The sequence below is a fragment of the Meles meles genome, chromosome 4 (assembly GCF_922984935.1).
Source record: "Meles meles chromosome 4, mMelMel3.1 paternal haplotype, whole genome shotgun sequence".
Taxonomy (NCBI): Eukaryota; Metazoa; Chordata; class Mammalia; order Carnivora; family Mustelidae; genus Meles; species Meles meles.
Window position 1 is genome coordinate 87736907 of NC_060069.1, and position 72089 is coordinate 87808995.

General features: G+C 42.5%; 1 protein-coding gene across 4 annotated transcripts; it reads right to left on the reverse strand.

Annotated features, from left to right (window-relative positions):
* Nucleotides 1-4350: 4350 nt before the first annotated feature.
* GYG1 (glycogenin 1) lies at nucleotides 4351-38135 on the reverse strand. Of its 4 annotated transcripts, none has more exons than XM_046003875.1 (8): nucleotides 37991-38135; nucleotides 35501-35636; nucleotides 33485-33659; nucleotides 33034-33196; nucleotides 20867-20993; nucleotides 7403-7622; nucleotides 5470-5520; nucleotides 4351-5207 (listed from the first exon to the last, which is right to left on the reverse strand). In XM_046003875.1, exons 1-8 carry the CDS (start codon nucleotides 37995-37997, stop codon nucleotides 5034-5036), a joined length of 1053 nt encoding a protein of 350 aa, XP_045859831.1. In that variant the 5' UTR covers nucleotides 37998-38135; the 3' UTR covers nucleotides 4351-5033. The 4 variants fall into 4 exon arrangements, with proteins under 4 accessions (XP_045859831.1, XP_045859833.1, XP_045859834.1 ...); XM_046003877.1 differs by having other exon boundaries at nucleotides 35501-35631; nucleotides 37991-38133; XM_046003878.1 differs by lacking the exon at nucleotides 37991-38135 and adding an exon at nucleotides 36447-36623 and having other exon boundaries at nucleotides 35501-35631.
* Nucleotides 38136-72089: the final 33954 nt, after the last annotated feature.

Here is a 72089-nt window from a genome sequence, read left to right on the forward strand (position 1 = left end):
GTGATATATTGATCCTCTACAAATGTTTTTATAATTGAGTTATTGTTACCATTTTATACATCTTACTAGGTGGCTCTTGGTATTTTAGGCTCTCTGTAGTTGGAAAAGTTAGTACTTCACCTTAATTAAGGCATATCCTTTAAAAGATCAAGGAAAGAAATCTGTTAGTCTAGTTCAGTGACTTCGCAGCCTCTTAACTGGATACTTTTATGCACATTATATGCTATTTTCTGTGGAATACCTATCATCCTTTTGGAATCAAAAAGTATTTAAATTATGTAAGCTTTTTCACTTTAGAGCTTTTATTGCTTATACAATGTAAAAAAAAAAAAATGGGGGACAAAGTATTAAGACAAAAAATACCAAGTGATATGTTTGTTTCCCCCCCACATACCAAATCTGATGCTTTGGATAACCTTTTCTCAGTTGTAAAAAAAAAAAAAAAAAAAGGCTTTGAATCTTGTGATTTGATACAGATAGTTCCAAAACACACTTAATTACTCAGATTACATACTGCATGGCAGTGTAGTTGTCTGAAAGATTTCTGTTAATCTCAACCAGGGACCCAGGACCCAAAAAAACTTTTTTTTTTTTAAAGAATTTATTTATTTGACAGAGAGAGATCACAAGTAGGCAGAAAGGCAAGCAGAGAGAGTGAGAGGGAAGCAGGCTCCCCGCCGAGCAGAGAGCCCGATGCGGGACTCGATCCCAGGACCCTGAGATCATGACCCGAGCCGAAGGCAGTGGCCTAAACCACTAAGCCACACTTTTTGATCATCTAAAATAGCAGCCTTCAGTAAATCCCTATATAGTTGACTCTTGAATAACATAGGGGTTAGGCGAGCTGACCCCCTCTGTGCTTTTGCTTTGTGTTGAAAATCCACATAAAACTTCTGACTCCCCCAAAACTTAGCCTACTGCTAACCAGAAGCCTTACTGGTAACACTCAACATGTACATAGATATATATCTTATATACTGTATTTTTATAATGAAGCTGGAAAAATTAAAATCAAATACAGTACTGTACTGTATAAAAAAAAAAAATTCAGGGGCGCCTGGGTGGCTCAGTGAGTTAAGCCGCTGCCTTCAGCTCAGGTCATGATCTCAGGGTCCTGGGATCGAGTTCCGCATCGGGCTCTCTGCTCAGCAGGGAGCCTGCTTCCCCCTCTCTGTCTCTCTCTCTGCCTGCCTGTCTACTTGTGATCTCTCTGTCAAATAAATGGATAAAATCTTAAAAAAAAAAAATTCATGTGTTTAAGTGTACCCTCACAGTTCAACTTGTGTTGGTCAAGGTTAACTGTACTTGACTCAGTGGAAAAGGACTAGCATTCAAAGGCTCTTTCCTAAACATTAGACTCTTCCTGTTTTTATTCTAGGCAAACAGTAGTGAGAAATCATAGCTGAAAGAACAGACATCAAGAAACAAATACAGAGTAAGTAGGTCACAAGAACTGAACTGCTTTGTATAAGGTGTAAGGAGCCTTTGCCCATATAGGTGTATGTTGACCTTGAATACATCACAATATCACAGCATAGTCCTGTAATAGAAGTTGTGCCTCTTCTAGGCCAATAAAACCCCTGAAAACAGGGTAACAGAGGCTTCTTGTAACATACGTGTGTAGAGAAACTGAATCAAAGTCCCAGCCAAATCTCACAACAAATTCTGTCCTGGAATTTTATCAAATTTTTTTTATATTATAATTTCAGGCAATCTATTTAATGAAAGCCTTTGTAAACAGTATTTCCCAAGTACTCTTTCAAGCCACGGTCCTGATCTTCATAGCAAAATGAAAACTCGTCTATTATGCACTGTATTACTCCCCAGATTTCTGGCATTTGTATTTCTCATTACATAGGTTTCTCTGATGTCACTGTTGTGACAATACTTTTTTTTTTTTTTTAAGATTTTATTTGTCAGAGAGAGAGAGCGAGCACAGGCAGACAGAGTGGCAGGCAGAGGCAGAGGGAGAAGCAGTCTCCCTGCCAAGCAAGGAGCCGGATGTGGGACTCGATCCCAGGGCGCTGGGATCATGACCTGAGCCGAAGGCAGCTGCTTAACCAACTGAGCCACCCAGGCGTCCCAACAATACTTTTTTTTAATGCAGAGCATAGCTCTGGGGTTTGGAGTATAATAATTTGAATCAAAATCTATAACTTAGGAGCGGCTGGGTGGCTCAGTGGGTTAAAGCCTCTGCCTTTCGCTCAGGTCATGATCCCAGGGTCCTGGGATCGAGCCCCGCATCGGGCTCTCTGCTCAGCGGGGAGCCTGCTTCCTCCTCTCTCTCTCTGCCTGCCTCTCTCCCTACTTGTGATCTCTGTAAAATAAATAAAATCTTAAAAAAAAATCTATAAATTTACTTTATTCTCTGCTTATCTGCAAAAATGTGTATACCATATATACATCATAGGACAGAACTGAGATGTAAATGCCCAGTAAACTTTCTTTCCTCTTTTGCCTTCTTACATAGTACTTAAAGGAGATTGAATTTCAGCATCTGAAAACCAGAGAAATAAGTTAATCAAATAACCCAAGTATAAAAAGACTATAATCCATTTGTGTTTGTAATAAGCAAGGAAAAAAGTAAACCATAGCAGACCATTTTAAGGACATGCCAAATCTGACTTCAGCTTAATGCTCCAAGTCTCAGTGACATTAAAAAGGTAAACACTATACAAATATATTTATACATGTTGTTTATGGTAATGTTTTCTATATCACTCAAAGAACGGAGATTCTTTTGGAAAGGTTTCACTTTCATTATTAGAAGTTGAGCCTCCTGCTATGCAACCACCACCTGACCGTTTCATGCATCTTCTGCTAAAAACCTCATTCCCTGTTGTACTTAGTATAGATACCGCCTTAATGTACCAAGTGGTTTTTCAAATGATACTTGGGTTGGAGTCTTTGGATTGCCTGGCAGTTACCTGGAGCAGAGACACTGCGCCGAGTTAACTGGCCTCAACCGAGACCTACTGAAACAATTTTTAAGTGATGAGGCATAAAAAACTACTTACAGTTAAGTCTCCAATGCTTTAGGGAGCAGCGAGGCTGGAGACTCACACAGTTGCTCAAGCCCCTCATCTTCAGTTACTCATTTTTCCTCACTCTTCACTTCCAATCCATCAGCAAATTCACTGCCTTCATCCTGGTGAAAGGTATGCTAGATTACCACAGTCTCTCTCTCCGGGACCACGAGTGTAAACTAACTGTCCTTCCCATCAACTCTCTTGTCCTCAATTCAAGCTATTTTCCACCAGCTGCAAAAGCAGTGTTTTAAAATGTAAATCATAAAGGTAGAATTAGATCATCTTTAAGAATAACTGCAACGAATAGACACCAACTACATCAAAATTCAGTAATTCTTAATGAAGCTTAGAACACAATCCCCCCAAAATCACTTTGATTACTTTTGGAGGATGCCAGGAAACCAGTTTCCTATTTTAGATACATATCTCTTGACTTATGATGGGGTTACATCCTCATAATTGCCCCCAACATGGAGATCCTTGGATTTAGGAATAATTTGAGAAGAGGCACCTAATCGTAGTTTATCTTCAGAAATCATTTATTTGATATTTTACAAGTTTAGGTAAATCCTCAGGTACTTCTTGAGCTCTTCTGTAGTCAGCCTTTAACCATTCTTGCCTCCAAGATTCTGTACCCCTATGTATTCATTCGCACCCAAATTGAATAGGGCTGACCCGTGTAACCAGTAGGATGTTGTGGAAATAAAAGTGTGACCTTGCAGGTTGGTTAGGTCACAAAAGTCACTGCAGCTTCTGCCCAATTAAACCTCTTGAGTTTCTGGTCCTGGTCTTCTCTCCTGGTTGGCTGGATGGTTGGTTGGTTGGTTGGTTTTCCTCCAATACAGTAACTACTCACATCGCTTTAAAAAGGTCATTTTGGATCCTGCCCTTCCCTGGCTTGCCATCCTTGCAACCTAGAATCGTCTATACATTTAATAAATATCCTTTATGCATATATCATTTTAATTCATGGATAGAAACACTAGAAGTCACTGGTTCCAGTACTGATTCTAGAACTCCTGAAAGATTATCAAGTATGTCCAGAGACTGACAATGAACCTGTGATGATTTCAGCATTGTAGTATTTTCTAAAATCTGAACACTCACTTGATATGGAGAGACCGTGTGAATGACAGAACAGATAGATCACCGTCACTGGAGAACACTAGAGTGAACTATTTCTAGATATCTAGAAACCAATTCCAAGTGTCAAGTTTTATGCTGGCTTTTAAAAACATTGACAAATTCTACCAATTATGAAAAACTACCTAATACATTTTTTTTCAAGGGGAGTGGGAATCCCTTAATTAGACAACCAAAATATGGCAAGAAGCCTTTATTTTCATACAAGGTGCCACCGCAGGTAACCATCAGAGAACACACTGCTCTTTACAGATACACAGAACTGAAAAAAGCATTTTAGCATGCTGCCTTACTGTACATAGAAACCTGGTGAACAATTTCAGACACTACAGTTAGGAAATAAAATGGGTTAACGCCGTTTGCCGACAGGTTTATGAATCACTCAGCAGTGTTACAGGCTATCATCAACTGAAAGCAGAATCACAATCACTCCAGCAGTCTCTGGGCCATTCTAAATAAAATGCAGGTCTAGTGAAAGGTACGACGCACAAGCGAGAGAGACATACCCTGTCCCATCCTGAAGAGAGACTGATCTAGAGCCATACTGGCACATTTTTAGAGTCGATACAGCCATTTTAATTAGCCTGACTTTCCCTTACCACATATGCTGGCCGTTAGCAAAATTAAGAATTTCCGACAAGAGCTGAGTAATGAATAAGCCTAGGGTTAACAAGCAGAACGCTGTCCACATAACAGAACTGCTACTTCACAACTTTTGCCCAGTTCTCACCTGTTGTCTTACAAAATCCCCTCAAAGCTTCTAGCAACTGTAACAGACCTTTCCTAACCCAGCTCGAGATACTAAGTATCAGAAACAAGTGCCTGTGAAGTGGACGTGTCCATGGGAAAAAGGCAGTGTTTCTACTGGAGGTAAGTGTCCAGTTTCCTCTTGATGTTGTCAAAGGAATCTGCTCCCATGTAATCAGCCTGGCCCTGCTCCCACCGCTCCTTCCGTTCTTCTGAGGACACAAAAGGCTGGGCTGCAGCCGGGATCTCCCCAAGGGACAGATGTGATACGGCTCCTGAGACGCCTTCCTAAAAAGGAGAGCATAATCACAGACTCCTTGAGAGCTGCAAATCAGACTGTTTTAAAGAACGCAAGAAGTCGAAGGTGAGAAAAGCCAGGATGAATTATCATGCAAAGTAGCAAAAACTGAAAAGTATTACATGAAACAAACAAAAGACACAAAAATACAAGGGTCATATGATTTATTCCTAACGAAATGAAGACTTCTGGACTCAGTGAAAACATTGGGAGAACAAAGTAAATTAGGGTCAATGTTTAAGTTCTGCATACCTTTCTACAGAAGCCACAAGAGAAAGCCAGTGTATAGACCAAGTCTGAAAGCTGCAAACAGTTCATTAGAAAGTGTAAGATGGACAGACAAGGGAACACAGTCTCACGATCAATTCTCGATCTGTGTGGGCTCTGAAAGGTTGAGAACTTAAACAAAATGATACCTCAGAGGCTAACCTTCAGAAAGCACCTAACCAGAGAGCCACACCACATACACAAGCTTTCATGTTATAAAAGTGGGAGCTAAATGGTCTGAGACTATGCACCAAACTTATCTGCCTGTTCAAGCTTGTTGTCAAGTAGCATTTACTCTCATAGCTCGTGTTAATTGGCTTAGTCTTGAACAGCTGTTTAAATTCCCATCACCTTTCCTTGGTTCATAATTCTCAGTCCTTGGGTTGTGGAAGGAACAAGTGAAATGTGCAGGAAATGGAGCAAACCTACTCTACGTTCAATCAGAATCTCATTACTTATAGAAAGGCAATTAACTTCAATTGACTGTAGAAGAATATCAAAGCTATCCTTCAAAAAGCTCTGAGGTGAGAAGGTACTAGAAATAGAGAAAAAGGAAGGCAAATGAATGCATACAGGTATTGCTTTTAACAGAGAAAATGGGAGAAAATTTTTGATTATTGGTTTTTGTTGCTATATATAGGTCAGTATATGTGTATATAAAGATGTTTAAATATATTGAAACTCCAAGGTATTTGGGCAGATTCCATGGGGAGGTTTCACAGCTGAAGCTGTGAAACCTTACCCTGAATTAGCCCTGCCTTTGCTTCCACTTGCAACAGCAATGATATTGGGAGGCTCTTCGAGAATTCTTTTTTTCATAATATTGTTTGGAAAGTAAGAGTCTTGCAGACCTAGATTTGAGTTCCAGTTCTGCTTTTGATGAGTATGTTATATAACTAAGAGAAGTTACTTCTTTAAGCCTCACTTAATTTTAATATACAAAAGGACATAGTAACACTTACTTGACAGTAGTCCTAAGGGTTACATAGTAATAGCTAGCTTTCCTTACACTTACTATGCCAGCCAATGTTCTGAGTACTATACAAAGTGTTATTTCATGGTCCATGTAAAGCAAAATAAGAATCTTAGTGTATATTTCCCTTTCTCCATTTTATATATTGGTGCAAGTGCTATCAAGTGAAATGGCTAAAATTTCTACCATGCCGAAGAAAGGATCTCTTACAACCTTAAACTCGACTGTAATTCACCCATTTAGTTCTGTTCTTTGTATCTTAATATGTAGCAGAGAAGTGTAACTTCTCATCTTCCAATTCTTCCAAAAGAACAAACCTCAGAGGAAGACATTTAAACTCGGAAGAGGCTAAGCAAGTTGCTGTTATAAATGTTAATGCCATCTTCCTCTTACAAGGAGACTTCTTTTTCAAGATTCTATGTAACCCTAAGAGCAGACGGATGGCAAATCAAAATAATACTAGAAAAGTATTTGTTTTTGCAAGTGTTTGTTTTCACATGTTATTGTAATGTTCACTGAAAATACATTCTTCTAAGCAGATAGCAAAAATAAACAATATGTCTATTTAAATGTTTGTAGTTTCTAAAACCTGAAATAAGACATTCTTCATACTTTAGAAATAATCTCAGAATCTTAGGATAATGGGCTAACAACTCTATACATACTAGATACAGATATATATGTGTGTATATATACACACACACACACTCACACACATACATACATATAAACCTCTAAAGTCCTTTCTTATGTGCTCACATCTAATGAAATCTGCCACAAAACCTACAGTCTTTGCTGACAGTATTTCTTCCCTGTAAGATGGACATTTCTTTTTTCTACAAATACCACCTCCGTTTAAAGTACCACTAAACACTACCTCTACCAGTATACAAAGTTTTAAAAACTACAGCATTAAATTGCCTGAAAGAAAAAAACAGAACCTACCACATTTAGGTATGAGTGGGTGTCTTTGACAAGGCCAAACTGTTGAAGCAGAGGTAAAACGCTGGTGGTGAAGATGTCCCACCACAGGTTGAGAAACTCTGGATGAGTCATGGTGGGATCATGGGACTCACTTTTGACACTCTTTGTGCTAGGATCATAAGTGTAATTCCATGGTTTGATTCGTCCCAGGAAATGAACAACTTTGGCATTTGCCCCAAATCTGCCAAGAGAACACAAGTCGAAACCATTAGTGGATTCTGAGCACTTTGTTTTGTAGCCTTAACGATGCACCTTCCACCGGAAGTAGTGGTTGGAAAAGAACTTGAGCTCACTGAAAAAAATTTTAGACCTATTTTTGAAATTATTCAGTTGTACATTAAATATATACAAAAATCCAAAAGTAGCAGTGGATCAGTGCAACCAACAAAACACCAATCCACTGTGGTAGGAAAGGCGCAACCACCTGGAAAACCATTTGGTATTACCCAGTGACACTGGAAACGCTCACACCTCTGACCCAGATGCTCAGCTCCTAGGCACAGACCCGACAAGTCTTTCTCATGTGGAACCGAGACACAGCCGAAATGTTCATAGCAGCAGCGCTGTTTGAAACAGAACTATAAACCACCCGAGTGACCGGATCTTTTTTTTTTTTATTTTTTTTTTTAAAGATTTTATTTATTTATTTGACAGAGAGAGATCACAAGTAGGCAGAGAGGCAGGTAGAGAGAGTGAGAGGGAAGCAGGCTCCCTGCTGAGCAGAGAGCCCGATGCGGGGCTCGATCCCAGGACCCCGAGATCATGACCTGAGCCCAAGGCAGCGGCTTAAACCACTGAGCCACCCAGGCGCCCCCTGAGTGACCGGATCTTCAAGCTTGTTCAGCAAGTGTTCACCCCTTTTCCCAATCTCCACGGGGGAGTACACTTCCCTGCTGCCCTGATAATTGGGTATGCTCACAGAACCTGCCTTTGCCAGTGAAATGGAGACGGAAGCGACAGTGTGTCTAAAACAAAACAAAAACCTGCCTTCTCTCTGAGGGACCTCTGTCAGCAGAAGAATGCATGAGACCCACAGAGCAGATGTGGATCAAACCTGTGGCCCAGCTCCCAAGCCTGCTGAGATCATCAGAGCTGCTCCAGCCTCGCCACCAACATACCAGCAAGAAAGACATACTTACTGTTGAATGTCACTGAGATTTTAAGATTATCTATTTTGTCATTCTTAAAGGACAACTTCTGGTATATTCAGATCAGGGAATACAATATAGCAGTGAAAATCAACTATAGCTATACACATTATGTAGCAAAGGGATGAATTTATTAAATATTCAAATAGAAATTCATACATATGAATCCACTTAAACAGGGCAAGACAAAAAAAAAGTACTATTTAAAGAGAAAACTGGGGGGGCCTGGGTGGTTCAGTGGAATTGGGCATCTGCCTTCGGCTCAGGTCATGATCCCAGGGACCTGGGATCAAGCCCTGCATCAGGCACCCTTCTCAGTGGAGGGTCAGCTTCTCCCTCTCTCTTTCCCTCTGCTTCTCCCCCTGCTCATGCTCTCTCTCTCGAATAAATAAAATCTTAAAAAAAAAAGAAAAGGTAGAGAACTGTAATCAATATATGTGTCATGATGTTGGTTATCTCTGTGGGAAAGGGGAAGCTGTGATGGGGAAGGGACAGACAAGACAGCTTCCAAGGTAGTAGTTGTGTTTGATTTTTTTTCTTTTTTGAAGAATTTTTTTAATGGTTTATTTGAGACAGAGAGATATATATACATATAGAGAGAGAGGACAAGCAGGGGGAGAGGCAGAGGGAGGAGGAGAAGCAGGCTCCCTGCTGAGCCAGCAGCCTCATGTGGGGCTCCATCCCAGGATGCTAGGATCATGATCCGAGCTGAAGGCAAATGTTTAACCATTTGGGCCAGCAAGTCGCCCTGGTTGTGTTCCATTTCTTAGCTTGGATTAAGTAAAAAAACAAAAAACAAATTTTTTTTATATATACCCTTTTGTTTATATACTATATTTCATAATTTCTTAAAAAGAGTTAAGAGCGGTCCCATTCTGGCTGGAAGGAAATCTCTGTACATAACGCCACATAATAAAAGTGAATACAACAAGTGCCGAAAGGAAGATGGGAACAGTGACTGCTCTGGGAATGCAAAGGCAGGGCGGTCATGAAAGGTCAGTTCTGTGGGGCAATGACTTCAGGCTTGCACAACAGACAGGAGCTGGAGTGCCAATGATACAGAGTTCTGGGCAGGGGGAGAGCAGGTATCAGGTAGGTATATGAGAGTCAGACCAAGGGTACTCCCACTGGAGCCAAAGTTGAAACTCTGATAGGAAAAAGGAAAAATGGGATGGATCCCTGGGCATTGGGTTCGAATGTTAGCTGTTAGTAGATTTATCCTACAGGGAACCAAAGTAGTGGAGCATGAAGTACAGACTGAAATAATGCAAACTATTCATGTAACCTTTCTAATCTTCTAAAGTTTTTTTGTTTTTTTAAATGCCAGAGACCCATGTTTCCTATGTTTAGGGCCCCAATTTTTTTTTTAAGATTTTTTTATTCATTTGTCAGAGCCAATGAGTGAGTGAGAGCATGCACGAGTCAGGGTAGCAGGAACAGAAGCAGGATCCCTGCTGAGCAGCAAAGAGCCCCATGCAGGACTCCATCCTAGGGTCCTGGGATCACGACCTGAGCCGAAGGCAGTCGCTTAACCAGCTGAGCCACCCAGGCATCCTTTTTTAAGGGCGTGACTGTGAATAATTAACAGTCTAAAGGTAGATCTTACTAACGTGTTAAAAGATGCTCCTGGGGGGGAAGGGGGGGGGCGGGGGGGTGGGGGTCAGCCAGAGCCATATAGCTATTAGGTGGCAGAAAAGGGATTTGGTACAGTTCTGCCTTTCTCTCAAGCCTGCGCTCTTACCAATCCTACCATTCTGCCACTCCAAAAGTATGCAAGAAAAATAGAGTCTCCTGTAAATTTCCTCCCAAGACTTATGGACACTACCACAGTGCCTTTCTTCTGAAAATCAAGTAGATACTGGAAATCCCCAGGCTGACTCTTCATTTCATATTTTACACATGCACCTGTGTGCGCGCACACACACAAAGTACTCTCAGTTTTATCCTTAAAGGGTAACGCTCAAAATTTGTGCGCACAGGGCTATTAATTAAATAAGCAACTATTACATACGGTCAGTGCAGGACCTCAAAAGATTTTCACCGAAACAGGGAAAGGAGTCATCTAACATAAAAATGAGGAACAACAGCACAAATGAGTAACGAGCCAGGTGACCTGGCAACACTGACACGAGGGGCTACGGGAACGAACCCCCAAGCCATGAGTGCAGTTGCGGATTTTCAGCAGAGGCTTTGTGCGGAACAGGGCCTGGCAAAGACCTGGGAAAGACAGCAGGGGAAGGTAACAGCCTTCAACAAACGTTCCAGTGGTGATGGGGGGAATGTATCCCAGAGACCGGAAACTTGCATGTGTCTTGGGGGTTGGCAGGCCCTACCTTGTCTGCAATACCAACCTGCCTGAGACCAGAACAGAGCACTCGCTTCCGCCTTCTCAGACATCCCGCCTCCTCCTCATCTTGCCTGTAGCAAGATTACTTGTTTGCTCCTCCTAGCATAAAACTGACTGGTAGGTTTCAATCCATGATTTTGCCATATGAATGTCCTACAGGAGGACATTATAGGAGAGTAACGATGCTAATTAAAATAAAACGTGGTCAGAACATAAACGCAATTCCTTGAACTAACCTGCTTCCCGACAGTTTGCACACGCTTCAACAGGAGTCACAGAACAGCTAACACCTACTGAGTACTTATGTGGACCAGACACTGGCTGACAATTGCATGTTTTATATCCCTGTTAATCTCCAAAACAACTATGTGAGGAAACCAAGGCATGAAATAGTTCAATAACTTGTCTAGGACCAAACGGCTGGTGAGTGACAGGGCTGGGCTTCCACAGAGGCAGTCTGGTTCCAGAGCCAAGGTTCTTAGCCACAACTAGGCTCTTAGTGAAAGACACTCCCAGAATTGGAAGGACGTCATCTGAGAGGGACATCTGTTACTTCAGAGATTAATTCCCTGCCTACAGACGGCCAGTCTGAAGAGTGGAAAGGATGTATCTAATGAGCCCTGGAAATGCTCCAAATATAGTCAAGGACAGAGCAAGAAAGTAACCAAGAGGAAAGAAAGCTACAAAACAAGCAAGCCGGCACTGCCCAAGACAGACTGTTCTCACAAGGCTTTAGTTTGCACTTAGGTAAGGGAAAGGTGGGGAGAACAAGAAATGGATGGTGGTGCTTAGGACCAGCAGCTGACCCCTACGCGGACTGTGTAAGGGCCACCCAGCTCCTCTCCAAAACCTCGCTCCTGGAACTGGGCCTTTAAAGCTCATGCAGAAGAAGGGCACGATGGTCTGGCCCACTGCAGAGCTGCAAACACTGCCCAGTGAGACAGAGTGCCCATCTCAGCTGACGGCAGGAGGGGACACTTCTGCCTCTGGGTCTGTCTGTGCCCCACGGTGGCTCAGAGGCCTCTGCAACCTTCGGTTAGAGACCACCCCATATGGCTCAATGCCTTCCGCCTGCCATGTCCACAGAAACCCCATCTGGGGACCGTCCGCATCCTGCACCTCACTGGGGCTCAGGCCTGGGCTCCACCTTCATGAAGCCATGGCCCCTGAGCATCTCTTTAATCTAAACCATCAACACCCTCCGTGGGTAGAAGAAGGATCCTTCCTCCTCAAGATTACCTTCTTACCTATTCTACCGTTACCACCGAGAAAACTGTACCCACTGGAGGGTCCTTTCCTAGACTGAGCAGTCTTAGTTTGAAGACAGTCCTCGATAAGCCTGTATGAAGTAGAAGCAGCGGTCATAAGGGTCCTAAATGTGGAGGCAACAGCCCTTTGTGCCCGAAGCCAGGGAATTCCTTGGTGCCAGTGAGATGGGGGAAGGACGAGAGTGAGCGGGATGGTGAAGATGTGACATAACCACCCAACAGCGACCCAAGTTTCAGCAAAAACAAAACAAATCATAAAATGCACAAGGTGACTAGGTCTCCACTGCGGCTGGGAGGACTGAGGAACCCACCAGAAAGTGCTCATGGGGATTCAGGAGGGAAACAGCGGAGAGATGCGGGAATGCGGAAGACAGGAAGTAAGAACGACAGTGGGGCATAAAGAAGCCATGTGCAGGCTTCAGAGGTCATGGGGTCAAGTCCATGGTCAGCCCCCTACTTCTGTACAGTGAAGCATGGGAACTTTTTTAAGGGATCAAGGTATTCCTTTAACCTAACTACCACACACCAAACTGATCTAAGGAAATGAGTCGGGGTAGGAGAAAAACAAGTTTTAGAACAGGATTCTTTGAGAAGCACAGGCCTGGCTGAGTCACTGAACATGGAAGGTTCTGGCCAGCCCACAAGCCACTGACGGTGGGAGGGTGGGGCAGGGTGCAAAGTAAGGCAGCTGCTAAGTGGGAGACATGGGGCTCTGATAGGAAGGTGGGAGGGAAGAGAAGACAGACATAAGGTAGTCATACACAACAATGTTCTGGAGACCACCTAGGGCTGCCCTTGCTTGGTAGAAGGGGTGCTGTCAGGCCTAACACTGGCCACCTTCTATGAAGGTGTGTGAGTTACATGGGTAAAACTATACGACTATGCTCTAACTGTACAAACAGAACAGTATTTATTTACACAGCAAAGTAGCCTGAAGGGCTTGCTCTATTAGCTTTCATAATAAAAGTTTGCAAAAAAAGATGAGCAAAAGGTCTCACTGTTTTTGTATCTAGAATTTCAATTAATCTAGATATGAATTTCCTGTAATTATTTTTACCTCTTAATCCTGCTTCCTGAGGAATGTTTTTAAAAATCATTTTCTATCATTTTAATCAATTCTACTCTTACATTTTGTTTAGTTTTTATAATTTTTTTTTTTTTTATTAAGTAGGCTCCAAGCCTAGCATGGAGCCCAACACAGGGCTTGAACTCATAACCCCAAGATTCAGACCTGAGCAGAGATCAAGAGTCACACACTTAACCATATGAGCCATACCCAGGTGCGCCCCAATTACTCTTCAATTATTCAAGAAAATCCAAAATAACTGTATCAAGATGAAATAAGAGAACAGGTCCTAAGTAAAAAGGGAAATCACTTTTTTGCTTACAAGAATATTTTAGCCTAAATGCAAATTCGGGCATATTTCTTACAGAGTGAACTCAGGGTCTTTTTCTTGTTTTGGCTCTCTCACCACAGGCCACATACAGGTACCAGCCAGAATCTATGTTGCCTGGCTAAAAGCAAAAGAGTTAGCTGACAAATAAGAAAGGGAAATACTGATGTCAAAAGATAAAGTTCAACTGACCTCAACCCAGAGCAAGGATAACGGGAAGATTCACTAGTTGACTCACTGCCTTATTTATCCACCAAATTACGAGGCAGGAATAAAAAAAAACAAAAACAAAACAACACTGGGTACATATTACAATTGTCTCTAAATTACTAAGAGCCATTCATTCTGACCCAGTAATGGGGATTTGTCTCAGCTTGCATACATCTCTTAAAATAAGTGTTCTAATTTTAACTTGATAGAATCTCAAAAGAGACATCCAGATCACAAGACATAGTTTGAACCTGAGCCAGCAATAATACTGCTTATGTTAGCCGTTAAAATAATCCCTGTGACCTGATGCTACCAAAAGATCAGATAGAATTTTCATGACTAGTTCAGCAGCTGGTAACGTGTGGATGAGACTACAGCAGTGTTCAGAATGGAAACGGAACCACCCCGTGACTGTGCGTACAGGAGCCATTTTACGTCTCACTGAGCAATTTATTTGGGATGTTCAATGAGGAGCCAAGAAGAAGAAACACAGCACGACTTGTGAGACCTTTCTCTGGGAAATGCGGCAGCAGGGGTCAATCGGCCTCCACCAACCTCCATGACTCATGTTCTCTGGCACAAGGCCGCTCACTCCTGCACCGCCTCCTCAGCCTCGCTCTCCTGCACAATCCCTTCCCTACTACCTCTCAGCCCCCTTTCCCCCTCACCCTCAAATTCCTCCTCTTACCCAGCTACTCATGGTCTACACCAAGCGTCATGAGCACAGTGCCCAAGGGGTGGGCTGGCCACGCAGAGGAGGAGTGGATCTGCTGGGCGTCAGGACGGTGGCGCACAAGCGAGCACATGTCGCATCACCAAAAGACAGCTGCCACCTAGCAGCAAAGAACTGTGGCCATCAGGGATCCCCCCTGACTTTTCCCTGCCTTTCAAGCTAAATAACCCTCCCACTCATGCCCTGGACATCAGAACAACAACAATATTCAGGCGTGGACTTTAACCACCTAGACGAGGACCTAGTTGACTACTGCCCCTGCCAGGGTGGCCTGTCCTCACCCAGGAGGCCAAGGACACCCCACGACTCCAGGCCACCATGGAGACTTTCCTAGGGACACCCTGTCAATCTCCGTCCTTCCTGGCTGGGTGCCTGCTGAACCATTCACTCAACCAAAAAACATGCCCATCTGCCACCTTCTGTGTCTACATAGTTTGCCTTCCTTCACATTCCAAGACCAAGCTGTCCTGGCTCTTACCCGACACCCACCTCTCCACCTGCGCTCCAGGACACATGTCCTTTCAGCGACTCCAGGACCGGACTTCAGAGGCCCTCTTCAGTGTTCTGCATGGTTAGAGCGCCCTCTCTCACTCTTCTTGAGCATTCCCATCAACAGACCACTATACTTTCACTTCTCCCACCTTCGAAAAACCACCTCTGCTACCCTCTCTGGATCCCATATCCCAATCTAGCCACCAGCCCATTTTTCCGCTCCCTCTCAAAGAAAATGTTTCAGAAGAGTTTTCTACAATTCTCCACTCTTGGACGCACTTCAATCAGGCTTGTTCCCACCATTCCACCACACATGCTCTTGTCAAGGTCACCCAGTGACTTCCACATTCCAAGTCAGGGCCAGTTCTCAACAACGTGGTCTGATACAGATGGGTCCCTCCCTCCCGCCCGGAACATTCTCTCTGGCTGGCTTGTGCAGCACCTCACCTTCCTGGGCCTCCTCTTGCCTCACTGTTCTTGGTCTCAGGGCCCTGCTCCTCCACGTTTTCCTGTTTTAGGGCTCAGTCTTCAGGACTCTCCTATCACAGTCGCTCTCTGGGTGACATCAGCCTGTCTCATGGCTATGAACAGCACATCTATGCTGACAGTCCCAAAGGTCGGTCTCACCTAGACCTCTCTCCTCAACTCCCCACTCCTGCATCTACTCACCTACTCCCCATCTTCCCAAGGATGCATCCCACGCCCCTCAAATGTAATGCATCCCAAACTGGATACATTCAATCCATCTCTGGTCAAACCCTGTCCCCACACACCTGCTTGGCCCCATCTTTCCAACTACTTAAGGCCCCAAACCTTTTAACATGTTTAACAGTCACTGGACATCTTTCTCCAAATACCTTTTTTCAAAAGAATTTGAAAATCTAGGTTTCGTGTGAAATTCCCTGATTTTTATGCACTAGTTAGAAAAAGAAGAAAACTTTGGAAGGAAGACAGAACGTATCTGGGACAAAGAAAGAGAGAGTGTGGCCCAGCAGTCTGAGACCTGAAGACGGCAGGTCTCCCACTCAATCCACACGCCTTTCCCCTTCCATGAGCTCCATCTCCCCCGAGGACATTTCTCACCCGGACCTCTGCCCAGAGATACCACTCCTCATGCCTTTTTGGCCCACTGCCAGGGCAGCCTCTAATGGCTGGGCTCCATCTGATGGGGAAGCTCTCCCCTTGGTGACAGAAGTGAAGTAGGGGAGTGGAGCAGGCAGCAGTAAGAAGAGAGGACACCTCGCCTGATAAACAAGAGAGGAGGCTGGAAGCACCAAATGGCCATGCTGGACACTGGGGGACCTGGGGCCCACAAAGAAGGAACAAGACAGCCGGGCAACCACTGCTGGGTTCTCCTCTCACACGCACATCATGACGGACCATGCCACGTGACATCCGGACAACTCTCCGCAGGCAGGAAGTCGCAGGCTGATTAAACTAGAGCACCCTCATCCGGCTGTGAGCCCCTGCGTGCTGCGGCCCGCCAACCAACCACACAGGTGAGTGGACAAACAGACGGCTGACGCAATAAGACAGATCCAAACTCTGAGGCCTCGCTGTTTTAAGTGAAGACGTTAAGAGTGTGAAAGTAAGGAACACAGAAACTCTATGGCTTCAGTGACAACAGTCACTGTGGGGAGCTGGACCTAAGGGTGTCTCAGGGGTCAAGGAAGAAAAATCAATCAAATCAGAAATACATGAACACAGAATTCTGGACGCCAAAGGTTCATTTCATTTTTGGAAAATACTGATTTTAAAGAGGTTTGATGAGGTCTTAATGAATAAGCCCCATTCCTGAGAAAGAACAGTGGATACAAATATCCTCAGAAGAATTTAAAGCAGTAAGCAAATGGAGAGAAATCTTTAAGGTTTCTAGACACACTTTCTGAGACTAGACCAGGACCAGGCTGAACTCAAGATCATATCTGAACTCAAGTAAAAAGATAAAGTTAAAATATTTTGAAATTATTTGGTAAGACAAGCTCTGATGTCAATCAATAGGGCTAATTAATTTGGCAATTTAAAGCAGTACCAGAGAACTCTTTCTCTTTTCTTTGGGTCCATTTAAATGGCACAAAAGGCCATAAACAGGTTTTAGTCAGTAGACAGAATAGAAAACTAAAATAGAGCTAAATGACTGATTTTTAAAAAGGCTGATGAGATTTTGCCTAGCGCTATGCACAAGCCAGATTCTAACCTACATGAATAGGCCCTCCAGATGAAGAAAACCAAAAAGAAACTCGTATTGACTAAAAGACTACTATTTCCTAAACATTATGGTAGGCACTTTCAAAATATTTCATTAAGAGGGGCACCTGGGTCGCTCAGTGGGTTAAGCCTCTGCCTTCAGCTCAGGTCATGATCCCAGGGTCCTGGGATCGAGTCCTGCATCAGGCTCTCTGCTCAGCAGAGTCAGCTTCCCCCCCCCCCCTCTCTGCCTGCCTCTCTGCCTCCTTCTGATCTCTGTCTGTCAAATAAATATTAAAAAAAATATTTCATTAAGAAATGCATTTATGAACTTGTTTCTCAATTCATATATTACAAATTACCTTAAAAGTTACTAAATCAAGCATTTCAGCTCTCAAATTATGCTGTGTTAAAGACTATCTCCTATTACAGAAAACAGCACTAATTTTGTTTTTCAGAAACTATGTTTGAGAATTCATTCACAGTGGTAAAACTAGTGTTTCCTTTAGTGTTTCCTTCCCTATATCCAATGGTATGTAGATAAAGGTACGAGAAATGTTGCCTTCATCGCTCAATTCATTTGCCAAATAAGGTTCATATTAGGACATCCTTTAGCAAAAACTTCACATAAAACTACAAGGCTACACTGTCCTAAGTGCAGCATGTGTTTGAAGATACCCACGGTTCTAAGATTCCGGGGCAGCTAAATACTGCCTTGGTGACCTCATCATGGCACATGGTTGCCTGGAGGTGGTAAGACAAATTTTCACTTGCTCCACCAAGCCCAAGTCGCTCTGAAGCACTCCACAGTCTCTCATTCTATCTGACACCATCTACGTGCCGTCCTAGGGGAGGCCAGCACTCCACAGGGCCACCAAGTCCCGGAGACCCCTGAGGTGACTCTGAGCCCAGCAACAGGGCATCCCACTCACGACAAGCTCCCAGAGGTTCACAGGGCGATCCGTGGGGGAGCTATGGCAGCCGGAGTGTTCACGATCATCCGCTTCAGCTTAAAAGATTGGGCCACAAGCTGACATTCACTTGGAACAAAAAAGGGATAGAACTATCTTTTGCACCATTCCCAATGGTATGAAAACTGTCTCTGGAGGTGGATCTCCACAGGGAAAAAAAAGCGTTTTCCAGCAAAGGAAGGGGAAAAAGGAGTTCTCTGATGGGGTTTCAACATTCCCAAATAGGCAGCAATGGGGTGAGAGAAGCAGCACCCTGAGAAGTCGTACCACAGAAGCGCAGAGCAGACAGCCCCAAGGGTGGGCTGCACCGAGGCACGGAGCTTCTGTGGGGTCATGGGGCCAGCTGAGGGCAGCTCATGGAGGGAGCTGCTCCCAGCCTCCCCAGCCCGTCATATACTTTGCATTATGGCAGTAAACCAAGGAGATTTCCAAAATTAGCACTGATTTGTTGAGCCGGGGAAGAAGAACCATCCTAACCATTTTGGTCATTTAGACCTCAAACTGTTTTTTCTGGTAAATTCATTCAGAGGATATAAAAACTGAGTTCCTGAGAGAGGGGACCTGGTTGTAGCAAGTAAGTCTATCCCCCCCCCCCCATGATAAACCTTCACTCTGCTCTGCCTGCTTCTTGTTCTTGTCAAAACAAAATAAAAGCAAGCAGTGTCTGTGCAAACCAGGCAACTGAAAGGTGCAGTGTGTTCAATTTTGGTGCTGGGGTGAAAATCAGATGGAGTCCAAATGAACCGCAGCGGAGATAGTTGCTAGGCACCAGGGGCCACCTTACATGAAAGAAAAACAAATCTCTGAACACTAGGGTTAACTCTGTTTGGGAACTGAGACCAACTGGAAGGAGATGAGAGTCATGTCTCCCCAACGTTTTCCCCCAGGACATATGCTCACTAGGCAGCATTAAGTGGAATGGTGGGTAGAACTGCTCACACTACTAATGATTCTTTCCTCTTCACCCTCTCGTCTTTTTGCTTGCTCAACGGAGTCTAGTCAATTACATTAACCAACCGCCCTATTATCACAAATTCAGCTCTAGGGGATGGAGCTATCATGGTCTGTGGGAGCACTGTTCAAAAGCTGCAGCATGAGTTATGAGGCAATAAGAATGAAAAGAATCAGGCCCACATTTCCAGGCCAAGACAGGCTGGTACTTGACAAGGCCAAGGACGGAGGGACCAAAAAAAAAAAAAAAGTTTTTCCAAATCCACCCCTTGATAGTGAATCCTGTTCTATTTGTGTTACTCGGATGACAGTTGGTGTATTTGATAGTTTGCCTGCTTCATTCTAGAGAGGGAAGACAATCAAGAGGCTGTAATATGTCAGAGACATATGCCAAGAGAACAGTTAGGGAGGAAAGAACACAAGATACTTATAATCCTTATCTGGGGGAACGCTGACAGAGTTTGACCAGAAAAGAACAGAAAAGGAAACACTTCTGCCACAAGAAGCCAGACGCGCTCATTATTGTGGTGGGAGACGAAAAGAGGGGACTCTGGATAACGAAATATGAGGAGAGAAAGGCCCTTTGTTTTCTGCTGGCTCAGGAAAGCCGGTGCGGGACAGAGAGTGCACAGCCGAGCCCAACTCAAAGAGTTTTGCTGCTCATGGCTGTGTCTCAGGATCAACCTGACAGCTTGGCCCCCACTCAAGAAACCTGAATCATCATCTTCATGCAACACAAATGAGTCAGAGGCTAAAGAACAGGGCCCGGGCCCTGTTCCGTGAGACCAGCCCCGCAACTAGGCTGTATTAACTGCTCAGTTAGAACCACACTGGCGGGGGGTGGAGGGGACACAAACAATACTGCCAAAACCAAGATGTCCACTGAGAGCTTTATGCCTATCTGAGCTCGCACTGTCCTCACGACAACTCTGTGAGGTAGGTCTGATTTTCCTTGTCATTTTGCATACGGATAAACTGAGGCACAGGGCTAAACCACTGAGTAGATTAAGTGGCAGAGTGAGAACACACGCTGCCTTTCTGGCTTCACAGATTATGCCTACTGCTAGACCACATCGCCACCTAAAAGGACTAATCATGTGACTGTTTACTGAGTGCCCTCTTCTACCCACCTCATAGGATTACCTCCCTTAATGATCACGATTAATTTTGGAGGACACTGAGGCAGAGAAGTTCGGTAACAAGTCTAACTCCTCCTGAGCTAGAAGTTCAGGAACCAGTCACGAACCAGGAAAAAGCTGCTCCAGAATGTGAACGAGGGAGCTTCGCTCCACAGCCCTGCCCTGCACCAGGACCGCACACTGTGGCCGGCATCTTGCTTCATCTCCACAGTCACCACAGAGAAAGTTGTTAACATCCTCATTTTAGAGGTACAGGAACTGAAGTTTAGTAGCCACTATGAAGCTGGGTTTCTGCCCACTATGGATTCATGACCATGACAGAGGGACAACTGAACAGAGGGTGTGGCACCCCAGGAACAAATGGGAACCTTTTCCTATAGTGTGGTTAAGTGCCCTTTGGGTTACTCCAAATCAAGTAACTGGTAACATCTAGGCCTTTTCCCACCATGGCCATGTTTCTTATATGAGAAAGACTTCCCTCCAAATTCCCACCTGTTACTGTCCTCAGAATGACAATGAGGGACCCCCCAAACCCACTCCCCTGCCCTGACCACCCCCAACAGCAGTTAAACCATTTGCACTTACGCTTTAAATGCTGGGAGGTAGGAGTATATAGAAACGCTGCTTAGGTTATAAATAAATGGCAGGTGTTTTCTGATATCTGTTGTTGCCCAGCCGTTAAAAAATGTGTTCAGTAAACCCTGGTCCCCACCTGAAAGAAAAAGAAATGAATTACTGTCATAAACTTCAGAGACAGGTCAATAATTTTATAGGAACACATAGCTGGATCGTTAAAAATAGGTATGGGTTCCATGTTTAAAGTAAGAAACTCTGTGTTAAACCAACCAAAGCCATTTTCCCAAGTTAACTCATGAATTCAGCAAGTATTTACTGAGCAGCTGCTATGTGCCGGACACTGAGCCAAGCACTGGAGAGTCAACAGGGAACAGAGAAATGGCCATCGTCTTCATGAGGGGCAGGGCAGGAGGAGGGAGGATACACCGGTACCAGCAAACGAGAAGTCAATAAGCATCACCACAGAGGAGGAGGAGAGTGGCGAAGTGCTGGGTGCTATGAGGCATGTGGAAGTGGCTCAAAAACACGTGACGTGTCAGGAAGGCGTCCATGAGGAGGCCAACAAATACAGGGGGAGAAGAGGAGGAGGGCAGATGGTGTTTCAGGCAGAACAAACAGCATGTACCGAAGATGTGAGGTGGGCAGGAACATGAAGCTGTGGAAAGACCCGGAAGCTGGCCTGTGTGCCTGGACTGCAGCAGGAGAAAGGGTGAGTCTCAGAGATGTAGGAAGGGACCAGATCACACAGGGCTCAGACTACATGGACTTTATCCTCAGTTAAGGATTTTAGACTTTAAGAGGCTATGGGGGCAGGGGTGGGGGTGGTAAAAAGCAAAACAGAGCAAAATGGGTTAATGGAATGGTCTTCCAGAGCCCCAGCTGTTGGCTCACTGACAGAGGCCCAGAAAGACACATCATCCTGGTACATTCTTCTACCACTGACCAAGCCTCTGGACAGGTCCAGGTCAGTCATTACTGGGACCAAGGTCAGCCAAGACCACATAACAGTGTCTGCTTAGCCCCTGGGGGTCCCTGATCTTTATGCCTTCCTTGCAAAGTGACAACCATGGCCATTCATTCAAAAGAAACAAAAGTGTCTAACCTAAATCATAAACACACAAGTAACCAAACAGGTCAATGTGCCACCTCAAAACATATTCTGCCCCATAACCCATGTCCTTTCTGGTTTAGGCTCATGAGATTTTGGAAAACATGCACATACAGCATAACAGCAGCTTGGGTGGTGGTGGTGTGGGGGGGGGGTGTAAGCGCAATGTACGGCAGATGGCAGGCAGGGAGAATCCTGCTCTTCCCAAGTACAAGGCTGCCATACTGAGTGATTACCTCCCTCTTTAGTCTGCTTTGCCCCAGGACCCAGTTTTCTTCTTAAATATACAACAGGGCTGACTCTCATTATTATTTGGTTTTCACTGGTTTTGAAAGAGACTTTAAAAATCTGGAGATTATACTTAATATTTGGAACTAAGTAGTAAGATCAAAACATTCGGTCTGAAGTCTAAGTGTACCTTATTCGTCCTCTGTATATCTCACCCTTTCTTACTACCCTCTGTCAACCATATGGATCAAAGGCATTTACTGAACAAATGTCTGTGGAGCAATGTCTCTGTACTGGGTGCTCAGATGGGTCCTCGTTCTTCCAGGGACAAACAGCTCAACAGAGAAATTGAGATTTTACCCTCATGAATTCTGAAGGATGATGAAGATGGTGGCAAGATGTCCTTCACCAGTTACATGAACAAAAACCGAGTTTAGCTACACTGACAACATTCTGAAACACAAAATATTAAATATTAAAGCCAAAACGCCATACCATTCATCAGTGGCTTACTTTGGATTCTACAAAGACACCCCAGATGTGGGCATAAACACTGGTGTTTGAGGTACAGAGGCCTGAAGTCTTACTAATTTCCTTTTGCATGTAATCATCAAAATAAAGGTTGAGGAAATGTTTGTAGCAGCTTTATTCATAACACAAAACTGGAAACAGTCCAAATATCAACAGGTGTAGGAATGTGGACTCTCCATACAATGAAGCATTACTCAACAATATAAAGGAAAGAACTACGCATACCCACAGCAACTTGGAGGGATCTCAAGAGAATTATGCTGCATGAAAAAAAACGAGTTCTACTGTGCCAGCTATAGAACATCCTTTACACTATGAAATTATAAACAAAGAACAGATTTGTGGTTGTCAGGGATCAGAGATGGGGAGAGAGTGGAGGAGAAGCGCCAAGGCTCCAAGAGTAGCATGAGGGATCCCAGTGACGGAACTGTTTTGTCTCGACTGTGGTTGTGGTTACACTGAACTACACACGTAATAAAACTGCACAAAAAACTCGTACACATACACAATAACACAAAACACCAAACTCTTAAAACTACTGAAATCTGAATAAAGCTTACGGATCGTATCAATGTCAATTTCCTTTTTGTGGAATTGAGATGTTACCATGGGGAAACTGGGGAAGGATACATGGGAAATTTATATATTGTTTCTTACAACTGCATGTGTACCTACTACTCTCTGAAAACAGTTTTTTTTGTAAGTCTGAGGATGAATGTGCTTAAATTACAAAATATGATGAACTGTTAGCCATTAGATTCTAAATTCTGTAAGGACAGAGACTACGGCTTTTTGCTTTTTACTGTAATTTTACCACATAGCAGAATGCCTCACACATACACTACCTATTTGTGGGATGAATGCAAGAAACTTGAAGATGTTCTGTAGTAGCAGAGAAGGTGAAAAAACTTGACTATTTCACCCGAGAGAAATGGTTAGTACATTATGCTACATACACTGGTGGAAGTATTATTCAGCCCCTAAAACTAAGGGCTATAATGACCATCAGTCCACCAAGAAATATAAAGATACACAGTGACAGACATCATTATTGTAACTAAGAACATAAACGTTCAGACTGGAAGAAAACAAATGAAACATCATTGTATAAGGGGACTGGTGTTACAGATATGCTCTCCCTGACTTTTCCTTAGTAAAGTCGTATTTTTGTTATTTTAAAGTAGTAGATGAGGGACAAGAACAAGATTGTGCCAAGATCTTTTGTAAATATTCTTTACCTGTTAATTTATCTTCATTATAAAATATACTGTAAAAAAGTATATGCGTAGTTTATAAAACATTAATTATAAACTCTATCAAATACCCAATTTAAGAACTCAAATGTTACCAGTGCTATTTAAACTCTGTGTGGGCTACCTAATCCCATCCCACTGCCCATCCCCCAGAACTACTAATGGTAAGTATTGTTTAATGGTCATGATTTCTTGGTTTTACCACATGCATATGTATCCCCAGACAACATCGGTAGTTTCACTGGTTTCTGAACTTTGAAAAATCAGGCATCATGCTATATATATTTTTCTACTTTTTTTTTAGTGCCACATTAGAAGACCTTTTTAAAATTAAGTATTTCCACTGAAAAGGACTACTGACTACATGTAGGACAATGAAGAAATCTAATTCCGTGAAGGTCAGAATAGTAGTTGTAAAGCAGAACTTCCCAATCGGACAGGATGATCCTGGGAAACAGAAGTCAGCCCTGTTGATCCCTCAAAGCCCCTGGCCAGCTGCCCCTGGCCATAGAAGGCTGTTTCCGTTTACCCTCAGGTACCTTACAAACCTCATCGGTCCCTCAGCCGTGTGCCACAGCAGGGCTGAGCAGCACCGGTGGGACAGGAAACCAGCAAGAGGTGGAACACGTAGGGAAGACCTGTGAGTCAGTCATATGCATTCAACTGGCAAATCCTTTCGCAGTCAACAAGGACCTTGCCTCTAGAGGGGACAGCACAGAGCATACAACTTCCATGGCCTCCGACCTAATTATGTGACTACAGAGGGTTGAATTCCAGTCCAAAATTGTGGATTAAAAATAGAATTAGGGGCACCTGGGTGGCTCAGTGGGTTAAGCCTCTGCCTTCGGCTCAGGTCGTGATCCCAGGGTCCTGGGGTCGTGATCCCAGGGTCCTGGGATCGAGCCCCACATCGGGCTCTCTGCTCGGCGGGGAGCCTGCTTCCTCCTCTCTCTCTGCCTACCTGTGATCTCTCTCTCTGTCAAATAAATTAAAAAAAAAAAAAAGCTGCTCTTAAAAATAGAATTAAACATCACCTAAAAGTCTGTAGCTTTTTACATGATTTTTAAGTTTAGCATTTCAAAAATCTTTTTTCAAATGCACAATTCCACATTTCAAGGCAGGCAAATGTATTAACTGCATCAGAAAAATCTATGTAGCATCATCGATACTCTATTTTGAGAAATCCTTGAATTAGAGCACAATTCAAAGCAGAATGCAAATCTCAGCACGTCCACACTACAAAACATACAGGAATGCTACGAAGACTTCTGAATTTTCACTACAAAATCCCCAGGACTTTCTAGTCCAGTACGTTCAGTCAGACTTCTGGAGGCAGCTTTATTTATTCTGACATGTTAAGACACTTCTAATCTCAATCATCTCTGAACCGACAAACACGATTAGGAGACATCACCAGCAGTTATGATCCATAGGCCAGGGCGTGGCAACACAGGTGAGAGACAGAAGGAAATGGGACAAGTGACACATGGCATCTATTTTGCAAACAAAAGCAAATATCAGATTCTGCCTCATCCTTCCACCTGGCTGCCCAAGTACAGTAATAACCTCGCAACCACTCCGTATTTTCCAGGTCTTTTGAGCAGGGTCATGAACCCAGTAAGCATAGACACATTACAGCATTCATCAGAAGCTCAATCTTATAAGGCAGAAATGGAATTGAGTGCTGTCCTTCAAACGTGTGCATTTGTTTTTGTGCCCCTCCATAGTTTGTTGGCACTTGGCCTTCCTCCTCTGGATAGCAGGAAGAGTGGGTCAATTCTGGTTTAAACATGAACCCTAGCAGCTCAGCCACAGGAATGTTCCCTCTAAAATCATCCTAGGCAAAGCTGTCCAGGTTTCAGCACCATGGGCATCACCAGAGAGCTTGACAGACAGAAAGGCAGAATGTTAAGCCCCAACCCAGACCTACAAAATCAGAATCCACGTTTTAACCTCCAGGTGATTTCTTTGCATATTAGAATATGTGAAGCACTGGTTAGAGTCTTCTAGGGAATTACTTTTTTTTAATTGGAGAATGCAATTTGCAGTCATTTCTATAGAAAATGTCTGAAATAACATAAATTAGGTGTAGGCATTATGGCTAGGATGATTAGTAAGATAGGTTTCAGCTCTCAAATGGTTCTCAATCTAATGAAAGAGCAGAGGACCAAGTATCAAGCAAAGAATTTAAAGTAAAATATGCTTAATACTTTACAACGATACAGGCAAGCACTGAAATGAAAATGTGACTCGCTGTGTTAAAATTGACATCCACTATACACTGGTATCAGCACTTCTGCCTACAGCAAAAATGCCAAGAATTATAGTCTATGAATGGCCCAGATCTTGGGGATATTTCTATGAGGTTTACCAAGGATCATCGGATGAACCCCAGGTGGCTCATGGTCATCTAGGCACTTGGAGCTTGGGTCTCACTATTACTGCATATCACCACCATGCCTCTAGTCAGGCTCCCAGCTCAGTGGGGAGTCTGCTTCTCCCTCCTCTACCCTCCTGACCCCACAGTCGTGCACACCCCTCACATGTACTCCCTAATAAATAATTTTTTTAAGATTTTATTTGACACAGAGAGAGCTCACAAGTAGGCATAGAGGCAGGCGGGGGTGGGGGGAAGCAGACTCCCTGCCGAGCAGAGAGCCCGATGCGGGGCTCGATCCCAGGACCCCGAGATCATGACCTGAGCCGAAGGCAGAGGTTGAACCCACTGAGCCACTCAGGCACCTAAGAATCTCTTTTTTAAAAAGATTTTATTTAGGGGACACCTGGGTGGCTCAGTGGGTTCAACCTCTGCCTTCAGCTCAGGTTATGATCTCAGGGTCCTGGGATCGAGCCCCGCATCAGGCTCTCTGCTCGGCAGGGAGCCTGCTTCCCCACTTCTCTCTGCCTGCCTCTATGCCTACTTGTGAGCTCTGTGTCAAATAAATAAATAAAATCTTTAAAAAAATAAAAAATAAATAAAAAGAGATTCTTAATAATCAAGATGTTAATTAGATAGTGTATAAAAGCAAGGGAACATTTATTCTTGGCCTAAATTTCACTTTTTCAATTTAAGGCAGTTCTTCCTAGTCTAGATTCTCTTAGCACTCTGAATTTATCAGAATCACAATTATATTTTTAGTTGTGTAATTAGTTATTAAATTTCTGTAAGGTCTCATAAGCTTTATAGAGGCAAGGATAAAACTCTTAATTATTTACTAGTCTATTGCTGGTCATTAAACTTAGCATCTTGCCCAGATTAGTACCTAATATTATTTAAATGCTAAGTGGACGAAAGAAATGTAGAGAGTAGTATATCCAAGAATGCTTCCAGACTCAGAAAACAATGCAAGACCCTTAACTGTGCGGCTGATTTGGAAAGGCAAAGTACTTCTAGATATTGTGGTTCTGGGGAGAAGAGCAATCAGCTAGAGAGAGAGTAGACTTGAGCCTCCATTGCCTTATCTGTAGGATGAGGAATGTTATCAGCTATTTTCTACTCATGGGAATGAATTTTAAGTAATTTATCTGTAATAAGGCCATGTCCTAGAGATTTTCCTCCAACCTGTATCACTATCAGGATTCATTTTCATGAATGCTGCAGAATGGACTAAAGGGGAGGGAAGGGGGAAAACCACACACACGACCCAGCCAGAGTCAAGGAACACCGTCTGGTTCCGCCCAGGCTCTGCCACCAGCTAAGGAACCTGGCCAGGCTGCCATTCTGAATGTGACAACAGGGGCTCCTAGTACTAGTGTAGTGATACAGCAGGCCCTCCAGAACGATCTGCCACATGAACACATGAGTGAGCGAGGAGTGGTGGGAAAGCAGTGGAGGAGGAGGACCAGTTTAAGAGCCCGTACACATGTAATAGGTTAGTCTTTTCCCTTTTCTCCATTTCTCACTGGGTTCATGAGCTCTGCTGGTTCCAAGGTTAGAGACAAACAGATGGCTAAGTTAAAGAAATACTCATGGGTACAAGGAGGTAAAAATAGCTCTTGAGAAAAAACCTGGGTGCTCCTTTGTCTTGCTGTTACATGTTATAACTTCTAATTTTCATTTTACTTATTCGAGATACTTACTACTCAAGCTATCAGTGAAATGACATAAATGCAAGAGAGCAGTTTTCAAAGCAGCTGCTGAAGTACCCTCCAGGCCACCAGCAGCCTCATGCAGGGGCAGCTGGGGCAAACCCACCATGGGCGGCAGGCAAGGGAGAAGCCACCAAGTCAGCCAACCCAGGGAGGCACACTGGGATTTCTGAGCTGATATGGGTTGGACAAGACAAGTGGTATCGAGAAATACCTCTCACCCTCATTCCTTTTTGGGGCAGGTGCAGTTTGAAGCCTAAGTAGCTACAAAGATTAAAGGAGATAGCAGTGGGGTCAATTTTACACTTTATAAGAATTTACCACCAATCTTTTCTGTTAAAAGTTTAAAAAACTTATACTCTCCTGGTTTACTATATCTGCAAGCACAAAAAAAAAATCTTACAGTTTAAGGGTCTAAATGGCCACATAAAATATAGAACATGTAGGTATAAGGCCTCACAGCAGGTCTTGGATTCTACCTAAAGTAAAATCATACTTAATACTCAATCACCAATTTACTGTCTCCTCTTCTTTCTGAAAATTCAACTATTGACCAAAATTTCTTTACTCCAATAAATAGCTTAGTGTATTTAAGTTACAGTGTAAGTCCCCAGTTTAAAAACAACAACAACAACACTCCAGCAACACCTGGGTGGCTCAGTCAGTTAAGTGTCTGCCTTTGACTCAGGTCATGATCCCAGGTCCTGGGATTGAGGCCCCTGCAGGGCTCCCTGCTCCCTCCCTTTGCCTGCTGCTCCCCTTGCTTGTGCTCTCAGACAAATAAAATCTTAAAACAAACAAAAAAACCTCCAAATTGGAAAATATTAATTCCTCTTTTTGCCCTAGGTTTTTGAAACTAACACATACAGATAAAATTTAACATACAGCAATTCTCAAGCACTACACTCTTCAACTGTACAAGCACCCGTAATTTAGGATATTTTGGAGTAGCAGGGGAAAAGAAAGTAAACCTCAACTTGCACTCAGATGAATTTCCTCAAGGGCCAAGTGCATCATCCTTGCTGTACATGAGTATGTGGAGACAAAACCAATGATCAGTATCTGATACGACCTCTCTTCCTTTCACTGCTAACAAACCCCGAATTAACCTGATCTTGTCACATTCTATAAAATGTTCGTGTGCAGACATTTCACAACAGCTATTGTTCAACATCCAGGAAACATGTAACTTCAGTTATGAAATAAGTGCCAAGACAGTTTGCAAATACAAACAACAGTATAGGAACTTAGACACTTTACAGAAAATTAGAATTCAGCCATGAATGAGGTGCACAGTCTCTAGCTCTCAATTCTCGTACTCCATATATTTGGAAGGAAAGGAGAAGTCAAGGTATCTAGCAGGACTGGCCATGGTACGGTTATTCTCTTGGCCAGAGGCATGGGGAAGGGTAGTCATTAGAGGGCTGATGATTAGAGGCATTCCAGCCACATTCCTCTGCAGCAGAAGGGCTGTAAACGCAGCTGCAAACACTCAGCCACAAGCAGCCTGCCTGGCTTGTCAGTGGACACCCGGCCCCATAGTTTTTGTTGAACGTATGCAAGAGATTAAGCAGGACTTGCGAGATATTCAGACTGAGCTACAATCATCTACAAATGGGTTTCCTTTAATACCGATCTAAAAATACTGGAACCTAAGCCCCCTGTTCAGTAAAACTGGGTGATGAAGGGGGATGGCGAATATTTGCAGATATTTGAAAATGTGAAACACCTGAAAATGTTCCTATCTCAGTGCTTGTGACAGGACATCTAAACAAAACTGTGCACTGCTGAAAACTCAAAGTAAAGCAAGGTTACTACTGCCATTAGAAAAAAAGATGTAGGGGCACCTGGGTGGCTCAGACGGTTAAGCATCTGCCTTCTGCTCAGGTCATGATCTCCAGGTCTCAGGATCGAACCCCACAGTGGGCTCCCAGCTCAGTAGGGAGTCTGCTTCTCCCTCTGCCTCTGCCTCTGCCTCTGCCTCTCCCCCGGCTTGTGCTCTGTCTTTGTCTCTCTCTCAAATGAATTTAAAAAAAAAATCTTTAAAAAGAAAAAAAAAATGTAGCTCATGACGAAATGTTAAGTGTCAGTCCAGTAAGTCTTTATGTCACACAGGTATTAATTCAATAGGATAGTAAACTCCTCCAGAGTGAAACAGGCTCTCTCAGTATGTTGTGAGCTTTTTCTGGTAAGCAAAGTTTATCAACGGGGGGCCTGGGTGGCTCAGTGGGTTAAAGCCTCTGCCTTCCGCTCAGGTCATGATCCTAAGGGTCCTGGGATTGAGCCCCACATTGGGCTCTGCTCAGTGGGGAACCTGCTTCCTCCTCTCTCTGCCTGCCTCTCTGCCTACTTGTGATTTCTGTCAAATAAATAAAATCTTTAAAAAAAAAAAAAAGTAAAGTTTATCAACACAAAGGGAAAACTACATGTAAGAGTTGCTAATCTATTCTTCTGTTGAATTTAAACAACATATTGAGAATAAGTTTGATCTGCATAATTGAAATTTTCAACTCCTTCAATTAAGCATTTCTATTAACCAAGAAAATTCAATCCTTCACCACCAACAAGCCAGTTAAATGGAGCACCTTATAGAAAGACCAGCTCCTGGAAACCCTGCTGCTGAATAATGAAATGTGCTACCAGGCACAGAGAGAATCGCTCAGTGGTTTCAGATTCTGGCCCGAAAAAGCAGAAAGTGCTTTCTAGTTGGGCACTTTCCACACATCCTGGCTTCTTAACAATGAATTCATCAACTCCTTCAGTCCCTCTTTATTCTCAAACAAGACTGATCCAGAGGGGTCTCTACCAGTTAATTAGTTTTATATTCTAAAATTACAACCTGGGTAATTTGCCATGGCATACTACTGTTTAGTATCCAGACTCTTAACAACAAAATCAAGTACTCTTCTAGATTAGAAACTGGATTGACTCTCTTTATGCTATTACAGTCATTTGGATTTCAGGTTGCTGGGTCTATTTTTGAATGAATTATTTACGGGAGTGGACCATTTACGCTGAGTTTCTGGCAGATTACACTACTTCCTTCAAATTTGATCGGAGGCGGTGAAGAAAGCTCTATTTTGACGGGAAGGTTAAGACAAACTGTGGACTTCTGCTAAAAATACTTTCACCTTCCTTTTATGCAAAGGTCATGGTTTTAGTATAAGCAGTAGAAATAAAGAGTAAGTGTTTTGAACTCAGGTACTAATACATCTTTCATTTCTTCTATGGACCTAAAAAAAAAATAAGTCAGTGAAGTAAAGTTGCATTTGGTCCTGACCACAGTGAACACTCAACACACTGTTTCCTATTTAAGGGTGCTTAAAGTTAAGACTGTACTTCGTATCAGGTGTCGTCATTCATTACGGCATATACACTCCTGCTCATTGTTTTAGAGCATATAAGGTCTTGGCACAGAGCAAAGTTTCTCAGCCTTGGCCCTATTGACAACTGGGGCCTGGTAATCCTTGACTGTGCAGATTGTCCGCATTCACTGTAGGACTTTCAGCAGCAACCCAAGCCTCTACTTATTAGGGGCCAGTGGCTCCCTTTGGTTGTGACAATCAGATAGGTCTGTCCCCTAGGAAGCCAAATCAACCCCACAATGAGAGCTCCTGGCATACAGTTTAAACAGTTTAAACTAGCCAAATAGTCACATGAGATGGAGACTTGAATTTTCTTATTCGTTTTCAATGACATTTCTATAGTTGTATATCCCAAATCCTTTGTTAAGTGACCAAACAATTTATTTCCTGTGAACAGCAACAACAAAAATCCAATTTGTTTTATGCATAGCTGAAAATGTTTTAACTTCAGCAATTTGACAAACTTTTAATCTTTTAGTTTAAAATGTTTAAATTTGAGATTAAGTCTTTTAACTTTATAACTAGTTAATGGAAATGAATCTTCCTATCTTTACTGAGGGCCAAACCTTTTGTCAAGTGAGGGAAGCTATTTCTGCTACTTTCAAAAGATCCACTCCCTGCAATCTCAGATCTGCTCTTGGGGGGACAGGGGTGGTGAGAGAGAAAGAATCTCCTGGTGCCCAGAATCTGCTTCAGAGCTCAGGGGTCTTTGCTACAATGTCAAGTATCTGATAGTAAGTCCCTTCTTAGAGCAGATCCTTCTTCTCTAATGTAACTGGCTTTCTTCTTTATTCAAAAGATACATTAACATTAACTTTAGAAAATGCTGCTTTTGCACATTAACTGTTAGTTCTGTCTTGGGATAGTTTGTTGTTTAAAAAAAAAAAAAAAAAAGATTATTTATTATTTCAGAGACTGGTCTGAAATGGAAACATACCTAATTCATTTGCTCAAATTTCTCCAAAGGCTGTGGGGCCCTAAATCCACGAATAGTCAGAATCTTTCTATATATACATGTAGCTACAGATATGATTCTATGTTATGGAAAATGGATACTGACTTTGCCAATGTTTGGCCTTGCAAATGCCACTCGTATGTGCAGTCTTATAGGGAATGAGAATTTGGAGAGAGAGATTAATCACTTAATTTTCTGTCTTTTTTTCCAATGCTTCCCAAGAGAATGAGAGCCAAGTTATCAGGTTTATTCCTCTAATTTCTATGGAAACAATGACTGGTCCCCCTGTTAGCTCTTTTAGTTAAGTTTACTTAGATTTAAAGAGAGTGGTTAAAGTTCTTGATTTAATAGTCTTTTGAATTCTTGAACAATCATGGTTCATTTATCACTCTAAGACAGAAGGAAGCCGGTTAAAGTCAGGTATATAAAAATGCCTCCTAGCTCAATCTTATGCACTTAAAGAAAAATGCATATGCACACACAGACACACAACAGTCTTTCCATCAAGAGCACAAACGAAAATGTTTGCTCCATCTCATGCACTGCTGTCTTCCAGGCACAAGGAATGAAAGCAACTAGATCCCGGAGAAGAGCAGCCTCTAGAAGTTACTAACATTTCATCGAATATAAAGATAACAGATACCTACCATCAAAACTGCCTTGCTCAGAAGCAAGGTGCAAGAGCTGATTGTATGTTTCAACTGAAGGCTGATAAACAAAGACTCCAGAGTTGAAGCAGTCAGGCCACCCTGGGTCTGGTGCCGCCGACAATTCTTCTCGCTCAAAAAGATCATCGATATTTGCTAGGACCTAATTTGAAGGGGGGGTGGGTGGGAGGGAAAGCATTACAGAAATGTTCTGCCCCAGCATACTCTTAAGTTCTCCCTAAGTTATCCAACACAAAAGATGCAATCTACTGCTGATCTTAACCATGCAGATGACAGCTGTCAGGTAGCCTGGGCTTACTCTCCTCCATCACCTGATGCTTTCAATGAGTGGTTTTATCTGAACTTCACCAGCAAGTCTTGAGAGCATTCCTCAAATGCCTGACTGGTCTGTTACTATATACATCTTGCCAGTCACCAAAGCCACACTCACCAGAGTATCTGCATCCATGAACACACATTTTGAATACTGTGTAAGCGACCAGCAATGGAGTTTCGTTAACGTGACACCCAACTCAGGCCTCTTCATCAAGGTTAGATGTGCAGAATCACCACTGTCCAAGACATCTACAGTGATGACTTCATCGAAGACTGTCTCTAAAACTTTTCTGCCAAAATCAAATCCAGAAAACAGCGCTTAGTGTCTTTTCAGATAAGTAACAAGTAACCCATCTAATGTAAAACTGTATTCTTATTAGTCTACCCCATCAATTACTAGAGCAATCTGTTACTTTGATATAGTACAATCTCTTAAATAGGTGGTCTTAATTTACTTCAGGCCAAATTGTGTCAATTTGCATGGGCAGCTAACTTCACTAATAAAAATTGCTTTGGTGAGGATAAAGTACTTGCCTTAAACATTAGAGCAGCATTTTTCTATTGTTTATTGTATACCAGGCAAATTATAGAAACCACCTCTCAGAATTTGACTCCCTTTCAAAAGAGCACATCTTTACAACAACCTATGTATTTAACAATGATATTTCATTAGTTACTTCTGCCAATTACTGCATGTTTTACAAATAATGCTAAGTGCCTATAATACCTGCAATAAAGCCTATAAATAACCATTTTTTGCTGAAGCAGTTGACAGTGAGTCATGTGTCCCAAAGGACGTTAAAGGACTTGGTTATTCGGCGGCCAGTTATTAGAATCAAATATAACCAACACTTACAGTATGCTTAGCACTTCTGGCATAATGAGAGACTCAGTTTGGTTTGTGAGGTGCAACACTTCTCCAGGCCCAAAATTAACTCAAGATTTATTTTAGAAAGCAATCTTGAGGTGGGTTAAGTGGGGGTATACTTAGAACACTAAGCTCAGAGCAGGGGAACACATACTATAAAGCCCCATCATCACAGCACATTTATAACAACATGAGACATGCAGAACAAAACTGGTATTATATTCTCTATCTCCACGCTGTAGAAAAAGATGTTCCAATCCACACAGTAAACATCAGCTTTTTTAAAATAAATGGTCAGTGGAGCCATTTACCACAGTAGAGGAGGAATGGGAGACTACATGTGTCTTCTTGTATACACCCTCACTAAACAGATTACAAATTAAGATGTACACATTAGGAAACAGTCTTTTTTGCATTTTCCTAAATTACCCTTTATGAATAAGGTTATTAGTGTGAGAAGTATCTACCAATATACAGCAGCCTTTTCAGAGGTCCTTGGCATGTGCTTACATTTCTTGTAAAAAAAAAAGTCACATAAAGGGTATTTTCAATTTCTAAGAGGGATAGGAAAACAAAAATAAACACCTACAGAGCTGCTAGTGTGCCCAGTTATTTCCGTAGTATTAGGACCTAGGTAGTTCAATCAAATATTTCAAAGTTTAATACCAACAAATCAAAGTGAACTAACCCAATCAACCAGCAGTTTGTGCCCCCCCCCCCCATTTCCATCCCCACCCCACCCCCTCAGGGTGCTTTCTTCGCACAATCCCTAGTTCAGAAAGTCCTGGAAAATATTCTAGTCTATTAAATGATAAACACAGTTCTTTAGATTACAAATGCCAACTGAGAGTGGGGAAAACTGCTACTTACTTTCAGTCACCTGAGGTTTCCCTGGTTAGAAACAGGAAACAAAGTAGCCCCTCTGCATTTGGGAAAGAAATGCAAGTGAAGTGTGATGACATAAAAGGAATGCCTGGACTAAAACATTCACTCAGGTCATCCTAGAGGCCTTGCTTACAGGAGGGCCCTTCTCACAGCTGGAACCAGTAAGAGCATGGGTCAGAACCACACCTTCCAGAAGAGAGCTCAGTTGGAATAGTTCCCAGAAGCTAGGAAGAGGTTTCAGATCCAGAAATCCACCACTCAGCAATTCTGATCCTTCTCCACCTAGTGCTCAACCCCTGTAAATGGTATGGCCTCAATGCCCAGAAATGGGATAAAAACTTCAGAGCTCCACCGACAGACAGGCAGGAAGGTCCTCACCTCATGGAGTCGGAGACCTGAGGAGTGGCAAGCACGGCCAGCTTCCTGGCGGTCCTGTGCTGCTTCAGAGATGAGCCCAGGACTAAGGCTCCTTTGGCGTAGGCATCGTTTGTGGTCAATGTCACAAAGGCCTGATCTTAATACAAAGAGAAAGGAAAAAAAAAAAAACCACTCATTATTAATAATATCCTACCTGGAAAAAGCTACCCCAGGACCCTTTTCGACCACTAACTTGGCAAAATCAGCTCTTCTGAGATCAACTTTCTCTACTAATAAAGAAGCAGCTTCTTTGGAAGTGAGGAAAGAACCCAAGTGCCCACTTTAAGAATGATTCAAGACCATTCTTTAGCAGAAACATCTTTGGCAATCTCCAACAGGCTGATTAGCTTTAAAAAATTAAACCCAATTTAGAGTCTGAACACAAAATTCTCAGACTAAATAGTAGCTTAACACCAGAAAGTAAACCTCAGGAAATTAACAGGTGCTAACGACATCAAGAAGCACATTTTCTGTTTCCTACAAGTACTTTCAGCCAAGCACAAATGCAACTAATGACCTCAACTGACAGCACCTGAAAGCAGAGGCCATATTCTTCATTCTGATGCTTAGGCTTCTGCCAAGCCTCAGGTTTTGTATATTGTTTCCTCAACCTGGAGCAAAGGCACCCACACCACCCACATCTCAAGTCACTCTGAGTGTCTGTTTAAATATCACCTTGATAGACAGGCCTTCCCTCTTTAGTGCTTCTATCTAAACAGCAGCCAATCCATGTTAACTGGCTTTAGGGACCACCTCCAAAGCACTAACAAACTTTTCTTTTTTTTCTTTAGGAGAACCAAGCAGCAACCCCTAACCTGTATCCTGGGTCCCCCCAACACACACACACACACACACACACACACACTCAATCGCAGTTGCCAGAAGGGAAGGCAAATACAGGGATTACCCCTTCCTCCAGTTCTCCGGTTCCCTGGAATGAATCTGAGAGCCACTCTATCTGAGGGGATTCTAGCAAGGCAGTGGGCATCCAAATGTACAGGATCCTTAGGATCAAACACTGGCAGGGGTCACTTGGGGGCACTGTTGCCCAACCTAGGAGTTGGGACATTTTGTCATGAAGTCACGCTCTGTCTCATTTTCCCTTTCCCTGTTTTCCAATGTGGAGGCTGGATGAAGGCAGAGTGAATTCCGCTGAGAAGCCAAAGAAAGTTGTAGGCTGTCAGGGGGCTACAGCAGGAGGCAGCGAGCCAGCCGCAATCAGAGAGCATCTTCACACCCCGCGGGAGACTCTTCCTTAACAGGATAGTAATTAAGCTGTAGAGAGACTGGTGTCCCCCACTCCTGAGGGGGCACCGGCTTCCCACCTAGTCATACTCTAGGAAAGCTCAGAACAGTAACCTGTCATTTGACGTGACTGTCAACCTCTGCCTTGACTTGTTCCTTCAACCCATGATGAGATGGCAACATTTCAAACAGTCTGCCCCAGAAGTATGTAATCTGGGGGATGAGGATGAATGTTTTAACTCAAAAGCGGTCCAGATTGGGGTAACCTGGATTCAAGTTTAATAAGGTAAAGAGGACTCAAGGGCTTCAGGAAGCAAGGATGTGGATGCTGTCCAAGATGAAGTAGGGACAGGACAGATGCTTAGGAACAGGCGCCGGAACACCTAGCAAACATTACACAGGAACAGGAGAGGCCAGTGACAGCTGGGTAGAGGAGAACACCTCCCGCTACATCTGCAGTCTTTCGGCACTTCAGCTGCTCTCGTAACCGCGCTATTAGCCTCAGCAACACCGGAAGGACCGACCAATTATCTCCGAGCTTCCCCTTCTCGGGGCAGAGTCTACCCCCGCAACAAGTGAGCCGGCGCACGCCCACCGCCCACGGCCCGCTCCCCTGGGGCGCCCGCCCAGCTCCAGCCGTCCGCAACCCGGCCCCAAAGGCCTAAAAATAGGCTCGGCGTGGCGGCCAGCGCCCCGGCGGCCGGGAGAGGGGCCGGGCCGGGCCGGGGCCGCCGCCGTCCGGGCCTCGAGGCCGGCCCTTCCAGGTGTTCCTGCTTGCGGGAGGCGGGGGCGGCCGCCGAGCGATCCCGCCGCGCCCCAGGGCGCGGGACAGGCGCCCCCAGGAACCGGCTCCCCACCCCCACCCGGCCCCGCCGCAGCTGCTCCGCCCGCCCTTCACGGTGAGAGCAGGAGGAAGGGCACGGAGACGGAAGCAGGAACGGGGGCTTCGGCCGGGCCCAGGCGCCGCCAGGCTGCCACCCCCCACGACAGCGTCCGGGGCTCCGCGCCGCAGCTCCGGCGCCGGGGGCCGCGGGGCAGCGGCTGACGCAGGAAGCGGCACGCCCGACTGCAGCCAGCCGGCAACTTTGCGGCGGTCCTCGTCCTGCCAGGAACTCCCCCGGGGCTGCGGGGCGGGGAGGCGGCCGGCGGCGGCGGCGCGGGGCGAGGAGCCGGAGTCCGGGGGGCGGGGGGCGGCGCGGCGCGTACCTGTCATGGTGCTGCCGGGGGGCGGGCGGCCGCGGCAGCCGCAGGTTGCTGGCTGGGAGAAGCCGGTGCCGGGAGGGAGCGCGGCCAGGCAGGAGGCGCGGCGGGAGCCGAGCGTGGGCCCGGAGCGCTCTTATAGCGGCCGTCACGTGGCCGCGCACGCTCCCGGCGCCCGCCGCATCCTCCCTGCCCAGCCGCGGGCGGAGGCGCCGACCCCCGCCCGCCCCCAGCCCCTCCACCCCCCGCGCTGGGCTCCCCGCCAGCTTCCGAGGGGCACCTGCCCGGGACCTCGCGCCTCCGCATCCGCCCCTCGACCGGGGATTTGGAACGGAACTTCGGGGCAGAGCGTGGCATCAGCAGGACAAACTCCCGAAGATGCCAAGGGTTAGAGAACTCTAAAAAATAAAAATCCCAGGTCACTCTACTGACAGTAATTCACTTGAAGTGTTTGAAATAAACAAAGTTTAAATTTCACTCTTCTCCTAGAATTACAAATCAGCTTCTGGAAACAGTTTTTGGTATTCTCACAACGGTCTTGTGGCTTTGACTGAAAAATGGAATGAATTCTCCACTGTATTGTTCAGATTCTTGGAGCCCTCTGCATCCATTAGATAAGGTTTTGTTTACTCCTTACAACATCCCCACGAAGTAGGTGGTAGCTTCATTTTACAGATGAAGAAACTGAGTTACGGAAAGGCCGAGGTACTTGTCTGTGGTCATTTCAAGGGGAGAAGGTAGGCAGTTTGGTTTACAGAACTGACCTTCCTACCGGTAAAGGCTATGACATCCCAGGTAGCGGGTGCCCTAAAAAAATTAGCAAATTATGGTAACTCTGGTTGAGTAATATAGTCGTTTAGGTTAATCTGTTTCACAAATCATAAAAAGGTGAATTTGTCATTTTGCTAGGAAGTTGAGAAATAGCTTTCTATTGTGATCACACCCTTCTCTTCTCCCCATCCCCTCCACCCAGCCCAAACATACCAGGAAAGGAATAGGTAGTACAATTCTCTGCCAACAACAGTTGCTCAGTAAATGCTGAAAGGAGGCCAAAAAGGAAACTGACAACATCAGTTCAAAAAGAAACAGATGCATAAGAATAAGTGTTTTATTGCAAAGGTGGTACTGATATTCTTTAACCAATTATCTTGGTTTTCTTGAGTGTAGGCCTGTACCACCTACATTAGAATTGCTTACGGCACTTGTTAAAATGTTAATTTTGGGTCCTAAGTCCAAACCTCCTGAATCAGAATCTTAAGGGTGGAATCTAAGAATCAGCATCTTAATTATCATTCTTCAGAAATCTCTCTTGATCCCTTCCCCATCTCCCATCATGGCATGGAGACCACTGATTCACTTGGAAAGACCTCCTGGTTACTTAGATTTTTAAACTTTATAAACTTGTAGGAAGTGGAAATGTGGGGGCAAAGGTACAATGGAGGGGTGTTCATGTATTCAAACCCTGTGGGTTCAGAAGAGTTGATGCTCTTTAAGGAATATGAAGGCTGTGCGTAAATTGTACCCATCTGGGTGAGGGAAAACAGTGGTGCTCCAGGTCTAAATTGCTTCTTTCTATACTGATATAGAAAATATGAAATAGTGAAATGTACATCTTTCACTCAGGAACCCTCCTGCACTTGATGATTCTTTACCACCTGCTGCTTGACAGCGGAGTGTCCAGGCTGGGCTTTCACAAAGCGTGATGCTGGATCCAAAAGGGCAAAGCCAGCAGGAAGATCTGGGGACAACTAGAACAGGAGGGAAAATTTCCTTAGGAACAAGCTCCTCTCCGCTCCATCATCCAGGATGTTTAAGTAAGAGTGGTCATCACAGCCTTCTTTCCTGTGTTTTATGCACATTTACAGTAAGAGAACGTTTATAGCTTTCACCACCTTAATCAAATAGGTACATTTTGAGGTTGCTACAGTGTCTCAATTGAGATTACTAATAGTGACACACCGCCAAGTTTTCCTGAGGCTGTTTTTTTTAAAGACTTTTTGTTTTTTGGGTTTTTTTTTATAAAGATTTTATTTATTTAACACACAGAGAGAGAGATCACAAGTAGGCAGAGAGGCAGGCAGAGAGAGAGAGGGGGAAGCAGGCTCCCCGCTGAGCAGAGAGCCCGATGTGGGACTCGATCCCAGGACCCTGAAATCATGACCTGAGCCAAAGGCAGAGGCTTAACCCACTGAGCCACCCAGGCGCCCCTCTTGAGGCTGTTTTACATTGAGTTTCAGTTAGGTATGAGAGCAAGGCGTCTCAAACTTAAACGGACACACAGATTTTCTGGGGATCTTGTTAAAATGCAGATTCTGACTCAATAGTTTGGAGTGGCTCTCCCCAGTGATGTCCAGGTTGTGGACCAATTTTGCATAGCAAGGTGACTGAACGTTCTGGATTGAACATGCTAGAAGGATTTAGACGTAGAGGAAAGACAGACAATGTTGTAGTGGGACAGATGTCTGAGAATTTGATTTATTAACTTTTTTCCAGTGAAATTTGTGTAGCAGAATTTCTAAATCCTTAAAGAAATATTTAAATAAGTTCAAAAAGAAAACCTACATGGGTAATACCAACTTAGTATTATCATGACTATTAACCATTTAAATCCATGCTGAATGTGTATATTTAGCAAGGTTGGTCCAAATTTCACTTTTAGTTGGCTTTGGAATGCATTATGTAATTTTTTGGCAGGATGCTTAACCTTCCTAATTATGTTTTGTTTAAGATAATGCTGAAATCAGTTTGCATTCCCTTGAGAACACACACTAATTGATGGTGGGAGCCACTGACCTAGAAATATACTCCAGAGGGCAACCTGCTGGCCTAAGACAAACAGTTCCCATGGACGGTCCATGAAATCAATATATCACATCTGCCAGACACAGGAACTAAGTAGTTAACTAGCTACTTAAAATTTTGCCCTTAATTGGTAACACACAAAATCTGTACCTGGAATTGTTGCCAGTGATCATATCCCCGTCTAACTCCAACTGAAAGCTTATTCAAGAAATATTATCCTTGGAGGCCCAAAGTTGTTCCTTCTTCACTTGAAAGCTAGAATCTCAAACTCCACAAGTTGCAAGGGCCCGTTGACTAAGGTATTTTTTTTAATGCCTTAAAAAAAAAAAAACAGAACAACCCAACAACTTTATTAAGATATAATTCAGGGACACCTTGGTGGCTCAGTCAGTTAAACGCCTACCTTCAGCTCAGGTCATGATGCCAGGGTCCTGGGATCAAATCCTGCATCAAGTCCCTTGCTCAGTGAGGAACCTTCTTCTCCCTCTGCCTGCTGCTCCCCCTGGCTTGTGCTCTCTCGTTCTCTCAGTCTCTCTGACAAATAAATAAATAAATAAAATCTTTTAAAAAAGATATAATTCACATACCATAAAATTCAGCCATTTAAAGTATCCAATTAGATGGTTTTGAGTGTATTCACAGGATTGTGCAAATACCATCACAATCTAAGTTTAGAACATTTCATCACCCAAAAAGAAAAACTATACCCATAAGCAATCACTCCTCATTCTCGCTCTCCCTCAGCCCTCAGCAACTACTAATAATTCTGTCTCTATAGATTTGTCTAGAAAGATTTGCCTATATGTGGCCTTTTGTACTGGCTTCTTTCATTTACTACCTTGATGTTTTCATAGTTCTTTCATGTAAGGGCATGTATTGGTGTTTCATTCCTTTTGATTGGCAAATAATATTTCATTATATGGATATATGATGAATATTCCATTCATGAATAAACATGTTGATGAACATTTGGGTAGTTTCCACTTTTTAGATACAGCAAATAATGCTGCTAAGAACATTTATTTGTATCCAAGTTTTTGCTTGACACACACATATATTTTTTAAAATACATACATACATACATACATTCATACACACATACATAGACCTATCTCCTCCCAGATCTATACCAACCCTGGAATTGCTGGGTCCTATGCTAACTGTATGTTTAACATTTTAAGATGGCCAAGCTGTTTTCCAAAGTGTCTGCATCATTTTGCATTCCGATTAGTATGAGAATTCTTAACCAATGTTGTTGTCTTTTATTATAGCTATCCTAATGGGTTTGGAGTAGCATTTCATTGTGGATTCGATTTGCATTTCCCTAATGGCTTGTGATGTTGAGCATTTTTTCATGTGCTTATTGCCCATTTGCATATCTTCTTTAGAGAAACAACTTTACTCATTTTTAAATTGAGTTGTTATTTTTAAATTGAGTTGTTATTGAGTTGTAAGGTTTCTTTATATATTCTGGATACAAGCCCTTATCAGATATATATTGTATAATGTATGATTTTTATTTTTTTTAATTTTTAAAGATTTTATTTATTTATTTGAGAGAGAGAGAGAGAGTGCATGAGCAGAGGGAAGGGCAGAGGGAGAGGAAGAAGCAGACTCCCCGTTGAGCAGGGAGCCCAAGGTGGGGATCAATCCCAGGACCTTAGGATCATGACCTGAGCCTAAGGCAGACACTTAAACAACTGAGTCATGCAAGCACCCCTGATTCATATACACATATAATATATATACATATGTAAATAATTTGTAATATATCCTCTTATTCAGTTTGTTGACTTTTTACTTTCTTGATAGTAGTATTTTAGCATAAAAGTTTTAAATTTCTACACAGTCCAATTTATTTATTTTTCTTTTTTGCTTGTGCTTTTAGTATTATGTCTAGGAAAACATTGTCTAACCTGCAGTCATGAAGATTTGCCCTTTTGTTTTTTTCTATGAGATTTATAGTTTTAGCTCTTAAATTTAGGTCTATAATCTATTTTGTGTTAATTTTTGTGCATCATATGCAGTGGAAGTCCAGGTTCTTTCTTGTGCATGTGGATATTGAATTGTCCCAGCACTGTTTATTGAAAAGTCCATTGTTTCTCCATTGAATGGTCTTGGCACCTTTGTTGAAAATCAGTTGACCATCAATGTGACAATTCTAGTTCTGGACTCATTCTATTCCATTGATCTATGTGTCTATCCTAATGCTAATTCTACATTGCCTTGATTTCTGCAGCTTTGTAGTAAGTTTGGAATTGAGAAGAATGAGTTCTTCATTTTTGTTCTTTTTTCAAGCTTATTCTGGTTATTCTGGGTTTCTTGTATTTCCGTATGAATTTTAGGTTCATATTATTAATTTCTCCAATAAAGGAAGATGGGATTTTTATAGATTGCACTTAATTTTTAGATCAATTTGAGAACTGACAACTTAAAAACTTAAAACTTCTGATCCATGAAAATGAGATGTCTTCTCATTTACTTATATCTTCCTTAATTTCTTTCAACAATGCCTAGTAGTACATTGCCTTTTAAGACACATAACAAAATTCAAACAAACTAGGTCTGTTAGCTGCATAAACCCCAGTCATGACACCTGATTTTCTTTTTTTCCCTGTAATTTTCATATTTAATTATTTTTTAAAAATTTTATTTAAATTCAATTTAATTAACATATATTGCATATAAGTTTCAGAGGTAGAATTCAGTGATTTCATCGGTTGCATACAACACCCAGTGCTCATCACATCACATGCCCTCCTTAATGTCCATCCCCCAGTTACCCCCTCCCCCCTCCCCCTCCCTCCAGCAACCCTCGGTTTGTTCCCTATAGTTAAGAGTAGTTTGCCTTCTTTTCTGTTTTCCTCTTATTTTATTTTTCCTTCCCTTCCTCTATGTTCATCTGTTTTGTTTCTTAAATCCACATATGAGTGAAATCATATGGCATTAGTCTTTCTCTGACTGAGTTATGTCACTTAAACTAATACCCTCTAGTTCCAGCCATGTCATTCCAAGTGGCAAGATTTCATTTTTGATGGTTGCATAATATTCCATTTTTTATATATACCACATTTTCTTTATCCATTAATCGGTCAATGGACATCTGGGCTCTTTCCTTATTTTGGCAATTGTGGACATTGCTGCTATAAACATTGGGGCACATGTGTGCCTTTGAGTCATTATGTTTGTATCCTTTGGGTAAATATCTAGTAGTGCAACTGCTGGGTCAGAGGGTAGCTCTATTTTTAACCTTCTGAGGAAACTTCATACTGTTTTCTAGGGTGGCTGTGCCAATTTGCATTCCCACCAACATACACCTGGTTTTCATATCTAGTAGATACTCTAAATTTATATTCTTGACTAAAATGGGATTATCGTCAACTTTTATACAAGGAACAACATTGTTTTGCTCTATCGCAAGACAACCTTTACAAACTTCACTTTGGCCTTATCATTAGTAATAGCTATCTCTCACCTGATGCTAGGCTTCTACATATTAAATCATTTAACCTTAAAATTAATCATTTAACCTTTAACAATCAAATGAGGTAGATAGTCTCTAATCCCCAATGTCAGTGGGAGGCACAGAGCTCACCCAACATTATACAACTAGTAATTCGTGGAGGTGCTTCCCCAGTCTGTGCAATAACCAGGGCTTGGTTATGTGTGCAGGTTGTGTACTATTCAAAAGCTGTGAAAGGAGATGTGTGCAGTCAAGAGTCAGTCCCCTCCCATCTTTTCCCTACAGCCGCTGTGTTTCCCTGCATAGAGTGGCATTATATTCTCGGCTCTCTCTATGGATCTAAGGATGCCACAGAAAACTCACTTTGGCTTTTCCAATGTGCTGTTGATGATGTTTGCTGTGTCACACAAGTTCTTCTTTCAGCGGATCCATGGGAAAATTTTCACCCTAGTCTTAGAATCAGAAAGAATGTTGTGTCTCCTTAATACTTAGTTTTTTTCTTTACTTTATAGGCATTTTGAAACTTATACATGCTTCCCCCTTTTTTGGTCCACTTAGAAGCTTATGGCAAAATTTGCAGCTACTTCTTGTTATTTAGCCTCTGCACCCTGCCTTTACTTGTATTACTTACTCTCATTATTACGCTTGCCTTATTCATGAAGTTGCATGAGATCCTTTGGAAGTAGGGGAGGCATGTGGAATTAATTAGTAAATAATTAAATGATCAGAGGTTTCTAGTGGGAGTAGAGCACAGAAAATGAAATTTCAGCTCAATTTGGGTGACTCTGGAGGTTTTGTGGTGGTTTCTCAGTAAAATGAAGATTCCATAAATTAGAGAGGCAGGATTATGGATCCAGACATGGGAATAACCTTCTGTAATTAGTCTAAGACAAAGTAATTGCTTGATTTTTCAATCTTACTTTTATTATTTATTCTACCAGTAACACAATAACAACATGATGGTGGTCAAAAAGCAGAAATAAAGGTGTCCAGGATCTTTAACCATGACCTCTCCGGGGGAAAAAAAAAAAAAAAAAAAAATATATATATATATATATATATATATATACACACATATAATCTGCTTTCAAACTTTAGTTACCATATTTGTTATCTTTTAGTTTGTGGGTTAAATCTTTTAAATTAGCGAGTTATAAGGCTAAAAATGAAGAGAATCTCTTTGGCAGTTATCTGTTCTTTAAAATCAGCTTTATTGTAGTATAATTTATATACAATAAAATTCATTTTTTAAAAGTATACAATTCAGGACACCTGGGTGGCTTAGTTCGTTGGGTGTCTGCCTTTAGCTCAGGTCATGATCCCAGGGTCCTGGGATTGAGTCCCACATTGGGCTCTCTGCTGAGTTGGAAGTTTGTTTCTCTCTCTGCCTCTGCCTCCCTCTCTCTGTCTCTCATGAAAATAAATAAAGAAAATCTTAAAAAAAAAAAAGTATAGGGACACCTGGGTGGCTCAGTTGGTTAAGTGGCTGCCTTCAGCTCAGGTCATGATCCCAGCGTCCTGGGATCAAGTCCCACATCGGGCTCCTTGCTCAGCGGGGAGCCTACTTCTCCTCTGCCTCTGCCTGCCACTCTGTCTGCCTTTGCTCACTCTCTCTGACAAATAAATAAATAAAATCTTTAAAAAAAATAAAAAAATTTAAAAAGGTATACAATTCAATGAGCTTTGACAAATATATACTATCATATAACTATCAACACAATCACCTCCCAGATTTCTCTCTAGTGCCTTTATGGTTAATCTCATCCCCCTACCCTGGTCCCTGGCCAACACAGCTCTGATTTCTGAGCAAATAGATTTGCCTTTCGTAGAATTTCATAGAAATGCAATCATACAGTATGCAGTTTTTGTGTCTGACTTCTTTTAGCATAAGGCTTTTGAGGTTTATTCATATTGCTGAGTATCGATGGTTCATTACTTTTTATTGCTGAGTAGAATTCTTTCGCATGCATATACCAACATGTATTTATTCATTCACCAGCAGATGGACATTTGAGTTGCTTTTACTTTGGGTTTTATGCATAAAGCTGCCATGAATATTCAACTGCTAGGAGCAAGATTTTTTTTTTCTTAATTTATTTACTTGACAGACAGAGATCACAAGTAAGCAGAGAGGCAGGCAGAGAGAGGAGGAAGCAGGCTCCCTGCTGAGCAGAGAGCCCTATGCAGGCCTCTATCCTGGGACCCTAGGATCATGACCTGAGCCAAAAGCAGAGGCCCCTGACCCACTGAGCCACCCAGGCACCACTAGGAGCAGAATTACTGGATTGTGTAATATTGTATATGTAAGTTTGTAAGAATGGCAGTTGACTTCCAAATTCGTTGCAAAAACTGGATGAGATCATGAAGAATGGAAGTGATCATTTTTATATAAAATGGATTGTGTCCTGAGATGATGTGATGTCCATTCATGGTACACCGAGAGAGAAGGGGACTTAAGTCCCCACTTGTGTTACTAGAGAATGATCCTCCTTTAGCATGCCAGTGCCATCTGCTTCTAACTGTCCAGCATGTGTACGCATTTGAGGAGGATTAGAAAAGATGACCCCAAGAGTCATTATGATTCAGAGTCTTAGTGATCTGTGGACTGTAGGCTTTTACCTGAAGAACATCACTGTCACCAAACCTCTAGGACACAATATATAATATAGAAAATACTCTCTTGTGGATTATATCATCTGATCTTCAAAACAGCCTATCAGGTCACCTACATGATATTTTTACAAGGCTACTGTGACTCAAGCAATAATTTTATTCTTTTTTCTAAAAAGCATTCAACTTCGGCTTAAACAACAACAACAAAACTAAAGGCTGCCCAGCCCTGAGCCCTCTTACATTACTAAACTACAGCCAGTGCCTCAGGATCATCACATCTCCAAGCTGGATCCCAGCCCTGAATCTCCAAAGGGAGTGTGAGGTTGAGGGATGTCTGTTGAACACAATGTTTGGAAACAAAAAAGGTTTTTGTTGTAGTTTTTTTTTTTCTTTTCCACCTGGTGAAAATGGCCTTCTTTGGTTCATGCAGAATTACTTTCCCCGTATTATAGATGATATAACTGAAACTCAGAGAAGTAAGAAAATTGCTCAAGGTCATTTGACTACACGTCTGGAGCTTCTTGAACTCTGCTGCCTTCCTGGAATTTGAGTGGGAATCAGAGCATTCCTCAGAATTTGAGACCTCAGAGACACTCCTTGCCAGTTCTGGCAACCCACATCTGCTTCTCCTTTTGACACGGAGGAGATGGAGGAGTGAATGAGGTACTGGATTTTTGAAGAAGAATCTCTAAGAAGAAAAAAAAGGAGGCAGAACGTAGGAGATAGGTGAATGTTGGAAGCAGCCTGAGAGAGGTTCTAGCCCACAAACAGGCAGAGAAGGAGTCAGAGTTCAAGTGAAAAAGAGCCAAGAAGGCTCCAAGGTCCCCAAAAAGCTGCTGTCAAAGGACGTATGTCACTTCACTCTTAGTAATTCCTAAGCAGCTTCTAGAATAGATCCTATCGCTTACTCTCATTCCAGGGAGGGGTCATCGGAACAAAGGTTTAATGATGTCTCTGAGTGTCCTCAACTCCTAAAATATCTTTACCGTTCTGAAATTCCTTTTACAGAGGACAATATATTTCACCTATAATTAGAGAGAAAAAATAAATTCTGGTTAAGAAGAGACATTTATTTGAAGAGCTAATTTTATGAGGCACAGTAAGGAATAGGTACCACATACATAATCTCATTTAATCTTTTCGACAGCCCTGTGCAGGAGATATTATTACCTCCATTTTGCACACGAAATGATGAGACAGAGAGGTTAGGAGACTGTTTACTTTCCATGCCTGAATATGCCTTTCACGAGCCAGTAAATAGATTCTGTGTCCGGAGGTATTTTTGTCATACACGAATACAGTTTGTGGGTACAGCTTTACTTGACATGATTACTGAAGATTTTTGAAAACAAACTTCTTTTTAAAAAAAATAACCAAACTTTATTAAGATAAAGCAACATGCTTTCAGCAGATCCATTCATTGATGTATGGCTATTTTGCACACAGAGCAATTATAGTAACATATAATTCTTAGAACCATGAATACCTAGTGCTTTTGTGGTCATTTATAAATTAAAGAGGGGTTTATGTAGAAACTGAAATTTACTCAGTCTTGGTAATTAAAATTTTTAAGGGATATTTAAGGTTTTTTTTCCAAATAAGTATTTTAAGCATTTGTTTTATTTTATTATTTAAAGATTTTGGTTATTTATTTGAAAGAGAGAGAGAGAGAGACAGAGAGTGACAAAGATAGCAAGAGAGAGCAGGAGAGGGGAGGAGAGGGAGAAATAGGCTCCCTGCTGAGCAAGGAGACCCAGTGGGGGCTGGATTCCAGGACCCTGGGATCATGACCTGAGCCAAAGGCAGATACTTAACTTACTAAGCCACCCAGGCGGCCCTTAAGCATTTTTTATTTTTTAACGTAAGGCGAGAACAAGAGACTTTTTATTATTCCACACAAATCAATATAGCCCTCAAGCTTTAAAATACTTCTCACTTCTGTTTTGTGTTACATAGATAGCTTTTAAACATACTGCTTCTGGCTGCTTCCAATTTTGCTTCTGATGAAATTTGAAGTTCTTTATTTTCATTTTGTTTTGTTTTTTGTTTTTATGGGGGGGGCGGTGTTATAACTAGATAAATCTTTGGTTCCCGAAGTATTTCAGGTTTTGTTTTGTCAGATGATTGAGATCATTTTTTATTTGGATTTATACAGCTTAAAAAATGTACTAAAGTGAGGCGCCTGGGTGGCTGAGTGGGTTAAAGCCTCTGCCTTCAGCTCAAATCCTGGGGTCCTGGGATTGAGCCCCACATCTGGCCGTCTGCTCGGCAGGGAGCCTGCTTCCCCCTTCTCTCTCTGCCTGCCTTTCTGCCTACTAGTGATCTCTGTCAAGCAAACAAATAAAATATTTTTTTTAAATGTACTAAAGTATCCACCACATTAAATTTCATTGGCAAATATTTAGGAATGATTGTCCGCTAACCTCAATATTTCAGAAACATTTGCAATCAATAGCTCAAGGGCTGGTGGGTAAGCCAAACCTGTGCAGCGTGGACTGACCTTGAGCTGAAAATTTCTCACTGTCAGTTTGCATCAGGAAAACCCCTCCAGCAGCCCAGGATCTTCCTTGAATACTACAGAGCTGAAAGCTGTTGCCAGAATTTGATACTCCACCATTCTACGCCAGACGGGGTGCTACAGCCCAAAATGTTTGGTCATGGTACATCATTGGGATGCACCCAGCTTCTGGCCTGGCCAAAAGCTTAAGAGTGGTAATAGCATCTAACTTTGCTGGGCCTATCAAAAAATCAGCATGTGAGCTCTTTGGCAGGTTCTGCTTGTGTCAGCTGAGGGCAGCCCTTTCTGGAGGCAAGTGGGTTCTCCCAAAGGAAGGAGAGGTGGCGCTGCCCTGCCACCTCCTAGAATCAAATTCAAGAAAGTCTGTGACCACTGTATGTGACTCTCATAAAGGCGTATCTGTAGGAAAGGTACTGACTACCTGAGGGAAAAGCAGAAGAATAGTTTGTATCAAACATATTGGCTACAGGAATTTGACAGATCTCCTGGACAAATCGGTTTTTTTTTTTTTTTTAAGATTTTATTTATTTATTTGTTAGAGAGAGAGAGAGAGAGAGAGCGAGTGCACAAGCAGTGGGAGGGGCAGGCAAAGGGAGAAGCAGACACCCCACTGAGCAAGGAGACTGACCCAGGACTCGATCCCTGGACCCTGGGATCAGGACCTGAGCCCAAGGCAGAAATTTAATCTACTGAGCCACCCGGGAACCCCACAAATCAGTTCTGAAAGAAATAGCATTTGTCCAGAATAGGTGTTTGGATTTTTTTTTTTTTTTTTTGAGGTCAGGAGAAAAATTCCTTAAAGATCCAGAAGCCCTGCAACTAGCAGTTCCAAAGAATATGCTCAGCTGGTGAGGACAGCTGGGCGTTTCCAGCACGCCCACAACAAAACACAGTATATTCCTGCCTGTGGAGCCTTAAAGATTGGAGGCTTAAAAGTTAAGACCTTAGGGGTGCCTGGGTGGCTCAGTGGGTTAAGCCGCTGCCTTCGGCTCAGGTCATGGTCTCAAGGTCCTGGGATGGAGCCCCGCATCAGGCTCTCTGCTCCGCAGGGAGCCTGCTTCCTCCTCTCTCTCTCTGCCTGCCTCTCTGCCTACTTGTGATCTCTCTCTCTGTCAAATAAATAAATAAAGTCTTAAAAAAAAAGTTAAGACCTTAAACTGTAGATAAATAATCAAGACTGATGGGCTGATGTTTAAGGTAAAGTTTAGATAAGAGAAAAAAATGGTGGGGTTTCATATCAGAATCCACATTCTTTTAAGATTTGATTTTTCTCTTTTGGAGATTTCTTAAGGTTTTCTTTATACTTTTATTGGTTTTAAGAAGGCTGAAAATTGGGTTCACATTTTTAAGCTTAGGATAAATAGGCCATTGTGTGATGGTCTCAGTTAAAAAAAAGATAAAAAGAGTTAACTGAGGCAGTATTTCAATACTATTTTTTTTTCAACTGAAAGGGATAGAATAGACCATTTTCATATATTGAAAATTATTTTAATTTTTTGAATAAATAATTATTTAATGGTTCAAAAATAAGTATAAAAAGCTCTATGGTGAAAAGTCTTCCTGCAACTCCTGTCCTACTTTCCACAGGTAACAATTTCATGCATAAGAGAAATGAATATATAGGTAATTCCTTCCCCAATTTGATGTAAGGGGAACATCCTATACATCTTGCTATATGGTATCCCATTATTTTTTTTTTAATTAGCAAACTTTATTTTTAGAGTGGTTTTAGGGTCATAGCAAAATTGAACAGAAGGTCAGAGTTCCCATATACCCCCTGTCCTCACACACCTACAGCCTCCCCCCACCAACATCCCACATCACGGTGCCACATTTGTTACCATCAGGGAACCTACACTGACACATCGTTATCATCCGAAGGCCACAGTTTACATTAGGGTGCGGTGTTGGTGTGTTGTACATTCTATGGGTTTGGACATATGTGTAAGGACAAATATCCAGCACGGCAATATTGTACAGAACGGTTTCAGTGCTCTGAAGTTCCTCCGTGTCTGCCGATTCCTCCCTCCTTCCTCCTAACCTGGGCGACCACTAATCTTTCAGATTGGCTTCTTTCACTCAGTAATGTGCTTTTCAGTTTCCTTCATGTCATTTCATGGCTGGATAGCTCATGTTCTTTTAGTGCTGAATAAAATTCCATTGTGTACCACAGATTATTTGTCCATCTCCTGAAGGACGTCTTGGCTGCTCCCAAGTTTTGGCAATGATGAAAAAAGCTGCTGTACAGATCCATGTGCCAGGTTTTGTGTGGACATGAGTTCTTGGTTCTGTTGGGTAAATGCCAAAGAGTGTAACTGCTGGGTCATATGATAAGAATATGTTTAGTTTTGTAGAAATTGCCAAACTGTCTTCCAAAGTGTATGTACCATTTTGCATCTCCGCTACAATGTCGTTGACATGCTCACCAGCATTTGCTGTTGTCAGGGTTCTAAATTTTGGCCATTCTAAGAGATGTGTAATGGTATCTCATTATTGTTTTAATTTGCATTTCCCTGGTCACTCATGAGGTGGAACATCTTTCCATATGCTTATTTGCCATCTGTCTATCTTCTTTGGTGAGGGATCTGTTAAGGCCTTTGTCCTTTTTATTAATTGGATTGTTTGTTTTCCTATTGTTTACTTTCAGGAGTTCTTTGTATACTTTGGATAACAGTCCTTTATCAAACATGCTTGCCCAAATACTTCTTTTCATTCTCTTGACAGTGTCTTTCACAGAACAGAAATTTTTAATTTTAATGAAATCCAGCTTATCAATTCTTTCTTTCACAAACTGTGCTTTGGTGTTGCATTTAAAATGTTGTTACCAAACCAAGGCCATCCGTATTTTCTCCTGTGTTATCTTCTAGGAGTTTCATGCTTTGGTGTTTTTCATTCAGATCCATGATCCATTTGGAGTTAATGTTTGAGAAAAGTGTAAAGTCTGGGTCTAGAATAATTATTTTGCATATGGATGTCCAGTTGATCTGGCACTTGCAGTAAAGATGAATTATTTCTATTGTAGGCCTTTACTCCTTTGTCAAAGATAAATTGATTATATTTATGTGGGTCTATTTCTGGATTTTCTATTCCATGATGTATTAGTCTATTCTTTTGCAATACCACACTGTCTTGATTATTATAACTTAATAGTAAGTCCTGAAGTCGGGTAGTATCAGTTCTTCAACTTTGTTCTTCTTTAATCTTGAGTTTCTTATCTGGATCTTTTGCCTTTCGATATAAATATTATAACCAGTTTGCCAACATCCACAAAATAACTTTCTGGGATTTTGACTGGGATCATGTTGAGCCTATAGATCAGGTTGGGAAAAATTGACATCTTGACAATACTGAGTCTTCTTACTCATGAACATGGAATATCTCTCCATTTATTTAGTTCTCCTCTGATAATCTTTCACCAGAATTTTGTAGTTTGCCTCATATAAATCTTGCACATCTTTGTTAGATTTATTTATCTAACAAAGATCTAATTTGTTAGATTTCTTTCATCTTGGGGGTTATAGAAGTAAATAGCAATGTGTTTTAAGCAAATTCCACTTGTTAATTGGTGGTATATAGGAATGTGATCAACTTTTGTATATTAACCTTGTATCCTGCAGCTTTGTTATAATTGCTTATTAGTTCCAGAAGCATTTTTTGATCAATTGTTTCAAATTTTCTATTTAGATCATCATATCATCATCTATGAACAAAGATAGTTTTATTTCTTTTTCCCAATCTGTATACCTTATTTCCTTTTATTTATTTTTTTTAAAGATTTTATTTATTTATTTGACAGAGAGAGATCACAAGTAGGCAGAGAGGTAGGCAGAGAGAGAGAGAGAGAGGGAAGCAGGCTCCCTGCTGAGCAGAGAGCCCGATGCGGGACTCGATCCCAGGACCCTGAGATCATGACCTGAGCTGAAGGCAGCGGCTTAACCCACTGAGCCACCCAGGCGCCCCCCCCCCCCCTTATCTCCTTTTATTATCTTATTGCATTAGCTAGGATTTCCAGTGCAATGTTGAAAACCAGTGGTAAGAGGGGACATCTTTGTTTTCCTGATTTTAGTGGGAAAGTTTCTAGTTTCTCACCAATAAGTATAATGTTAGGTTGTTGTTGTTTTTATAGTGGTTCATTATCAAGTTGAGGAAGTTCTCTATTCCTGGTTTCCTGAGGGTACCTTGCTTTTTTTTTTTTTTAAAGATTTTTATTTATTTATTTGACAGACAGAGACCACAAGTAGGCAGAGAGGCAGGCAGAGAGAGAGGAGGAAGCAGGCTTCCCATTGAGCAGAGAGCCCAATGCGGGGCTTGATCCCAGGACCCTGGGATCATGACCTGAGCTGAAGGCAGAGGCTTTAACACACTGACCACCCAGGCGCCCCGCCTTTTTTTTTTTTTTTTTTAATAATAAAGTCTGGAGAACTTTCTATTTTGAACATTAAGAGCTGCCTTATTACCATTATCACCACCTATAGCTGCGTAGTACTCCATTGCATGGATATGCTATTTAACTGGATCTTTGTTGATGTGAATTAGGTTATTTCCACATCTTTTGTTAGCACCAATAATGCTGCAGTGGCTACCTTTATAAGTAGACCATTTTGCATGTTTAAAAATTCCTAAAAGTTGAAACAGTGAGTAAAAGCATGTATATGCATCTACAGCTTTAATTACTAAATTTTACTCTATAGAGATTGTACAAATTTATACTCATATCAGGAATATAGGAAATATTTGAAAAGTTGAAAAGTTTCTCTTACTATAAGTGAAGTTGAGCATATCTTCTCTTTTTATTTTTATTTATTTATTTATCTAAAAGATTTTATTTATTTATTTGACCATGACCCCAGCCAAAGGCAGATGCTTAACCATCTGAGCCACCCAAGCACCCTGCAACTGTCCATTTTAAATTTATGATCATTTCTATTTCTTTTTCTTTCTATATCCTTTGCCTTTTTTTTAAATTGGACTATTGGTCTTTTTCTTAGTGAAGTGTAGTATATCTTAATGTATTATGGAGATTATCCATTTGTCTTATGTGAATTACAACTGTGTGTACATATATAGACTATTTTAACACAGAGTAGATTATCTGCTCCAGAGGTGTTCAAACATATGGTCACTTGGTAGGATTATATAGCAGGTATTCTTGGATTAGATCTCTGGGCCATATGATTTTAAAAAAAATTATTTATTTATTATAGAAAGAGAGAGGGAGCACGGACATGAGCAAGCATAAGCAAGGGGAGGGAGCTGAGGAAGAAAGAATCTTCAAGCAGGCTCCCTGCTAAGCGTAGAGCCCAATGTGGGGCTCGATCCCAGGACCCTGGAATCATGACCTGAGTGGAAATCCACAGTCAACTGCTTAACCAACTGAGACACCTACCATCCTAGGACCATGTGATTTTTAAAGTACATTCCCATTCTCAGCTTTTATGATTCACTGGTCACATACTGCCTTATTTAGACTAGAAAACCTAGGTTTGGTTAACTATTCATTAAGCAGTTTGCTTTCACATGGTCTATTCAGCATCTCCCTAGAAGACAAGGCCCGAACGCTCAACAATCACATATTTGTCAACTATCCAGTGACCTGCATCTTTGCACCATTTTCTTTAGGAAGAAGGAAGCAGCTGTAGCCCATCACCTTTGAGCACTTTGGCCAGGAGCCTGGCATCTTGGGAATTTATCTAGCATGCATTTCAGATGTATTCAGACACTTTTTAGAAGAAAGCAAAGTCACTAAAGGAAACCAAGAACATTAAAGATTTACACATCTTGTGTAATTTTACTGTAAGACATAAAGCCAGGTTCTGCTCAGCACTTAATATAAGATGAACTGAAAACTGCAAAGAAACATGTTTAAAGATAATTAATAAATTTGTAGAATATTTTTGTCAAATCATTCACAGCACACTTTTTATAGGCGGCTTGAAAACATTTTGCATACTGGAAAGATGAAAGCATTTGGTATTTGTTTCCTGGAGGTGGAGGGACTAGAGGAGTCCTAGGTCTTTGGAGTCCCCAGAAAATGATTCTGCATATATTGCACATAGTTACCAACTGCTCAAAATCAGCAAGGCCTCATTTGGGTCTTTGGACATGTCAAGAAACAGCATGGGGCTGATTGAAGTGAATGGCAATGAGGGGTCAGCAATTGCTGAGGGTTTTTTTCAAGTGTTATTTTTTTTACTTTTCAAGTTTAACAGCAAGACCTCACTAACTTAGAGTACTTAAAAGCAGACATCTAAAAGGGATGAAGTTAGTTTAAGTCAGTTCAGAACTTCATATTTGTTTTCCTGTTTTTGAAAAGTTTTCCTTTTCTCAACTCTTTCCTAATTAGCTTCTGATCCCAATAACTCTGTCCCTCACTTTTCCCCCTTCACATTTTATTCTTCCCTATCTCTGGCAGGTCTAATCAAAGGAATATGTTCTTTACTTTCTTTTTGCTATCTTTCCTTGAAGGTACATCCTTGTGTTTATGCACAACCTGACATTGTTGAAGAAGGATGAGATCTGGATCTAAAAATGCTTCTAAAGTGCAGCAAGGTGCACAATTGTGACCACAATCCTCAACTGAGAGGTGGTATTTGGAGAAGCCAAGAATGAGCCTGGTTTTTCTGGGCATTTGTCACTGCTGATCTGAAGGCTGATCAGGTCATAGATAGAAACTGATGCTCTGGGAAACTGGACAAGCCAGGCTCTGCTAGGAGTCGTGCAGGTCAAGTAGCAGCTGTACCCACTATATTTGGCCAACCATAAGAAGACCCCAAGACATCCCACCTGTTAGGCACCAGGTAGAAACTGTCAACCTTCTCTGTCCATGAAAAAATGAGGAGGGTGGATGAGAGGGAGGGGGAGGGATAGAGAGGGGAGGAGAAAGAGAAAGAGATTAAAAAGCAGAAGCATTCCTTTTCTCACCGAAGTTACAAGACCTCCAGTTTGAATTCACAATAATAACAGGGAGGAGAAAGTTCAAATGGATATATCCCATGCATGGCATTAAAAATGGAGCTTGAGCATATGCAAACAGCATGTCGACTGCAGATCTGAGGTGATGGCGAAGCACAGGCTCTGGGGTGAGAAATAAGCTTGTGTTGAGAAACCATCTGGGAAAACTCGTAGACTAATTTGAATCGAACCAAGCTGAGACCTTAAGCATTTCTTTCCAATGAGATCCAAGCCAGACAATGACATGAGCTGATGTTCAGTTGTGGAGATGCCCATGTGTCCTCGCCTAACAGCTGTCATGCTAAGTCCACACTGCTCTGGAAAGCTAGATAATTAACTGCCGTTTGCTTTGAAGTCCATGGAAAGCTGCTTCCTACTGTGGTACATTTACAAGTCCTACAACTGCCATGTCAAATGTTCAGTGCCTCAACGGCATCAGTCCCACTAACTCCTTTAGATGTTCAGGTTTCTCAAAGGTATTCAAATCCCCGAAGCTGCTACGGGAGGTCTTTCAAGACAGGTGTTTGAAAAAAATATGATTTATTTTTAAATCATTAGATTATTAAATAAGTTTGCCAAAAACATGACTCTGAGTCATGGGTGCTTGTAGTTTTCCTTATTTTATTAACTGAGGGAGAGCTGTTTTCAAAGGGGTCAGATTTGGAGGAATGGATGGAGAATTGTTAAATCTACAGAATTGTCCAGATAGTAGCTTCACACTAAGAAACATGAAGATGAATATGTTAATGATTTTGTTAAAAAGCTTAATAAGGGGACCAATTTCACTTCTCTCTACTTTAGAAGTTTCAAAATAGGCCTTGGTAGCGTGGGTGGGGGGAGTAACATACTTATAAAAATATCCAGACTTGGGGGCGCCTGGGCAGCTCAGTCAGTTAAGCAGCTGCTTGTGGCTCAGGTCATGATCCCAGGGTTACGGGATCGAGTCCTGCATGGGGCTCCCTGCTCAGCGGAGAGCCTGCTTCTCCCTCGCCTTCTGCATGCTCCTCTGCCTACTTGTGATCTCTCTGTCACATAAATAAATAAAATGTAAAAAAAATCCATGTTAAAAACAAATATCCCGATTTGGGTTCACAACAAACTAAGTTTAAACTAGCATATATGTGTCGAAGGTAATGGAAAAAAGCACAACCGACTGAACAATTTGAGTTCCCTGTGTCCCATATTTATCTTTGTGTAAATGGGACAGTGGATCTCTATAAAGGACTTTGGTTTCCAGATCCTCATCATTCAAGCCAAAGTGAATATAGTTTTATTTTGAGCCTGCTGTAAGTGGAAAATCATTAACATGATATTTTTAAAGATAATGTTTCATAGCATAAATTTGCAATGGATTACTAAGTCTCTTGGTGAAATTACTTTAGTTAATTCTCCATACATTGTAGTGAGAAAAATGCCAGTGTTTTCATGCTGAGATTATTTGGTAGGGTTAACAAAGGGTAATTGCCAGTTTGAGTTTATCTTTGTACTAAAAATCAACTGTGGACTGCATTGAGACAGAAATTCAGGACTTAACTTGTCCTATGGAAACCATCTGCACTTAGCAAAGGTTCATGGTTATTTTTCTTTTAAATTTATGTTGTTTTGCCTTTAGGGAGTTGATGGAAAGGCATTGTGAGTGTTTTTGTGGATAAAGTTAAAATTGTTTCATTAAATGTTAATGGACTTAATAGTCCAGTTAAAAAGATTCCATATATTAGCCTGTATTCAGCACTTAATGCTGACATGGCTTATGTTCAAGAATTGCATTTGGGCCCACGGAGTTTAACATCATATGTGAACATAGGTTAGTAATGGTTTTGTTCTTTTGCTATAAAGAAATCACCATTCTGTTTATAAATGACTCTGGTTTTTAACAAAAAGCTATTTCAGATTAAACCAATTGGTTTATTTTGGCCCAAAGAAAGATTTGGACATCCATTTAACATTAGGAGCACAGCATGGCTCACTGGATTCAACAATTGACTAGAACGCGAATTATATAAAATTCCATAATACGTCTCAAACTTTCTTTAGCACCTTCACTATAAAGTGAGCTAACAATACTATTCAGAGAAATTACTGCTTTTCCAGTATTTTGCAAACATGCAAGAGATTTTTGTTAATTAGTTTTTTTGGAAAAGGAACTATTAGCCTACAGTAAAGCTGTATTTTGAGAAACGCACTTTTTAAAAAATTTTATTTTATTTGTTCAGTGTTCCAAGATTCATTGTTTATGCACCCACTCAGTGCTCCATGCAATGGGTGCCCTCCTTAATACCCACCACCAGGCTCACCTAACCCCCTCCCCTCCCCCCCTCCAAAACCATTAGCTTGTTTCTCAGAGTCCACAGTTTCTCATGGTTCGTCTCCCTTCTGATTTCCTCCAATTCTCTTTTCCTTTTCTTCTCCTAATGCCCTCCATGTTATTCCTTATGCTCCACAACTAAGTGAAGCCATATGATAACTGACTCTCTCTGCTTGACTTATTTCACTCAGCATAATCTCCTCCAGTCCCATCCGTGTTGATACAAAAGTTGGGTATTCATCCTTTCTGATGGAGGCATAATATTCCATTGTATTTATGGATCATATCTTCTTCTTCTTCTTCTTTTTGTTTTTTAAGATTTTATTTGTTTGACAGAGAGAGTGAGATCACAACTAAGCAGAGCAGTAGGCAGAGAGAGAGGAGGAAGCAAGCTCCCTGCTGAGCAGAGCGCCAGATGCGGGGCTTGATTCCAGGATCCTGAGATCATGACCTGAGCGGAAGGCAGAGGCTTAACCCACTGAGCCATCCAGATGCCCCTGGACTATCTCTTCTTTATCATTCATCTGTTGAAGGGCATCTTGGCTCTTTCCACAGTTTGGCGACCGTGGCTATTGCTGCTATGAACATTGGGGTACAGATGGCCCTTCTTTTCACTACATCTGTATCTTTGGGATAAATACCCAGTAGTGCAATTGTAGGGTCATAGAGTAGCTCTATTTTTAATTTCTTAAGGAATCTCCACACTTTTTCCAAAGTGGCTGCACCAACTTGCATTCCCACCAACAGTGTGAGAGGGTTGCCCTTTCTCCACATCCTCCCCAGCAGTTGTTTACTCTCTTGTTGATTTTGACCATTCTGACTGGTGTTAAGGTGATATCTCAATGTGATTTTCATCTGAATCTCCCTGATGGCTAATGATGATTGCCACTACTTAACAGCCCACGGGAGCCCACGGGAGAAGAATGAGGCACAGACAAGTCAGCTGTAAGAGAGAGGGAGCAGGGCACAACAGCTGGAAGGACTCCTTGAACAACTCCTCAGTCCTGTATTTATTAGATACAAGATAACAACCAACAAAGGAGAAGAACACTATTAGTCAAAGGTCTGGTAAGTAAACAAGAAGGAATGTGTGTCATACCTTGATCACAGTCTTTTTTTTTTTTCAAAGATTTTATTTATTTATTTGACAGAGAGAGATCACAAGTAGGCAGAGAGGCAGGCAGAGAGAGAGAGAGAAGGAAGCAGGCTCCCTGCTGAGCAGAGAGCCCGATGCAGGGCTTGATCCCAGGACCCTGGGGTCATGATCTGAGCCCAAGGCAGAGACTTTAACCCTCTGAGCCACCCAGGTGCCCCTTGATCACAAGTCTTATAAGTAAACAAGAAGAGTAAGGTGTGTCTGGTCAAGCAGCATGGAATTTATTCAGCAAGTGTATTTAAATGGATTACTTTAACAGCAGGCTTTCTCTGAGGCAGGGGAGACAACAAAAAGGGGAAGCTGGCAGTGTTCCATCCTGAGCACCAGGGTGTTCCCAGCTGCTCGGCTTCAATGACGTATATCATCCTCTCCTCCAGAGGCCCACTGCTAGTATAGGTTTTTCTCAAGGTCACCTTTAAGCATGACCAGTACAACTTCTCATTAGTTAAATTATATTTTAAGCCGCATATTATTCTGAGGGACAGTTACAGATGATGAACATTTTTTCATGTGTCTGTTAGCCATTTGTATGTCTTCTTTGGAGAAGTGTCTGTTCCTGTCTTCTGCCCATTTTTTGACGTGATTATCTGGAAAAACACATTTATTTTTGGCTGGTGAAAGAGATTCGAAGTTGTGCCATTTCTTCGGATTAGATGAGAATAAATATTTTTTGTAGTTTGAGCAGTTAAAGGTAATTATGTAGAGAGAGAGAGAGAGAGAGAGAGAGATACAGGCTCAGATTAGCTCACATTTCTACATGACCTTCCTGACTCTTGGTCTTCAGGAAATCACCAAATCATGTGGCTTTGGATACATTGTTGTTAGCTCTTTTGAAATCAAACAACACTCATATTAATGTATCTATAAACATTTGGAAATAGAAATACTTCATTCCACATGTGGTTATGAACCATATGGACTGCATGTAGGCTGAGAATATGATAATACATAAGGGTCTCTACTTCCTCCTCCTGCTTTGTAAAATGGTGAGGAATTCAATGGGATCACAAGAAACGTGAAATGAAAGCTTAAAGAACTTTCATGCATTCATCTAGCAAGGAGTTTTTAGTACCTTTTTCCTTTTCCACCAAAAGAATTTAAAATCTGCGCAAAAGTCTATAGCCGTTTTTAGCTGCAACACATCTAGTGTTAGAGGTGTGGATTCCTACAGAAGCACTCAGAGTAAGTAAGGCATGCAAAATGATGACCGAGGTGGCAAGACTAGACAAAAAGAGCCTGAGACCAACCAATGTGACCTTGCGGAAACAACTGTCTGTTTAGTGTCCTCAGCAAATGAAGGATGGGCTGATAACTTGAGAGCCTCCTTCTCACTCTACGACTCAATGGATGCCAACAGAAATCACTGTCTATAGTTATCCCAGTACAACAGGGGAGGCTGGTACTCTGGGTCCTCCCAGCGGCATGAACTTTTCTAAAATTCTCTCTTGTTTTTAGCTGCTTTGAATGTATATCATTTATGACTGTACAATATTTGAGTGCTTTGAAAGTTGCTAGGCACTCGATGAATGCAAGGCCTATTTATTTATTCAAAGACTGTATCTCTTCACAGCATCAAACAAAATCCATGGTTAAGCTTCTAAGTTCAAGTTTCCACTTTGAACTTCTTTTAAAGACAAATGGGGAAAATCAAGAAGCGGATAGAAGGAAGACAACACATGATTAAAAATTAGCCAAGGCAAGCCTGCATAGATATTCATCCATCTCTTGAATTTTACGCAGTTAAGTTACCTTTAGGAAATTATGATAAATCTGCTGCCTTCAAGACCAGGGAATGCTTGGTCCTTCATGAGTTTTTAACATGTTCCCTTGATACTTTCATCATCAATATCCAGAACCATAAGCCAGTGAGATGTGGGAACACAGCAGAACAAAATAACATCTAACACTTACTTCTGACTTTTGCCAGGTATTTTCCTAAGCTTTTTACATGTATTAACCCATTTAATCTTCACAGCAATTCTCAGGTAGGTACTGTTACTATTCTTGCTTCATGGATGAGGAGATCAAAGCACAGAGAGGGTAAGTGGCAGGGCTGGGATTCGAACTGATGTAGTCCACTTTTACGGCCTGTGCTTTGTGTCCACAATAATCTAGCTGCCTCCTAACAGGACTATTGATTTGTCATATTCACAGTGATGGGCCCCGGAAGCTAGTAACCAAGAGTTTTCATTCAGCGTTTAGTCCAAGCACTGATGGGCCGGAGGCAGGCAAGCCCACATTTATCCCTTAGGCACCGGAGGCCAGGGCCTAAGGCCCACGATACTTTAAGGGGCCCAAGAAAAGTTTTAAATTTCTTTCCAAATCAGAAGAAAAAAATGAATACTAATCTAGCCTGGTTCCTATTTGTCTTTATACTGGCATAGCCATAGCTGATGCATTTTTCACCGTGCCCGGGAATCTCCTTAGGTGGGCCTGGACAAGGGCTAGAGCCCAGGCAGATGGGCTGTGGCCAAAGCTGCTGCTCAGAAACCCTCCGGAGGCTCCTTGTGTGGGCCCTTCCTCTCCTGTTCAGGCTGGTGCCCAGGCAAGTTGCTGCAGAGCCCGCCTTGGGCAGAGTCGCTCTACTCATGCTCAGACCTTCAGATTCTCTCCAAGCACTGCCCTTCCCTCCTGCCTTTGTGATCAGGTGGCTGCGGACTCCACTCTTACTTCTCCTGTGCACTGAACTGAGACATGCGTGCTGATGCGTTTCACAGCTGGCCTGTGGGTGCGTTTGGTCTGGTCTGTGCAACGTTGTATCGAGCCGGAGTTAGTGGTCAATGTCAAAAAGTTGGGGGAGGGGATGTCACATAAAGATGTGGCTTCTTGACTTTGGAAAAGTCGGAAGGCTTGGCAGCAGCGGCCCACATTGAACAGCTCCACGCAGCTGGGGTTCACTGCAGATGTTTGCTTCAGGTCCCTCTTAGCCCCACCAGGCCCAGTAAGCCAGGAAATTTCAACCTTTGCCCTCAGAGATACGTGACAGCTTCAAGTATTAGCTTTCCTCAAAAGTCCTACAGGTTCACGGAGAAGGAAGAAAGCAGAAAGCTGTGGAAATTAGCCAATAATAAAGGGATTCCAGGCTTTAGCTAGTGGGAAGACCTGGAGGGTTCCTGGAGCCTCTGCCTCCCGTGTCAGGTAAGGCCTCTACCTACTTGTCACTATGAGCTAGTCTCCTCCCCAACCTTCCCATGGATAGTGTAACCACAGAGGCAGGCTCTCCAGGAATAAAGGGAAGAGGAAAGGCAAAGTTAATGATTTGCCACCCAACCCCTCCCATCCACCTACATACCCACCCTTCCCTTCCAGTGCCTCATCTTGCTGAAATCGGGTGAAATATGATTTGAATACAGAATTCTTGCATCTCTTATTTTTAACTTAATTATGGTTATTATGAGTTTGCAAGATAGGACTTCAAAGACCCTGGCAGGTGCTAACTTCAAAGACCACACATAAAACACTGTTGAGGCAGTTCAATTCCGTTGGGCAATGCTCGGCAAGGCCATCAGGCACTCAAAGGTGAAAAGATTTCTACTTGAGTTTCTTGTTGGAAACCTTGCTACTTAAGAATGAGATTTTAGGGGCACCTGGGTGGCTCAATGGGTTACGCCTCTGCCTTCAGCTCAGGTCATGATCTCAGGGTAAGATTTTATTTATGTATTTGAGAGAGAGTGAAGGTGAGAGAAATCACCCAGGGAGAGGGAGCAGCAGACTTTCCACTGAGCAGGGAGCCTGATGTAGGACTCGACTGCACCACTCTGGGATCACGATCTGAGCCAAAGGCAGTCACTTAACTGACTGAACCATCCAGGCACCCCTAAACTTTGCCTATGTTTTTATTTGCCATGTTAACTTTCTGTGTGGGAAAAAATATTGCCGCTGTCCAGCCTTTGACATTGGTATTGAGGACTGAAGGAACTGTCTTCTCACTTTTATAAAGCTCTTCACCCTCTTAGCATTACTTACTAGAAGTCCAGATAGGTGTGTACAGTTTTTAGATTTGGTTCAGTCACATTGATAGCATTTCCCTAGAGAATTTGTAGTTACATATACTCAGTGCTTAACATAAATATGGGAGCTATCTGATTACTTCCCTAGTTGCTGAATATAGGGGGTGAATAAAATAAAATTTTTGTGATCATGCTGCGAAGCTCCCCTTCCTTCATATTACGTGGAAGATGACCTTGCCTTGAATGGCCCCTTTTGGCAGCAGAAAAAGGATGGCCTCATTGATACAATTTGATCATTTTGTTTTTCTTATGCATTTCAGGGCCCAAAAACCCATAACTTTTTCTTTGTTAGTATTTATTGTCCACATATAAAATATGGTTTGTGTATATATTGGCACTCAAATGATGTAAAGAATGTAGAAGACATGGTTCGCACCCTCAGTGAACTTAGTCTAATGTGGAGGGGAGCTAGGACTAGAGAATAAAGTTATGGGCCTTATATATTGCTGTATAGTAAGCGGTAAGTCGGAGATATATTTATGACTCAGTGTGCCAGCTGTTCAAGGGAGGAGGAGATCTTTTTTGGGATGGGTTACTTAGAATAGGCTAAAGGGGTCATAGGCTGGGCTTCAAGGCTTGAGAGTGAAGACCCCGAGTATATGGCATGAGGGTGGGGTCACTGGAGCTGGGAAGACGGGAACAGAGAGATACAGGAAGGTGGAGCTCAGGGCAGACTGAGGCAGGGATGGAGGTGGGGAGTGCTAAGGAGCTGCTGCTTTATCCTATAGGTAACGCTAAGCTATTTTTATGCAAGGGAGGAAGAGACTGGATGAAAGCAATGCTCTAGGAAGACTAACCTAGAAGCTTAGAGTACAGTGATTAGAGCAATAGATGCTGCTGCAGGAGTTTGGAAGGCCAGTTAGGAAGCTCTTCAGTAATCCAGGCATAAAGTGAATGGAGCCTGAATTTGGGTGAGAGATCAGAAAGAAGCAGGAGGAGGGTGATTTCAGAGAATCATCCTTTAGAAAATATAACTAAACGTAGGAAAGGGTGGGAGGAGTAAAAGACACTTTAGTTCCCAAAGAGCCTTTTCTGCCCATTGTCCCACATTGCTCACGTTCCCCAGCCACACTGATGTCCTTGCTGTTCCTTGAACAAGGCCAGCGAAATCCCACGTAAGGCCTTTCCACTTGCCAGTTTCTCCAACCCGAACCTTCTTCTCCAGGTTATCTACCTGACTTGCTCCCTCACTTTCAGTCCCTATCTTGTCTCTCCACACATTTATTTTACCTTTGTAGTTTGGAAAATTGGAATTTTCAGCCAATACATAAAACATGACAACACTACTCTCCCCCAAAGTTCCTGCAGGTTCACAAAGATTGCTAAAATGTACCTTCTCTGACTACTCCATCCCTTCCTTTCCCCTTACTCTATTTGATTTTTCTTATGTTTCCTCATCTAACAATATATTATGTGTTTAGCCATTTGTTTGGTTATTTTCTAAGTTTGCTTGCTTGTTTGTTAGTAAAATGTGAGGGCAGATAGGCAAGGACTATCCCTCATTTTTACCTCTGCCCTTCACACAGTGCCTGGCCCACAGTTAAGTTCTCAATAAAGATTTGTTAATTAAATCAATGAACTAGGAAAGTTCATAAAAGAGGGCAATTTGAGGAAATGAAGAAAAGGAAGATGATGTGTTCGCTTTAAGCATGGATCAGGTTAGTAGGAACAATACTTTAGATGGTGATTGGCAGGATTTCAAGGCTAGGGACCCAGCTTGGCACTCTATAGGTTTACTTTCTTTCTAAGGATCAGAGCAACCTTTTCCTGCAGAGTGCCTCTCTCTGGGTAGTTATCTCGGTGTTTTCCACGTCACTGTAGGAGTCCAATTTTCTCTCCATGTGACTTACTTTTTCCCCTGGAGGAGAGGGGGTAGAGAACAGCCTTGGAATAGGGAGATTTACTCAGAAGGTGTTGAGTCTCCAGGAGGACATCCTAGAAACTGTATTTTGTCCCTTGTGTGTCCATCAAATAAATGTCTGATGCTTCCTAGAAACTCAAAATCTGTTTATTGGGATGATCTACTACAAACTTTTTTTTTTTAAAAGATTTTATTTATTTGACAGAGAGAAATCACAAGAGAGGCAGGCAGAGAGAGAGGAAGGGAAGCAGGCTCTCCGCTGAGCAGAGAGCCCGATGCGGGACTCGATCCCAGGATCCTGAGATCATGACCTGAGCCGAAGGCAGCGGCTTAACCCACTGAACCACCCAGGCGCCCCTATTACAAACTTTTTGAAATATATTTGATGTAGCCCATAATAATCCAAATGAGACCCAAAACAAAACAAGGCACACCTGTAGTTCATTTGTTTCTACTGTTTCAATTGCTCTAATTCCCACTTTTGCCAGGAGCAGATTAGGATCACCTGCCAAACTGACTTATGATTTAATGAAGCATCTCATGTACATTCATTTGGTTCTCCAAAATAATCCCATGAAGAAAACACACTTCTCCTTTTCAACTGCAGTTCAGCCTTTTCTTAATACAAACCACTTTCTAACATTACTACTGACTCTATTGAAATGGATGAACACATTATAAAGCACTTTATCTTTATTGCTGCTGAAAGTGATCCATAAAGAGCATGATTGCCAGCTGTATATCCCAGGCACATGATTTCATTACTGGGCCCTTATGGAGCCGTCAGTCCCGTAGACGGTCCTCTGCTTGACAGACCAGTCATTGAATTCTAAACTTGACTTAATCTCAAGTGCCATCTTCAGGTCAGGTCACCCCAGCCTGAATCCAGTAGATGCTACCAGAAACCTGGGGTGCCTAGACTGTTCTTAGAGACTGCTCAAGAAGCCTGTCATGCTTCTGATAACCCGAAGTCATAGCTTCTAATCAAAGGGTCCCTCTAGGATGAAGTTGACCTACGTGTCCATGGACTGTCCATAAACATTCTTAACAGGTGGCCACCCTAATTTTAATTCTCTAGCCATATTGATGTTCAGAGTGAGGGCCAGCCACCATTCAGAAGTGGGGTGGTAAGGAGCTTAATGCTGTTCTGACCTTTGTGTGTGGGCTGGGGGTGATCCAGTTTCTCCGGTATCTTTAAATATCACTTAACCTCCCAACCAGAGATTAGTCTCAACTAGGAGGAGTGTGGGTGGTTAAAAAAATTCTCTTGCCAGCACGAAAATATACACCAGCTTCACTACTGGCTATGAATTTCTGTGGAATCCCGGGAATTTAGAGGTAAACTTGTCCAGATCTCTCACTTCACAGATGAGGGATGAGAACTCCCATTTATCAAGACCTCTTGAGTACCTAGTGCAGTTTCAGTTGACTGAGGAGGAAACTGATGATACCTTTGTCTGAGCACACACACAGAACATCACAGTCCTGAAGGAAAAAGAGTTTTGATTAAAGAACAGAGGATGAAAAGAGGAGTAGCCACGGGGCAGGACAGAGGTGAGTGGGTTTGCTGGAAGGTGGAGGGAGGGTGACAGAAAGAGGGAGGTTGCCTAGGATACAGCAAACACATTTCTGTACCTCAGCGGAAGACACTGGAAGTACAATGCCCGAGCCAATACCCGGGCTGCCTTTGCCACAATACTCCAGGTTGCTAATGTCTACTTTCAAGGTAAGTTCATTTGATTGGAAGCTGTAGAAGTGTGTTCCAGAAGGCTACAAGGAGTGAAAATGTTTTATTATTATTATTAATTATGACTATAATGATGATAATAGTCACCACATCTCAAAAGAAACATGCTAACAACGGCCATGGGCATAATGTATCTTATATAAATTAATTTTTACAGCAATCTTGGAGGTTGGTATTCTTGTCCTTATTTTAGAGATGACATTTTTTGGTCAGATCGTCACAGCGAATGGCAGATTTGGGATTTGAATCCAGGTCGTCTGGCTCCAAATTGATGTTTTTGATGAATTTCAAATGTGTAACCTCTACTCAAAACAAATAGATTCAATGTCCTCACCCCCCCATTTATGTGCTAAGTCAGTGCAGAGTCCAGTAGCACTGAGCATAACAGCTTTGGAAGAAACCACCAGCAATGAGATAAGCTGCCCTTCGCTTATTCTGAATTCATGGTCTCAAATACCTTCTTCGTGCTTGTCAGCCTTTCAAATTCCTGGTGTACTCACCCTTGATTCCAGATGTCCAGCGACAATTTATGAGCTCTAATTAAATAGGATCTCCTCTCCTTATTGTACCCTTCAGATAGAGTTCTATCGCATGAAACAAAGCAAAACAAAACACTTCTCTTTTATCTAATTTTGGCATTCTTGCTCTTATTATTTAAAAACTAGTCCTATTTAAAATAGGATACAGAGTGCCTTTAAAAGTCCACCAGGAAGAAACAGTGAGTTGGGCAATATTGGGGTAAAGAAAGAAATCTTGGGAAGTGGCAAAAAGAGGAGGAACGAGGAATGCCACAAACTTGGCAGGCAGGTTTCACCTGTGTGAGGGCATGTGTTCATCTGAAACCCGGGAAATCCTCCAGATTCATTCCTGTGACTTATGTGACAATGGGCATTCTTCGAAAGAGGAGCAAGCCATATAACTTCAGCTGGAATTCCTCGTCAGAGAGAGCCTATGAGGAAAGAGAGCAGGCTGCTTTTGGGGGTTGTGGATGCACCCGGCAAAAAGATCTGGCTGTGAGTGGAGGTGTGCGGGGACAGGGATCTTTGGGCCACACTGGGGAGAGGAAGCAGAGGAAACATCCAGGACTTTATCAACGTTGTTGTTCTGCCAAGGGCTGCCTTGGAGGCCAGTTCACTGGAGCTCCAGGTTTGCCAAATTTCCAGAGATGAAAGCTCACTCCTACTCTTCCTTTCACTTAGCAAATTAAGGAAATGCAAGTCACTAGGATGGCCCCTAGGAAAGGTCCAGCTGTCCTTCAAGGGCAGATCCTCTCAGCCCTGAAGGATCATGACTCTGCACTTCTCACGGAACAGGTCATGTGTTTGCTTATGTGTATCTATTTATTTATTTATCTTCTTTACCACTCCTCATTTCCTGGAGAAAACCCAGCTGTCTTGGTATGTAACTGGAAAGTATATGAGGGGGAAAATGTGGCTGTTGATAGTCATCTATGACCTTGAACATATTACTAAGTTCGTTTGGATTTTTGTTGCTTTGTGCATGAAGTGAATCCCATAGGTAAATACAGAAATATTATACCCTTCACTGAGGAACGTCACATCACCCTCGTATCTAGATGAGAGTCTTTCTTTCACCTTATGGATGATTCTCTCATTATGAACAAACTTTTCTAACAGGACCTTCAAAGAATCACAGAATGTTACAGCCAAAAGGGAGATAATGAATGAAAAAAAGAACTTTTCCACTATGAAGTTCCATTCAAACACAAAAGTCCTTACAAATGCTTACGTTGGGGAAAGAGACACCCAAATCCCCATGTTGCATTTGGAGTCTGTTTTCTGTTTGTTCTCTTCTCAGTAGGGAGAACAGCTCATTACTGTCCTGGGCAAGAGCCTTTTATATACTTGAAAACCACTGCTGGCTAACCCTGTATCCCTCTTGCCTCTGAGCGGAATTACCTTGGTTCCTTTCACCTTCCCTGATCTTTATTTCTCAGACCTCTCACCTCTTTGGTGGCTTTCTGTGAATCAACTCCAGTTTCTCACTCTCCCGCATTAACTGCAGCCCTGAGAAAGGGTCTGCCCAGGTTCGCGTGGCCAGGCAAGGGAGATGGGAATGGAGGCGGGCAGGGTCAGCCGAATTTGTTAGTGGACAACCACCATGGAAAATGGGGGGAGGAGTAAGCAGGGGAGGAGTAAGCAGTCTTCACATAAGTTAGAAGTCAGACTTTCCCCTACCATGTCATCTTCATTTCAGCGTTCTCCGAACAATGGCACACACAGACATCAGTGAAGCATTTCCTCACAAAACAGTTAACAAGGCTTTGCTATTGGTCCAGTTTTTCCACCGGCATCCAGAACACTGCCCTGTTAAATGTTTTGTTCTCATAGGCTAAACATACATTTTAACTAGTTACTGGCAACTTCAAATGAAGAGTTCTCACCTACATATGATCTAGATTTTCAGCTTCTTTCAAATTCTGAAGTGTGGGGATATGAGGCTTCCGTGTCAGGCCTGGGGCTGTGTGTTAGAGCTGAGTGGCAGTTGCCCCAGATAAGTCGGGAACTGCCTCCAGTTTCCCGAAATCCTATCTGGCCCTTTGTTATGGATGGGACTGTGTCCCCCTAAATTCCTATTTTGACGCTCTAACCCCAATGTGACTATATGCGGAGATAGGGCTGTTAAGAAAAAAAAAAAAAAAAGAAAGGAAGAAAGCAGTTAGGATGGGCGCCTGGGTGGCTCAGTAGGTTAGGTGTCTGCTTTCAGCTCAGGTCATACATGATCCCAGAGTCCCATGTTGGGCTCCCTGCTCAGCAGGGAGTCTGCTTCTGCTTCTCCCTCAACCTCTCTCCTCTTTCTCTCACTCTTTCTCAAATAAATAAAATCTTAAAAAAGCAAGCAAGCAAGCAAGCAAGCAGTTAGGACCCATGTCCTTCGTGGGGGGGACACCAGAGAGCTCTCTCTTTCTCACCACATGTCTACAGAAGAAAAGGAAAGACATGGACACATGGAGAAGAAGGCAGATATCCATAAACCCGTAAGAGAGCTCGCACCGGAAACCAGTCCTGATGGGATCTCCATCTTGGACTTTCAGCCCCTACAACTGTAAGGAAGGAAGTTCCTGTTTAAAGCCTCCATCTGTGGTATTCTGTTACAGAAGCCCAAGGAGACTGATACACGCATGTATCTGCCTTTGTGCCTGGCTTCTGCCGACATTTGAAGTTGAGATCCCTGCTCTCTGTGAGAAAATATCCAGTTTTGATATTTTGTCTACTGGCAGAGTAAGTTAAATGGAGAAATAATGTGTAAGACAGTACATAACCCAAGAGATGAACAAACTGATACCAAGGACAGAACTGTCAATGGCTGGGATGGGAGGGAGAATAGAGAAGTCTCCACTGTGGGGAGATGGCATGTCAGTAGTTTTTTGAGAGATTAGGGGGATTTCAGCAAATGGTGATGGTGCAGAATTAGCAGCATGAGAGCAGGCATGAGAGTGGAGGATATATCACTAGATTTGACTACAGTTCAGGGGCCACTGCAGGTGGGGGAGGTGTGACTGGAAATAAGGCCAGAAAAGGAGGGGAGAGTGAGATCATGAGTCCTGATCATGAGCCAGAGGGTTTTGTTTAACTCTGGAATGAATGAGGTGTACCTGAGGGAACGGAGGAAGGAACTGAGTGGATGAAAGGCATGGTTTAATTAATTAATTCAGAAAATATTATTGGAAACATCCAAAGTGCCAGGTATTGTAAATGTAGTTGTGGACAAGACAGAACTAAGTCTCTGCCCTCAGGGGGCTGACAGAAATAAACAATCAGATATATGACATAATGTCATAATGCTGTAAGAAAAATAAAGCAGTGTAAGGAGGAGTAAGAGGATAGAGTGTAAGAAGGCAGGTAGCTGCTTTGGATGCCCATGCCAAGGAAAGCATGATATTTAGGCAAAACCCTGAATGAGGTGAGAGCTTGAATCATGTGGGTATTGGAGAATATAATTCTAGACAGAGAGAACAGTAAGTACAAAGGCCCTTAGGCAGCAGCACAGTTATATTCCTGGAAAAACATACAGGCCAATCTGGCTGGAGTAAGCACTGAGAAGAATAATGGGTTAAGGCTGCAGGAATCAAGTATCAGCTCTTTTTCTAGGATGGGAACTCCAGTGCAGTGTGATGGACAGACAGACGACGAGCACTGGAGCAGGGAGGCCCCTACGAGCCCATAGGAATGAAGAGGGCCTGCACCAGGGTGGGGCAATTGAGTTGGAACTGTAGAGTCATACATAGTCTAGGAGGAGGGCATCTTTTGGACCAGCACACAAATGAAATCCCCAAACAGAGCTGGCCTCGGGAAAGACAGGGCTTTGGGGACAGGATGAGACGGGGTACCTTCCTTCCAATCTCTGGATCAGCGTGTACAATGATAGGTATCAGAGGAGGAAGAGAACCAAAAGTTCTATATTTGTAAATGTTCCAAAGAAGCGTGAAGGCAGAGATAGGGTTTATCTGTTCCACAGCTCAGAAGCCTAGGCATTCTCCATGGGGCATCAGGGAGCATGTGGCTGTTCATCCCCTATGAAGTACAACACCATCATTAACACTACAGACTTCTGGCAAATGAGGTTTGGCCTAGACCTAGAATGAAATGACTTGTTTTAATACAGGAAAATAAAAAGAGGTGAAAGGCAATACAGAGGGAGGAGTTAAGGCAGGCCAG

Bases quoted from the DNA above. Each gene is read 5' to 3' on its own strand.
- GYG1 (XM_046003878.1), bottom strand. From the start codon at position 36,608: ATGTCCCAACTCCTAGGTTGGGCAACAGTGCCCCCAAGTGACCCCTGC. The intron at 33,660-35,500 runs GTGAGGACCTTC...TGATTTTGGCAG, and splicing joins CAGGTCTCCGACTCCATGAG to AAAAGTTTTAGAGACAGTCT. The intron at 5,208-5,469 runs GTATGCAGAACT...TCTCCTTTTTAG, and splicing joins CTTGTGGCTTCTGTAGAAAG to GAAGGCGTCTCAGGAGCCGT.